At 34.7% G+C, this 59,159-nt stretch overlaps 1 protein-coding gene across 23 annotated transcripts; it reads left to right on the top strand.

The window, feature by feature from the left end:
• The first annotated feature begins 736 nt into the window (after positions 1-736).
• Positions 737-47,884, top strand: LOC101156281 (M1-specific T cell receptor alpha chain). Of its 23 annotated transcripts, none has more exons than XM_078934639.1 (5): positions 737-839; positions 45,870-46,082; positions 46,206-46,241; positions 46,331-46,438; positions 47,626-47,884. In XM_078934639.1, coding segments are annotated over exons 1-5 (438 nt in total). In that variant the 5' UTR covers positions 737-760; the 3' UTR covers positions 47,628-47,884. The 23 variants fall into 23 exon arrangements, with proteins under 23 accessions (XP_078790765.1, XP_078790785.1, XP_078790781.1 ...); XM_078934659.1 differs by lacking the exon at positions 737-839 and adding an exon at positions 1,836-2,104; XM_078934655.1 differs by lacking the exon at positions 737-839 and adding an exon at positions 3,543-3,665.
• The last annotated feature ends 11,275 nt before the right edge of the window (positions 47,885-59,159 follow it).

The raw sequence follows: 59,159 nt of genomic DNA, 5'->3' as shown, positions 1-59,159 counted from the left end.
ATATATATATATATATATATATATATATATATATATATATATATATATATATATATATATATATATATATAAATGCCAATATTGTAAAAAAAAACAAATTTCTGGGGAAATTTGATAACAATGAAACTATTAACCCAGTGCACTTTTTGTCACCCTGTGAGTCTCGGTGTGAATACAAAAACAGACCAACTGTATTTCAGCTCAGGAACCACAGTCAGAGTGGAAGCAGGCGGTAAGGAAAAATTATTTTTCAGTCATAGGAAAATCCGTTTTTTATTCAATTATTCATTTTTGTATTCTAGAAACTCCCTAAATTAAATATGACAAATATCACCAAAAATTGACAGAATTTGGTTTTACTATTCAGTTATTGAAGACAACATTTGGCCTTTTTACTTTACATTTATCATCTTAGAGAGAAGAAAGTAGGAAACTGCACAAGTTTTTCGAGTTTGTGTGAACATTTGACTTAAATTGATTTATGTCACAGTTTGTTATCTTAGTAAAAGTTTGTTGTAGTTCAATGTTGTCGTCGTTTGAGTTTGTCATAGTTTTTGTGATGGTCTTTGTTGCGGTGTGAAGGATCAGGGTCTTGATCAAGTGTATTTTGGCGGCGGATCCAAACTGAGAATTGAAGCTGGTGAGATTTTTCTTAATTCGTCACATTGGAGGGATTTAAAAAAAACTATTTAAGAAATCCTCAAAGAAATGATCAGAAAACAAACTCTGTTCAGAGTCTGTAGGAGTGTGAGGTTCATGTATGGCTGTTAGTGGTTGTGTGACTGCAACTACAGAACGCCAGATCTTTGGCGGCGGCTCCAGGCTCATCGTGTCTGCAGGTCAGAAAATGGACATAAAGAGTTTTTCTCAACTGCTTTGATTTCATGTCATATAATCTGGAATCATTTTAGGTTTATTTTTTATGATCTAAAACTAAAGTTTTATATTGAAATGTTTGATGTTAAAGACTTAATAGGATTTCAAATGATCATTAAAAACGTGTCATCCGTGATCCTGAAGACAACCTTCCCTTTGACTGAAGACTGAACAGTGCAGACTCACAGTCGTGTAGTTTTAGTCCAGCCGTCAGTCACAGTGTGACAGGCAACAATGAGAAAGTTCACTTCGGGGGGGGCACACGACTCATCGTCCTTTCAGGTGAGACTAAAAACATTTGGATCAAAGAGATTTTATTTTTGAAAAGCGTCAACAAAAGTAATCAGATTACATGCAGATCTTTGGATTTTTTTTTCTTTTCAAAGAAAATCTGAGATTGTTGAATCTTTAAAGGCTCAAGTGTTTAAAAATGATGGAGATTGGCTTTTTTTTAAACAAGTTCAGCCTGAGAAGCTTCACCTCAGACGAATCATGAAGAGGCAGCAGCTCAGGAGGCTGCAGGGGTTTTAGTTCAGGTGTGAGGCACAGTGGGACTGGTGGACTGGATAAAGTGGTGTTTGGTGGAGGAACCCGGCTGACGGTGCAGACGGGTGAGAAAAAGGGGGGAGGAAAGGATTTGTGTGATTCATGAAGTCCAGAATCATTGATGTTGGAGAAAAAAAACATCTGTTTTGGTAAAACAAGTTTAGATTGTCCTCCTGTTTTTTATATATTTTTTTGGCTCTGGTTTGTGCGTCAGTCGTCTTGCTTTTGTGTTGCAGAAATCTTTGTGGATAAACTGAACTTTGTAAAAGAAACAGACCTGTTAGATCTTTGCTGGATCTGGTCAGATGTGGTTCTGAAAGACCTCTTTGGTTAGTGCAGGTCTAAGGCTCAAGTTATGCTTCGGTTTTTCTCCTCTGGACCTGTGAAGCTCCAGTTGGACCCAAAAAGGTTATGTTTGTGGAGCTGCTGCAGTTTCTGGATGATGTGAGTTCTGAAGAAAGTCCTTCTGGGCTCAGGTCAGCTTGCAGGACGGTCTTGCACAGACAGAACCTGGTGAGTTCTGGTCAATAAATGGACTCCATTTGGAGTTCTGATCATGGAGCTGATCTCTGCTTTGAGCAGAAAGCTGACAGTTTTTGTCATGAAGCTTCCTGATGTGTGAATTCTGGAGATTACAACCGGATCAATTTTGGATCTGGAACCAAACTAACTGTTCATATGGGTGAGTGTCCATACCCGCATCATTAGTTAAATAGTTAAAAATGAGAAATGATACGGTGAAAAGTGAAGGAAAGTTTAGGACGGATCAGAATTAACAAACCAAATGTACTGAAAGTTTTCATTAAAGACAAAAAGTAGGAACAATAAAAATGTCCATTGAAAGGCTAAATAAAGAAGAAGCATAAAACTGATTTATTCCATCAATGTAGTTTGCTGAACAGATGAAGAATTTGTGTCATGAAGCTTGTTGATGTGTGAATTCTAGAGATTACAACATTCGTTTTGGACCTGGAACCAGACTAACGGTTGAACCCAGTAAGTTCTGATGCGTATCAAAGATGAGATTCCAAATCAGAAATCTTCTTTTATTTTCTTAAATGTTTTTCATGTAACCTTAGAGAAACGTTCCATTCAAATAACATGAAAATGTTATTTCCAAAATCATAAAGTAATTTTAAACGATTGAACGTTCTGCTTGTTCAAATAAACGGACACAGACAGAGGTTCATTTTTTGGGGTTGAGTTTGTGTCACGGAGTGTATCTGTGTGTGACTGCGGGACAAAAGGTCTTCTTTGGAGCTGGAGTCAGACTGATTGTTCAAAATCGTAAGTGTTTTTAGAATTGATCTCTACAAAAAAAAGAGGATCTAAAATTCTCTAAATGGATAGAGTTTAACCAAAGAGGCTAAAACATTTTCCTTTTAAACATTTAGTTGAATATCTTTCTTATATATATTTATGGAGAGTTCTGTAAACTCAATAGTTTTTGTAATGAGCCTCCATGGTGTGTGTACACGAACACGAAGAAGACCATTTTTGGATCTGGAACCCGTTTAACTGTTGAAAGCAGTGAGTATTTTTCAAAAATTACTCTGAAAAACAAATAAAAAAGAGCTGGACAAATATTCTCTCAAAGCTAAATGTCATAAATATTCAAATCAGGTTTTGTCTGAAGTCAGCTTTATAAGATTTTTGGTTACTATTTACTAAATACTTAACATCAACTAAAACGACTGATAGAGTTTGAGCTTCGTTAGTTTGATATGTTGTTGTTGACATAAAAATATATTATTGTGAACTAATAGGATATTCTAAACTCAGTGCAACAAAAGAACTGTAATTTATGCTATATTTTAGTCAATTATTTTAAATTCACACCAAAATTATTATAGAGATCGTTATTTACTACATTTTAAAGTTGTAAAACCTCCGTAGTTCTGCTTTTGTGTGAAATAAACCGGAAAAGAGTTTTTGTCACACAGTGTGACGGTGTGTGAATGTGGGACAAAAGGTCTTCTTTGGATCTGGAACCAGACTGACTGTAGAATCCAGTAAGTTCTGATTTAAATACGAAAGGAAAACATAACTAACTAGAAAAAAGGTTTAACTGTAAGAATCGTACATGTTTGAGGCATGAATTCAGTTTAACTTGTCAGACTGTGAAAAAGAAAGAAGCTGAACTAGAGTCAAACCCGGTTTATGTCATGGAGTGTTGTGTTGTGTGAACACGGGTGCAAGAAAGATGATCTTTGGATCTGGAACCAGATTATCCGTAGAACCCAGTGAGTTCTCAAACACTTTCAGTTTTTCTTGATGTTTTTTTCCTTCTTAAAATATTTCCTTAAATGGAAATGACTGCAGCAAGTAAAAGCAGAACGAACCTGTCCATGATCCTCTTTGGACCCGGAACCAGAATGACTGTAGAATTCAGTGATCTGGATTGGACTTCTCCAGTTTGATGTGGTTCTGGTGTCATGTCTCTCTTGTGTTGGAAGTAAATGGGTTTTTTTGATTCTGTTTAGAACTATTTAAGTCCTGAGCAGACTCGGTTCAGATTGTTCTGGTCCATGTTTCAGTCGTGTCAGCTTCGTGTGCTGAAGCTGCTCTCCGTGGGTCATGTGGTTCTGGTGTCGATACAAAATCCTCTTCAGTGGCAGCACTGTTCTTTTCCAACTTGTGTTTGGTTCTGAGTCGGTTCTGGCTCATCAGTTGGATGAACGCTGATTCTGTCTGCTGGATGAGAACCAGCTACAGCTTGAAAGATCTGATCCAGGAACAACAATTGAAAATCCTGTTAAAATGTTTTGACTGTGATGAAAAGGTGAGGACTGATCCAAAACTCTGAGGCAGAAAACCTGCAGAGGTTTTTGTGAAGGAGCTGAATGTTGTGTGACTGGTAGTAATCAGTACAAGATCTTCTTTGGACCTGGAACCAGAGTGACGGTACAAACCCGTAAGTCACAGAACCAAGAATCTTATTATAGTCAAAAGAGGAATTTTAAATGAAATGTTTTTTTTTTAAATAACATAACTGAAAATGCTAAAAACTGATTCAAATGTATAAAGTTGTGTTGATTCAAAAAGTCATTTTTTAAAAACAAAATCTTGCTTATATTAATGGCAAATGTAAAAAAAAACATTTACCTTAAGGTTTTTTTTTAAACAAACTGTAAATAAGTTAAAAAAATAAGAAAATTAGACTAGTAGAGTTTACAAACTACCTTTAAAAATGTTTCTGAGTAAAATACAAGTTTTATGTTACAATAATTTCACCTACTTGAAACGATAAAAACATATTAGGTGCCAATTACAAGTTTAAAGTTGACAAAAAAGTTATTTTTATTTCATGCAAAGAAGAACACAAATGCAGAAATATGAGCTTTAAGGAACAGATCTTTGCATTTTAATGAGAAACCAAACAGATCATTGAGTCTGATTATTGTCCTTGATCGGACTTTAACTGACTGATGAAGAGTTTGTGTGCTGAAGATTCATATTGTGTGTCTGTTACCACCCCAAACAAACTGGTGTTTGGAGCTGGAACCAGACTAACCATTGAACTCAGTAAGTTCTTCTGACTATTGTTAATCTACATACATTTTAAAACATATTTTTCTGATCAAAGTATGAGATTTCTGAAGCACAAACAAAAATTCAAAATCAGCAAGTGGGTTTCTTTGGTACAGAGAAAGTAAACTTTTTGGGGGACAATTCTTTCAGTGAAGTTTTTGGGACCCAAACTCGACATCAAATATGAGTAGAAAGAGAGAAAACCCTCAGATAAAGATGCGTTTAAGTGAAGAGTCTTTTGAAGGTTACGCGCACAGCACGTTTGCGTTGATGGGTTTGCGTCATGGAGTGTTGTGTTGTGTGAATACTGGCAGTGCAAGGAGGATGGTGTTTGGACCTGGAACCAGTTTAACCATTGAACCCAGTGAGTTCTGAATTTAATAGTTGTTTGATGAGAAGAAGATAAAAGTTTAGTATTAAAAAAAACATCTTTTTTAAATGACTGAATATGTTAAAGGACAGTCAGATTATGTATCAAGAGAGTGGCTCAGTCTATGAGTTCATCAAATTTGGTTAGATTTGCATTGGTGGAGTTTAAATTTGGTGATTTTTGAGGTGAAATCAGTTTAACTACTAAACCCATTAAATACTTACATTCATTCTTTTTGTTATATTAATGTAGATGATGCAGATGATGCATTAAAGGAAGACCAGTCATTAGAAACACGATTTCTTCTCCTCCCTGATGATCGACTCTTAAGACTCATCAAAAATGCTCTGAGGTTTTCTGTGCAGAGCAGACAGAAAAGAGTTTGGAAAATAAGGAGCCATCCAGAGGACTGCATCTCTATAAACAAAAGTATTATGGATGTTGACCCACTAGTTACAGAGGGACTGCGTGAGACAACATGGTTTGTGTCATAGAGCATTGTGTTGTGTGAATAGTGGTGGAGTGAGTCGGATGCTGTTTGGACCTGGAACCCGATTAACCGTCGAAACCAGTGAGTTCTGACATGAACGGCCTTGTTTTTGGGGAATTCTTGGTTTTCTGATGTTGATCTGTTCAGAGACATCACCTGGTCCGAAACGAGCTTGGTTTGTTTTGTCGACACTTGGTCTCTCTTCTGTCAGGTAGATAAAGCCAGTGACTGAAGACGCTTTGGTTTGCGTTTCCATGCAGATGAAAAGGTCTGTGTTCTGCCGACGGGTCAGTCTAATCTGATCTCACTCATAAATTAGAAATATTGGAAGAGTTCAGCAGAAGCCTTTGGATACAGACTGAAGTCTGCTTCGGTGCTTTGTGTTGACTTTGTGTAGAGGGGTTTCATGTTGTGTGAATGTTGGTGGGTCCACAGGCAGGCTGCTGTTTGGATCTGGAACCAGATTAACCATAGAAACCAGTAAGTTCTAAGTGAATTGTGACAAAGTTATAAACACAAAAGTTATTTGGAAGAATTTTAGTTTTCATTGAAACTGTTTACTTTAATGTTTATTTTTCTGGAAAATATGTTTTTTCTGGAGCTTCTGGACTCTGGTTTATCTCCTCTGGAGTTTTTGTTGTGAAGCTTCTTGCTGTGTGAATACCGGTGTCAACAAGCTCATTTTTGGATCTGGAACCAGGGTTACCGTAGAAACCAGTAAGTTCTGAAATAAATCAAGTTGTTTTTGAGTAATCAGGATTGAATTAATGAAAATGGCGCTGTGATGGACAGGTGAACTGTCATTGAGTTACCTCACCTTCATTCTTCATTAGTTGAGTAGGAGGCAAGTTTAGAAAATGGATTGATGGAAAACATGAAAGTATATTGAAAGAATTTGGGTTTTATAGAAATGTTTGTATTGTCTGGAGCTTCTGGACTCTCATCCAGCTCTTCTGGAGTTTGTGCTGTGGAGCTTCATGCTGTGTGAATGTTGGTGCTGCAGAGAAGCTCATTTTTGGACCTGGAGTCAGAGTTTTTATAGAAACCAGTAAGTTCTGCTCTTTTTTAAACCGTCCATAAGTCGGTTCTGTGTTGGACTATGAAGAATTGTCAGAATGAAACAGAAAAGGATTGATGAAAACTGAAAAAATACCCAAGTTTTACCCATAAGTTTAAACTTTATCTAGTGAAATAAAAAACCAAAGGCTTATAGAAAATCTGTATTTTAAATTTTAGTAAATTGAAGGCAAATGTTTTTTTTTAAAAAGTACAATAAAACCTGAATAAACTGAACTAAAGCTAATAGTTTACTCTTTAAACACACATTTTAAATTGAATTTACAGGGAATATTAAATTCTAGTGTCCAATGAGAAGATTTATTGGTGTGTAAATGTAAAAAATAATGCTTTGTGCGTTTGTTGGTTTTGCTAAGCTTCAAATTGTGTTTTTTGGACTCTGAATCAGACTGACCATTGAAAGTAGAAAAAAATTATAATTATCTTTATAAAACACACATTTTTTACATAAAAACAGATTGATTATTTTAATGTTTTGAAAAATTATTATATTTAAGATGAAATTGATGAGCAATTTAAGAAGTTCAGTCTTTGCTAAAATAACATTTTATTGATGTTGATTTAGCTTTATTAGCTGCAATCATTATAATGTTGGTCTTTTTGTGCCCTCATATCTGCAATAAGTTTACAAAAGCTGGATTTTCATGTGATAAAACATGGAACCAGGTTGTAAAGCGTTTGGAAGTGAATTGCTGGGTTTGTGTCCTGGAGCTTCATGTTGTGTGAATGCTGGCACTGACAAGATCTTCTTTGGATCAGGAACCAGATTAACCGTTCAGACCAGTAAGTTCTGCTGCAACTCATCCACAAAACTGCTTTAATTTTCTTAGTAATATTAATATTTATTCCACACTATCATGGATCTTTTCATAATGTTTTTTATATTTTTTAATTATTTTTAATTAAATAAAAGTTTATTAGTTTTTTTGCAGCCTGAAGGCTGATTCTGGAAAAACAGTTCAAATAGATTTAATATGAAATAATAATAAAAAAACAAAGTTCTAAACAATTTTTCATTTTCAGGCATTAAACTCAGACAACAGATCAGGAAAAAGGCTTTTGAAATAATGTCTAATAAAACCTCACTTTTACATTGATGATGGTTTTGATCCCTAGATCAAAAGCAGAGTTAAAACGTCAAAATCCCAGGTTCTGATCAAAGTTTGACTTCATTAAAATGTTGATCAAAAAGAACAATTTGGGTCCATAAAGTTCTGCTGAGTGAAGGTCAGGAGCAGCTGTTATTGTAGCAGAGCGGTGGGTTGTGTGTCTGGTTATGGAGCTTCAGACAAGATGATCTTTGGACCTGGAACCAGATTATCGATTGAAAGCAGTGAGTTCTGACAGTTTTACTTTATTTTTAAGACGTTTGATCTGAGTTTGACTCCAATACTGTTTGAATATTGGTTTAGCCAAATGCATTGACAAAAAGAATAATCATAAAATCCTAATTACGTAAACCAATCTTAGAAAAGGCTGTTTGTAAATGTAATGATGATTTTTGAAGCTCCAGGCCATTTTGTGATTGTCTTCACAAAATGAAATGAGGAAAAAGTTGTTCAGTTTGTGGCTCTGTTGTTGTTGTGTTTGTGCCATGCAGACGCATGTTGTGTGTCTGGTTTTGGATCTGCTAAAGCGACTATTTTTGGACCTGGAACCACTTTAGCCGTTGAAAGCAGTGAGTTCAGATCACAATCTAGCGTTTTATCATCTGCATAAAAACAGAAGTAAAATTCCTTCATGACAAAGAAATATAATTTTTGGGATCAAACCATCAGGAAATCTTTCTGTTTAGATTGATGGCTGATCAGTTCGTTTTCTTGGTTTTTGCTGCTGAGTTTCCTGTTGTGTGACTACTGGTTCTGGATATAAGATCATCTTTGGATCTGGAATCAGAGTTTCCATTGAAAGCAGTGAGTTTATATGTTTATTTTTGTTGTTGTTTGTTTTTCAACTTTTAAAAGAAGTATTTTTTGTGTTTGACTAAAATCAAAGACGGTTTAAATCTTGATTCATTGAGAAAAAACAAATTTACTTAAATGTCCCAATTCTTTAAACTGATCTTTCAAAAGGTTGTTGGTAAATGAAAAGGGGATTTTTGAAACTCTGTGTCTTTATGCGATTGACTTAATGAGAAAACATGGTTGTTTAGTTTGTGTTGCTGAGTTTCCTGTTGTGTGAATGCTGCAAACAAGATAATCTTTGGACATGGAACCAGACTGATCATAGAAACCAGTAAGTTCTCATGAAATGAATCCATAATTAATGGTTCTAATATGTATTTGCAATAGGGGGTAAAACTTTAGGTTCCTTTCTTTGGCTTTGTTGTTTGCCTTTCGTCTCTCTGTTGTGTTGGTTTTGGATTTGATCTAAAACAAATCAGAATAATGATTTTGTTTTGGTAGTTTTGGTGTAAAAGCAGCCGTTCTCCTTGCTGAGAGTCGTTTCTTGGTTTCTTGGGTTTGTGTTGTGAGTCTGTGTGTTGTGTGTCTCTTGGTGGTGCCAACAAGATCATCTTTGGATCTGGAACCAGATTATTGATTGAAAGCAGTGAGTTTTGATGTTTCAGTTTATTCTAATCTCCCAAAGATATAAAAGGCTGACGGGAATGGTTTGATCTTAAAAGTGATCAAAAATAAGTGTAAATATTCAGACAGATGTTCTATTATTTCTAATAACTTTTTGACTTTAAGTGATTTTAAAAACACGTTGATTTAATACGTTATTATTGGGTGAAATTGAGATTTTCTTAGTATAAAACTGAATTCCAGTGTTGGTTAAAAGCAGAGAAGGTTGTGCTGAGTTTGTGTCACTAAGACTCCTGTTGTGTGACTAATGCTGCTCAAAAGATCATCTTTGGACCTGGAACCAGTGTGACCATTCAAACCAGTGAGTTTAGATTCAAAATGATACAAATAACCTAAAGTTCTATTGTTACGCTTATGCAAAAGATGAACTTGGTTCCTTATCATCTGAAAAATACAAACTGTAAACATTTTATGTTTTAGAGGAAAATCCTCTTGAATCTAAACACAAAACTAAAATTATGTCAAAACCTTATTAAAATAGGAAAAGTGGATTTGAAAGTGAAGCAGGTGCAGCAGGTTTGTGTTTTAAATCTGTGGGAATTCTGAAAACAAAGTGTTAGATTTAAAAATGGTTTAACTACAGATTTTGCATATTTATTTATTTAATTGACTGAAACAGGAATTTTAAATTATCTGGAAAAAACACGTTTATTTCTTTATAATATTGACTATTTTGATGGTTGAAAAAATTTGTGGAGTAAATATTTTTTAGAAGATAAATATTTTAGTAAGTAAAATACAAATTTGTTCGGTTTGGTAGGTAACAGCAATGTTTATCTGCAGAATTAACTTATTGTTTTTTAGAAAAAGCGTGAATTTATTTTTAGAATTTAAATATTTTTAAAATCATCAGCAGAAAAAAGATCGAATGAATTAATCTGAATTAATTTTTATTATTTTTCAATAGAATATAATGAAAGCAATCAGGAGTGTGTGTAGTCGTCTCTTTCATGACTGGGCTGCAGTTTTTTGTTGAGGACGTTCTTGTTGTGTGACTGATGGTGGTGGATATAAGAGGATTTTTGGACGTGGAATCAGAACAACTATTGAAACCAGTAAGTTCAGACATTTATCATGTATAGTTTTTAAATGGAGAAAAAAGTACAACTATAGAAGATTTCTGTTCAAGTCAGTAACTTCGAAAAGTCTATCTTAACAATTTGGCTTTAGATTTTGTTCAGTTTTTCTAAATATAACCTTGATTCAAAAAATAACAAGAACTTTTAGTGTTTGTGTTGAGGAGAAATTAAGAATCTTAAAGTCATCATAAACAACTGAATTCCCTAAATGAAATGAGAATCCACTGTTAAACACCCGATGCTGCTTTTGTGTTCACTGACTTTGTCAAGATGAGGAACTTCTGCAGGACTTTCTAGATCCCCTTTGGATCGTAATACTTGTTCTAAACAGAATGTTTTTTCTTTTTTTAAAGTTCCTATAAACATCTTTAAATAAAACAAAACTGAGAAAACAAACTGCAGAATATTCAGCAGTTTTCAGAACAGATCTATAGTTTTTAGAGATGAGAGTTTGTGCTTAGAGGCGTCATGCTGTGTGAATACTGGAGGAGCATATAAGATCTTCTTTGGATCTGGAACCAGATTAGCCGTTCAAACCAGTGAGTTCATACTTTCATCATTCCAGTTATGTTTCTGATACATCTTTAAGTTTAAACTTCTGTGCTAAAACAATAAAAAATATTTTTTGTTCATGTTTAACTGTAAGCTTTTATTGTGAAAAGTTAGATATGAATGTGATCACAACCATTTGAAAATCATTCAAAAAAAATAGTACCGTAATCTGGATTGAAACTCATAATAATTTATATTTTTTAACAGAAAGATAATATCAGGTTATTGGAATTGGGTTTCAACCATTGATTCAAAGATTTAGTTTCCCAATGTTTGCACCTGGTGCCAGATTAAGGGTTCAAACCAGTAAGATGCTCTTCAAAATTTCCAAAAGGATTTATTTAAAAAAAAATAACAGAGAAAACAAACTGTTTTAATGTTTAACAGTTTTACAATAAGAGGAGATCTACAGTTTGTAGAGATGAGAGTTTGTGCTTAGAGGCGTCATGCTGTGTGAATGCTGCAGGAGGAAATAAGATCTTCTTTGGGTCTGGAACCAGATTAACTGTTGAACACAGTAAGTTTGATTATTGATTTTTGATTACATGAAGAGTTTAATCAGTTTAAAAAAGTAAAGAAAAATAACTTTTGCTTCACAAAAACATCATTAATCAGAGTTAGCAGACAGAATCCCAACCCTGGTTGTGTATAAGGTTGTGGTCTCTGAGTTTGTGTGTTGGACTTTTACATTGTGTGAATCAGTTTGGAACAAACAAGCTGGTCTTTGGATCTGGAACCAGATTATCAATTGAAAGCAGTGAGTGATTTTTAATAAATAATAAAAAAAGATTTGTTATAAGTTTATTTCTGACTAAAATTTAAAAGCGATTGACATAAGGATTTAGGCAGAAATATAAAATAACACATTTACCATAAAATGACATTTTTTTCACTTGTTTGAAAAAAAAAAATTGTTGATAACTGATTAACAGTCCAAACCAGTGTCTTCAAAATCTAAAAAAAAGAGCTTTTTTTAAGAAAAAATACTGAAAGAACAAACTGTTGAATGTTTAACATTTTTACAATGAGACGAGATCTACTGTTTGTGGAGATGAGTTTGTGCATAGAGGCTTCATGCTGTGTGAATACTGGAGGAGGAAATAGGATCTTCTTTGGGTCTGGAACCAGATTAACTGTTGAACACAGTAAGTTTGATTATTGATTACATGACGACTTTATGATGATTCCATTTCAAAAAAGTAAAGAAAACAAATCACTTTTGCTTTACAAAAAGCATCAGTAGTCAGTCAGCAGAGAGAATCCCAAACTGTTTGTGTTTAAGTTAATTGTTTAAACTCTAGTTTGTGCGTTAAAATGTTGATGTGAGTTCAGTTTTTAAAAGTCTTGAATTGTTTTATAAAGTTGTGAGTTGGACGGAGGGTCAGTTTGTGTTTGTGTACTGGACTTAAGATAAAAACAATTTCTGGATCTGAAACCAGTTTAACCATTGAAACCTGTAAGCCAAGATCAAATTTATGATGATTCCAGATGATGACGGTCAACTCAAAAGCATAAATAAATGTCAGAAACACTGGGATTTCAATTAAAATAAATCAGGAATAATTACTTGTTTTGGTTGGTGTAAAAGGTTAGGTTAGGTTGCTTAGGTTACTAGAAAACAGTGAGAATCGGTTCCTGAGTTCTTTGGTTTGTGTTGTGAGTCTGTGTGTTGTGTGACTGGTAATGCAGGCAGGATCACCTTTGGACCTGGAACCAGATTATCAATTGAAAGCAGTGAGTTCAGATGAGTTTCTTTGCTTAAAAAAACAAAAAAAAGTTTGACTAACCTTTGTTTAACTGTCTTACTCAAAATTAAAAGTGGTTCACATATTGATTCTGGCAGAAATATTGGAAAAACACACCATACATTTACCATAAAATCACAAATTTTTCACTTGATTTAAAAAGAAAAGGTGTTTGTAAAGGAAAAGTAGATTTCTGAAGCTGCATGTCTTTGTGATTGTCTAGGGCAAGAGTTGTTCAGTTTGTGTTGCTGAGTTTCCTGTTGTGTGAATGTTGCAAATAAGATTGTCTTTGGACGGGGAACCAGACTGATCATAGAAACCAGTAAGTTTTCATGAAATGAATCCATATTTACATTTCAAAACATTAATGGTTAGTCTTTGTTAATCTTTAGTCTTTGTGACAGGTTGTCAAACTTTAGGCTTCCCCTTTTGGGTTAGGTTTAAGGTTGCGTTTATGGGTCAATTGTTGTTGCGTTTGTGTCATGCAGATGTATGTAAAACCATGTAAAACAATCATTTTTGGACGTGGAACCACTTTAGGCGTTGAAAGCAGTGAGTTCAGATCAGAATCAACGTTTTCTGCAGAAACATTAACAAACCAAAGGAAAGATGTTTTTGGAAATGATGCTTTTCAAAGAGGCAATGTTGCTTAAAGTGTTATCATCTGCATAAAAACAGACATACAGAAATATAGTCATTAGGATAAAAGGAAATGATCACATTTTGATTGATCGCTGATCAGTTTGATATTCAGTTTATGTTGTTGAGTTTCCTGTTGTGTGAATACTGGAAACAGGATGATCTTTGGACGTGGAATCAGTTTATCCATTGAAAGCAGTGAGTTCAGATGTTTATTTCTATCATTGTTTGGGTGTTTTCTCCCCCAGAAAGGAAATAAGAGAAATGATGAAAGGAACAATTTGAACTAAAAACTATTAAAATAACTGAATTGACCAAATATTTTTGACACATAGCACTCTTCAATGTTTAATAGCTTCAATCATTTCTAATACCTTGATTTAAAAATGTGTGGATTTAACATAATTTATTATTGGCTGAAATTGAGGTTTTCTTGGTCAAAACTGAATTCCAGAGTAACTTAAAAGCAGAGAAGGTTGTGCTGAGTTTGTGTCACTAAGACTCGTGTTGTGTGCCCTATGCTGCTCAAATGATCATCTTTGGCTCTGGAACCAGCGTGACCATTCAAACCAGTGAGTTCAGATTCAAAACGATACAATTAACTATAATTATTATTGACAACTCTGACGAAGACGGAAGACATCCGTTGATAGATGTAAGGTATGAGGAAAAACACAACCGTGTCTGATAATAGAAGAACTTTAAAAGTCAGTTATCGATACAGACACTGTGACACTTTATTGAACTAAAATTATTATTACGCTAATGTAGAAGCTGTTTTTTTTAAATTAAACCACAAATCTTTAATTACAAAAAAATATATATATAAATTTTTAATCCTTTTTTTAATGGATTGGGCTGCAGTTTTTGTTGAGGACGTTCTTGTTGTGTGACTGGTGTTGGTGGATATAAGATGATTTTTGGACGTGGAATCAGAACAACTATTGAAACCAGTAAGTTCAGACATTTATTAAGTATAGTTTTCAAATGGTTAAAAAAAAGATTTTTATGTTTAAGTTAGTAACTTAAAAAAGTCAAAAAGTCTATTATAAAAAAGATTTTATAAAAGAACTTTTATAAAAGATAGAGCAAAAGATAGAGCATAATATTCTACAATCAGTACTTTTAATGTTTGTGTTGAGAAGCTGTGCATTGTGTGTCTACTGGAAATGGATTGAAGATGATTTTTGGTGCTGGAACCAGTTTAACCGTTCAAACCAGTAAGTTCAGAAGCAGATCCAAACTATTTTTTTAACTTTACTCATTTTTAGAACACTCTATTCTCCAACTCAGAAATTTTACAAATGTTAAGATTAAAACGTTGGATTCAAATAAAATCAAACTTAAAAAACATATTCCTTATATTAATGTTTTGCACAAACCTTCAATCAAAAAAAATTAAAAAATGTTTAAATGGTTTTAAAATAGTTCAAAGGTGTCAATATATTAATAAATTATTATTGAAAAAGGAGGAAAAATGCTGTTAGTGTGAAAATAAACTAAAAAAAGATTAAGTTTTGAAGCAGACTATTAATTTAAATTAATTGAAAATTTCCCATTTGTGCGAAGAATTTTTTTGCTTCATGTTATAGACAAGTTGTTTGGTCCTTGAAAATGATTGAAAAAATCTAATAAGATTTATACTTCTTAACTTTTTTGGCTTTCAGACAGAAAAATGTAACTCCTAACGTAATCATAAACAAGCGTTCTTAAACTGAATACACTGACTGTGACCAGAATCAACTGTAAAACATCTGCTGTTTTGTTTCGTGGTTGTTGAGTTTCTTTAAAAGTCTTAAGCTTTGGAAGTTCTTAAGAACTTTTGAGATTCTCTTTGGATCTGGATCCAGATTATCAGTTCGAATGGATACAATTGTCTTTGTCTTTAAAAGTTCATATTAACAGCTTTTAATTACACAAAATGGACAAATTAAATTTTAGAATAACCAGCAGTTTTAAGAACACTTGCAAAATAAGAAAATATCTACAAATGTAGAGATGTAAGTTTGTGCTTTGAGGCTTCATGTTGTGTGAATACTGGAGCACGAGAAAAGCTCTTCTTTGGCTCTGGAACCAGATTAATCGTTCAAACCAGTGAGTTCATAATTCTATCGTTCACATTATGTTTCTGATGTGTTTTAAGTTTAAACACCTGCGCCAAAACATCAAAAGAGTAAATAGGTTTTTCATGTTTAACTATAAGCTTTTATTGTGAAAGGATAATTATGACCGCCATCACAACTGCTTAAAAATCCTCTTAAATATGAAATGAAACTCAAAATAATCTACACTTTATAACATAAAGATCATTTCAGGCTGATTGCAGTTTAGTTTCAAATTCTGATTGTCAGAATGAGTTTGACAATGTTTGGACCTGGAACCAGATTAACAGTCCAAACCAGTGAGATATGTTTTTCCATCTTTAACCCCCCCACCAAAAATCAAATAAAAAAACACAAAGAAACAATCAGTATATAACCGTAATACTCAACAGTTTTAAAAACACATTCAACAAAGAGGAGATCTACAGTTTGTAGACATGTGAGTTTGTGCTTAGAGGCTTCATGCTGTGTGAATGCTGGAGGAGGATATAAGATGTTCTTTGGATCTGGAACCGTATTAACAGTTGAACGCAGTAAGTTTATCTATTGATTATTGAATGCATGAGGAGTTTAGGATGATTCCAGATAAATGAGATGAAGAATCTGGATGGATCAGATTCATAGTGATGTTCAACTTTAAAGCCCAGATAAATATCAAAATCATCCAGATTTCATTTAAGTACATCAGCCCTTTCTTTGTTTGAGATGTTTTGGTGTGAAAGTGATTGTTTATGGTGTTTAGGAAACAATTTCTAGGTGAGAATTAGTTCTTTGGTTTGTGCTATGAGTGTTTGTGTTGTGTGAATGTTGGTACTTCCAACAGGATCATCTTTGGACCTGGAACCAGATTATCCATTGAAAGCAGTGAGTTAAGAAGGTTTTCTTTATATGTTTTGACTTTTAAAACAAGTTATTAAATTAATTTCTGTCATAATAATTAATTTTGTGTGTCTGGATTTGGATCTGCTGAAGCGATCATTTTTGGACCTGGAACCACTTTAGCCGTTGAAAGCAGTGAGTTCAGATCAGAATCAACGTTTTCTGCAGAAACATTAACAAACCAAAGGAAAGATGTTTTTGGAAATGATGCTTTTCAAAGAGGCAATGTTGCTTAAAGTGTTATCATCTGCATAAAAACAGACATACAGGTATATAGTCATTAGGATAAAAGGAAATGATCACATTTTGATTGATCGCTGATCAGTTTGATATTCAGTTTATGTTGTTGAGTTTCCTGTTGTGTGAATGCTGGAAACAAGATGATCTTTGGACGTGGAATCAGTTTATCCATTGAAAGCAGTGAGTTCAGATGTTTATTTCTATCATTGTTTTGGTGTTTTCTCCCCCAGAAAAGAAATGAGAGAAATGATGAAAGGAACAATTTGAACTAAAAACTATTAAAATAACTGAATTGACCAAATATTTAAGACCCATGGGGCCACTTAATGTTTGAATGTTTCTCTCATGTATGATATCTATGGCAATTCTTGTGATTTAAAAATGTATTTTCAGTGAAATAATTGATTAATTGTTATTTGATGTTTTCTAAATCTAAAACTGAATTACATGAGTTTGTTTTGAATTTGATTAAAATCAAAGACTGGATATGGATATTAAAAAACAAAAATAAAATTCACCTTAAATTCAGTTATTTTAACGGATTTTATAAAAGATTGTTCGTAAAGGAAAAGTGAATTTTTGTTTATGTGATCAACTGAATGAGAAACGTGAAGAGTTGTTCAGTTTGTGCTGCTGAGTTTCCTGTTGTGTGAATGCTTTAAATAAGATCATCTTTGGACTTGGAACCAGACTGATCATAGAAACCAGTAAGTTCTCATGAAATGAAACATAAATGGTTTTAATATGTAGAATTTTAACAGGGTGAAAAGTTTCCAGTGTTGTGTTTCTGTCATAATAATTCATTTTGTGTGTCTGGTTTTTATCTGCTAAAGCGATCATTTTTGGACGTGGAACCACTTTATCCATTGAAAGCAGTGAGTTCAGATGTTTATTTCAATCATTGTTTGGGTGTTTTCTCCCCCAGAAAAGAAATGATAGAAATGATGAAAAGAACAATTTGAACTAAAAACTATTAAAATAACTGAATTGACCAAATATTTTTGACACATAGCATTCTTCAATGTTTAATAGCTTCTATCATTTCTAATACCTTTTTGACTTTAAGTGATCTTAAAACATGCTTTTTTAATATAATTTATTATTAAGTGCAATAGAGGTTTTCTTAGTCTAAAACTGAATTCCAGAGTTGGTAAAAAGCAGAGAAAGTTGTGCTGAGTTTGTGTCACTAAGACTCGTGTTGTGTGAATACTGGAGCACGACAAAAGCTTTTCTTTGGCTCTGGAACCAGATTAATCGTTCAAACCAGTGAGTTCATAATTCTATCGTTCACATTATGTTTCTGATGTGTTTTAAGTTTAAACTCCTGCGCCAAAACATCAAAAGAAGATATAATTTTTTCACGTTTAACTAAAAGCTTTTTTGTGATAGGATAATTATGGCCGCTTTCAAAACCATTTGAAAATCATTCAAATAAATAGTAATCTGAATTGAAAGTCACAAGAATCTACATTTTGTAACAGAAAGATCATTTCAGGCTGATTGCAGTTTAGTTTCAAATTCTGATTGTCAGAATGAATTTGACAATGTTTGGACCTGGAACCAGATTAACAGTCCAAACCAGTGAGATATGTTTTTCCATCCTTAACCCCCCCACCAAAAAAAACTAACAAAAAGTTAGTGTTAAATTAAAGTTAGACTTTAAGTGGTTTTAAAACATGCTTTTTTAACATAATTTATTATTAGGTGTAATAGAGGTTTTCTTAGTCTAAAACTGCATTTCATTGTTGGTTAAAAGCAGAGAAGGTTGTGCTGAGTTTGTGTCACTAAGACTCCTGTTGTGTGACTAATGCTGCTCAAAAGATCATCTTTGGACCTGGAACCAGTGTGACCATTCAAACCAGTGAGTTTAAATTCAAAATGATACAAATAACCTAAAGTTCTATTGTTACGCTTATGCAAAAGATGAACTCAGCCTAAAAAAAATCTGAAAAAACAAACAAAGTGTAAAACCTATTCAAACACATTTTCAGCCTAAAATTGATGTAAAACAGTGAAATAGAATAATAAATTACAGGAAAATGTGGAATTGAACTGAGTTGAGTTTAAAAACATAATCAATACTTTCTTAAGGGAAATCCATCTTCATTAGGTTCTAGTTCAATTTGTGCTTTGGAGTTTAACTTTGTGTGTCTGGAAATCAGAATAGGATCATATTTGGACGAGGAATCAGATTAATTGTTGCAGAAGGTGAGTCCTTATATTTCTGATCATCTTTAACACAACTTGGATTAAAAATGTTATTAACAATTTTTAGATAAAAAAAATGTTTATCTGCAGAAATAACTGTGTTTGATTAAAAAAAACATACATTTATTGGAATTTCAATGTTTTCAAATCCAAGAGCTGTGAAAAAAACAAAATCATTAATCCAATTTTATTTAAACTTTAACAAAACAAAAGAATAAAATAAATGCAATGAAAAAGTTAACTTTTCCATGTAGAGTGTATTTCTTAACGGACTGGGCTGCAGTTTTTGTTGAGGACGTTCTTGTTGTGTGACTGATGGTGGTGGATTTAAGACGATTTTTGGACGTGGAATCAGAACAACTATTGAAACCAGTAAGTTCAGACATTTCGTTTCAAATTGAGAAAAATGCACAACTAGAGAAGATTTCTGTTCAAGTCAGTAACTTCAAAAAGTCTATCTTAACAACAAGTTTTAGATTTTTAATTGTTTTACAGTCAAAATGTTTTGTTGAAACCAAGTAGGTTAAAAATTGTCACTCAGATTATGTTTCTGATGCATTTTCAATTTAACTGCAAATCTAGAAATGCAAATTATTTGACATTTTTGAAAAATAAAATAAAATAAAAAGAATTAAATTTTTATATAAGACAACAAATATCTTAAATCCTTAAAACATTCAGAAGAAATAATTATTTATTCATGTTTAACAATAAGCGTTTATTATGAAAAGATAAATATGACAACAATAAGAACCACATTGAAAATTTATTTTCTGCTTCTTTATGCCAGAAAGTTGATTTCATGCAGGATGCAGTTTGATTTCAAATTCTGATTGTAAGAACGTGTTTGTTAATGTTTAAACCTGGAACCAGATTCAGGTTTAAACCTGTAGGATGGTTTTTGTTTCTGCTTCCTAAATATGGCTTTTAATAAAAATAAATAAAAACAAACAAACAAAAAAAAACACTGAGTAAACAAACTGTCAGACATGAGAGTTTGTGCTTAGAGGCTTCATGCTGTGTGAATACTGGAGGATATCGGATCTTCTTTGGATCTGGAACCAGATTAACTGTTGAACACAGTAAGTTTGATAATTAATTACATGAAGAGTTTATGATGATTCCAGTTTAAAAAAGTAATTAAAAATCATTTTTGCTTTACAAAAAGCATCAGTAGTCAGAGTTAGCAGAGATAATCCCAAACCCGGTTGTGTTTTAAGTTTGTGGTCTCTGAGTTTGTGTGTCGGACTTTTACATTGTGTGACTCAGTTTGGAGCAAACAAACTGGTCTTTGGATCTGGAACCAGATTAACCGTAGAAACCAGTAAGTGTGTTTAAACTCTAGTTTGTACGTTAACATGTTGATGTGAGTTCAGTTTTTGAAAAGTCTTAAATTGCTTTTATAAAGTTGTGTGTTGGGTGGAGGTTCCGTTTGTGGTAGTGTACTGGACTTCCATGTTGTGTGTCAGATGGAAGCTATAAAACCATCTTTGGCTCTGGAATCAGTTTAACCTTTGAAACCCGTAAGTTCAGATCAAATTCATGATGATTCTAGACGATGATGATGATTAGTAGTGGATCAGACTATAATCTCTTTAGGTTTAAAATGTCTAGAGTTAAAGATGTATTATTAAAAAACATTTAAAATATGTCCTTACAGAAAAACTGATTTAGTGTAAACTGGCTCCTAATATTCAGGATTGTGGTTCAAACTTCAGCTGCAGTTTGTGTTGTTGATCATCACGTTGTGTGACTCAGGGCAATTATAGGATGCTGTTTGGCAGTGGAACTAGATTAACAGTTGAATCTGGTAAGTTCAAATAACTATTATATTAGTCAATAGTATAAAAAAAGAATCAGTTTGTTTAATCAAAGCTCTTTAATTATCCTATTAAATGATTTTTGAAAAACAAACTCTAAATTTCAGTAAAAACATTTTCATTTTTTTTGCAAAAGATTGATTTAAATAAAATAAATATTTTATTTTTAATAAATTAAACTTGAACAATATTTATGTTTTTACGTTTGAGCAACAGAACTGAATGTGGAAAGACAGTGAATACTTTCACCTCAGTCTGCTTCAGTTTGTGTTGCTGAGCCTCATGTTGTGTGTCTACTTATGGTGGCGGAACAAAAATGATCTTTGGATCTGGAACCAGATTAACCGTTCAAACCAGTGAGTTTAAAACTGTTTTATTCAGATAATGTTTGTGATGCGTTTGGTTTGATCTTTAGAAGAAGGAAATCTTTAGTTTTATTTTGAAAGGATGAACATGAATACAATCACAGCTGCTTTCGAAACACGTCAAAGTAATGATAATCTGGATTGAAACAAAAAAATGATCTGTTTTGGCATCAAACGGAAAAGTTTAAATCTGGATTTGAATTTGTTGTGACTGATGGAATCAAAATGGTCTTTGCATCTGGAACCAGATTAACTGTTCACACCACTGAGTATTCCTATTCATCCTTTATATGACCTAATACGTAATGTTTAGGAAATGTTCTACATTATAAACAGTAATGAATGTTGATTTACACTTTTAGATCAGGGTTGATGGTTTGATTCTTGGGGTTTCGATTTTATAAGAAACACCTGATTTGATATGCACTCAAAAAACGTTCACTTTGAATGAACATAAAAAAATTATGGAAAGGATTTCCACATGATTAGATTGCGTTACTTTAACAAAAATGAATCATGTTGGTCCTACTTAATGTATTTAGGTTGGCTCAACTTAATATATTTAGGTTGGGTCAACTTAATGTATTTAGGTTCAAACTAATAAATTTAAGTTGATTCAATTTAAATAGAGTAGTTGCACCCAACTTTAAATTGATATTGTTGCTCACTCTAAAAAGAAAAAAGTTGATCCAATTTAATTGAATCACTTCAATTGGTCACACATAAGAAAATTAAGTTTATTTAACTTAAATTTCTATTTTTTTCTTTAATTTTATTTACACATCTGTAATTGGTACATTGTTCCAATGTTACAACCAATGGGTCTTTTAATTTTCACATCAATGACATGAATTACCCAGCAAAGTCCCACATCACAAGCCAAGAGCTCAATTACCGTGAACTCTGTGTTAAGTATTGGAACATTAACAGTTTACCGCACAAGGGGGTTGGTCATCATCCTCTACCAAACTTTAACTCATGGTGCAAAAAAAAAATAAACATAACAGTTGAAATCACTAGTTAAAACAGAGTAAAATAGCTAGACAATAAAACCCAGGGACAAAAACTCACACTTAAACCCCAATCTGCCCAGATAGACAAAGAAAATGGTATCCCACAATTCCTTGCGATTACTAATGCATCCAATTTAATGGTATCACGTTGGATCAACATGATTGAAATTAGTAACTTTTAAATGGATTATTTTTATGTACAATCGACATGATTCATTCACGTAAGATTTACAAACATAACATTTTCTGGTTGAAATGACAAGTTACTTTTTCGTTAACTTAATTGGCTGGTAATTTCCTTTTTTTGAGTGTGTTTGGTTGAAACTTTAGGCTGAAATCTGAAACTTTTCGAGATCTGAATCCATATTGACCCAAAAGATTGAAAATGGTAAAACTAAGTCAAACCAGTCAATTAAAAAGTTAATTTCAAGCATGTGATCACAGTGAAGTGGTTCCAGTTTGTGATTAGGGGTTTCACATGGTGTGAATGATGGAGCCAGAAAACTCTGGTTTGGACCTGGAACCAGTTTAACTGTCGCATCTAGTAAGTTTTACAAATTAATCCTACTAATTATGTTTTATTGTTCATTTTATAGGTTAAATATTATGATGCTGCACAGAAAATATTGAATGAAAATAAAATAAATCCAATTCAAAGTTTATCAGATTTCATGGATAAAAGGATTTTTTTGGAGGAAATTGTTGTTCACGTGAACACAGATCAGTTTGACAGGAGATTTGTTTGGAACAGGGTTGTGAGTTTGTGTTGTGAGTTTGAGTTGTGCGACTACCAATGTAAAGATGATATTTGGACCTGGAACCAGATTAACCGTTCAAACCAGTGAGTTCACACTTGAATTTTTTATTAGTTTATGGTTTGAAAGTTGATGAAATCTCCAGGGAAAGTTTATTTGTATGAACTTCTTCATGAGAGATTTATGAATTAAGCAGACAAACTGAGATCAAATATTTCTTTGAAACACTTAAAATGAGAACATTTATCCTGAAATGTATTTGAACAAACGTGGCTTCTAGAGGGTTCAGTTTGGTGTTGTAGAAGTTTTGTAGGAACTGCTTCAGTTTGTGCTGCTGAGCTTCATGCTGTGTGAATACTGGAAACTATAAGCTGATCTTTGGATCTGGAACCCGTTTAACCGTAGAAACCAGTAAGTCTGTTTGTTTATGTGAGTTCAGTTTTTAAAAACCCGGATCTGCTTATATAATGCAGGGGGGCACTTTGTGTTTGAGTGTGATATAAAACAATTTTTGGACCTGAAACCAGTTTAACCATTGAAACCTGTACGTTCAGTTAAAATGCAAATTGACCCCAGATAGCAAACCAAAAAATGTCCAGAAGTCAGGAATCAGGAATTTGCGTTAACAATTGTTTGAATTCAGAAAGTTTTCACTGAAGTTAATTCAAAATTAAAGGAGTTCTTTTTTTTATTATTAGAAAAAAAATAATTTATAATAAAAAGGTTAATTCAAATTGAAGTTACTTGAACAACAAATTAATTTATTAAACGATTGAGTGTAATATTACAGAAAAATGATTTTGTTTCTTTTCTAGTTTGTGAGTAAAAGTTCTATTGTGTTTGAAAACAAGAATAGTAATGTGTGATAAACTAGATTAACTATAGAAACCATTAAATACAAAATAATTAGATTTTTGTTTTTGCTAAACTTTGCATAAATCTGCAACTTTTTCTTTTTTTATTATTATTTGTTTTTATCATAAGAAGATGATGAATTTCTGTTGGAACAGACAATAATCTATATGACTTTAAAAATGATTACATTAATAGTTGTAGATTTAAAAACAGGTTTGTTTTATTTTTTCGTAAACATTTCCTCTCAGATAAACTGATCATTTAGTGTAACATGAATTTAGAATTTCTGGATTGTGGTTCAGTCTTTAGCTTCACTTTGTGTTGTTGAGCTTCATGTTGTGTGAATCAGAATTTAGCAAAGATGCTGTTCGGCAGTGGAACCAGATTAACAGTTGAACCTGGTAAGTTCACATGTTTTCTTTAAATCAAAAGTAACTCTGCATGTGGAATTATTTTGATTAAATAATGCTAAAAAAGAAAACGTATTTCTAAACTCCAATTTACTTTATTTGAAACTTTAAAAAAGTATTTTCAAAAATTGCTTTAAATTCGATTAAAATATTGTTTTAGTATAAATTGATTAAAAAAATTAAAATTAGTGTTTAGATCAAATGAATTGGTGTGTTTGAGTTTGTAATCATTGAAACTCACAATTCAGTTTCAAATTCCGACAACAAGGCTAGGTTTATGTTGTGGAGTTTCATGTTGTGTGACTGATGGATTGAAGATTATCTTTGGATCAGGAAACAGATTAACCGTTCACACCAGTAAGTTTACTTACGAAAATGTTCATATGATGTAAATTTAGACAACTTGCATAATTTGGAAAATTTTCCTTTTTTTCTTTTTTTTCAAATTCTTGTGCATTGATGAGCTGACACGGTTGTTGTGACCTGTGAAGATGTGGAGCGGGATTCTCTAGATAATAATTCAGTAAAAACAGCCACATTTGAATATTTGATCTGATTTTTATGAGGCTGTTATTTGAGTCCAGCATGTTTCCATGCTGACATTTGGTTTGTAGCCTCATAGTTTGTGTTCAGCAGCTTCATGCTGTGTGAATAGAAATGGGAACAAGATGATCTTTGGGAGCGGAACCAGATTAACCGTCCAAACCAGTAAGTCCTGATCTCCATTATTAACTACAGTCTGTAGAAGATAAAACATTTCAATCTTTGGGTTATCATTGTTGTTAACATTTCTGGTCTGCTCACATCTTCTGAAAAGGTCGTGCTATTCATGACCTGCTGATCAATAATCAATAAAGTCTGAAAAACAGTAAACATAAACTGGATTTAAATGTTTTAATTGATCAATGTGATCATTAAATGTGATCATTTTAGCAGTTTATCATTATTTAACAGCAAAATGACAGACATGATTGCTGTTGTGTAGTCTCTGTGAGTTTGTGTCGTTCTGCATCACGTTGTGTGTCTGGCTCTGGAGGAGCACGAAAGATTGTCTTTGGATCTGGAACCAGTTTGACCGTACAAACCAGTGAGTTCTGACATTTTAAACAGTTATAAAGATTGATTGAGACTTTAGATCAGGGTTGATGCTTTGATTTCTGTGGTTTAATTTTTATGAAAACCCGCATTCTGGTAAATTTGGTTACATTTTCAGACTTAAAATGTAAAAGTTGTCCAGATCCGAAAGGAGCTGAAACCCCAAAAAGTTACAAATTAAAATAAAAAAAAATGTCTTAAAAAAAATCTTTATTTTAAGTGTTTGATCAGAGTGAACAGGTTCCAGTTTGTGATCAAGAGTTTTACATTGTGTGAATGATGGAACTGGAAGACTCCGCTTTGGACCTGGAACCAGTTTAACTGTTCAAACCAGTGAGTTCTAATACAAATCTCTTAGATCAGGTTTCCTTTTTTTAAATCATCTCTGAAAACTTGTGAAATGTTGTTCTGCTAACAGTGTTAAGGACTTTTAAAGGACGTTCAACCCTCTTCACACCGTAAATCGGTAATTTACAACGTGATTTTTAATCCTGGATTCCACTTATTTAAACACCTTGAATGGAAAAAAGACCAAAGATTTTTTTTAAATAAAATTGGAAATAAATGTAGGCATGAAGGGGTTAATGAAGCACCAAAGCTATTTTTAACATTTCTGTGATGAAAATATGACTTAAGTTCAAAACCTTCCAGCTAGTTGCTTCATTTTGTGTGTCTGAGTTTGTGCTGTGGACTTTCTCCTTGTGTGAATCAAGTGAAGCTCATATTTGGTCGTGGGACCAGACTGACTGTTGAACCCAGTAAGTAGAAACAGTTTTTGAAACGATTGGTGCAAAAAAGAAATGTTTTGAAATGTTGACTAATCTGCACAAAAGCAGAATTTAAAGAGTTCTTTAACAAACTAAATGACAGATTGTTTTATATGAACTTTCTGGATGTTTGACTTTAAAAGAAATTGCTCAAATTTTGTCTTGAGAAGCCTGGAAAAATGATGTTTCAGAATTTTTGGATCATTAGTTGTGTTTCTGTGATCTGAACAGGCTGTTAACAGCTCTGCATCGGTGGAAGATGGTTACCTGTAAAAGGATCCAGAAAATAAAACATTTAGAATTTTTATGTTCATTTTCTCTGATGCAGATGCTGGTTTTTAATTATTTTACTCAGCTATGGTTGTGAGGACCAGTCCGCTTCAGTTTGTGTGTCTGAATTTGTGTTGTGGAGCTTGATGTTGTGTGAATGTTGGAAATGTGAGGATGATCTTTGGATCTGGAACCAGTTTAAACGTTCAGACCAGTAAGTTGAAACCGAGGATTAATTGCCATGGTAGAAATAATTTCCTTTCTTTTAATGAATCTGGGAGAAAAAAGACCCAAAAGTTTCTCCAAATGAATTTCAGTTACCTGTAAGTTTCATTGACATAACAAACTTTGAGGAAACTTTGTGTTGTTGACTTGGTTTGTGTGGTGGAGTGTTGTGTTGTGTGAATGGTTATGGAGGAAACAAACTCACCTTTGGACCTGGAACCAGTTTGACCGTTCAGACCAGTAAGTTCAGATGCTAATCTGGTGTTTTACTTATTTTCATGACGAATGTCCTTTAAACTTTAAACTCAACTTCATAAACCATTAGGCTGCTGAAGGCACCTTGAAAGATTTCAAGAATAAAAATAAATAAAAACAACCCTGAATAGATTTTTAAGAAATATATAGATTTTGTATATTTCAGTCTAGAATAAATGTATATTTAGACCTAGATTAATGATACAACAATCCTGAATAGATTTTTAATGTTTTAGTCTAGGCCGGCAAAAATGATAAAAAGTAAAAAAAAAATCCTCTATTACTGACGAAAGCTGATGAGTGAAAATGAAATGGTAAGATTTATAGAGAAATTTCACTAAAAAAAAAGGAAAGTAAACAAAATTCTAATACACAGAAACACTGATGCTCATATCTGACTGTTATCTGAAAGAACTGCTGAGCTGCATTATTAGTGTTTTGAAAAATAATTCTTTATATGGAGCCAAATTAACAATAGAAAATAGTAAATCCATAAATTACGGCAGTTTTTGTTTCTGTTTTTGTAAAACTTTTGTGTAAATCTGCACCTAATTGTTTTAGTTTTTAATAGTTTACTAATAGATTACCAGTAGATTACTAGTTGGAACAGATTATAATTAAAAATGCCTAAAATTAAATATCTAGATTTAAAAAAGACGTATTTTAAATATTTTCTCTCAGAAAAACTGATCAATTAAGGTTTAAAAGGATTTTTCATGTTCAGATTTTGTTTCCATCTCCTGCTGCGGTTTATGTTGCTGACTTACACGTTGTGTGAATCAGGGCTTTGGTAAAATGCAGTTTGGCAGCGGAACCAGATTAACTGTTGAACCTGGTAAGTTCACACTATAATTATTAATCAATATTTAGTCTTTTACTCTTAGATTTTCTGTCAAATTACTTTTTAATTAATTCTTTTTTTAAATGTCTTTAGATGTAAAAAAGTGATTCAAATGAACTCATTTCTAAACTCCAAATCAGTTCAATTGAAACCTAAAATCCGTTTGTTTTGTAAGTTTTAACAAAAGTTCAAACAAAACTAAAGTTTAAGTATCAAACTCCTGTAAAAGCTGAAACAATTGTGTTGATAAAAAGAATTGATGTGTTTGAGTGAGAAATGAAATCACTAACCTGGATCAAGCCTGACCTGTTGACACAAAAACGTTTTTTGATCCGGGTTTAATTCAATTTCCAATTTTGATGATAAGGATGAGTTTGTGTTGTGGAGTTTCATGTAGTGTGACTGATGGATTTAAGATGATCTTTGGATCTGGAACCAGATTAACTGTTCACACCAGTAAGTTGACTTGTTTACTGTTCACATGATTGGAAAACTGACTTGTTTGGGAAATGTTCCCATTAATTCTATTATACTGTATTGATGAGCTGACAGGATTTTTGTGATCTCTGCACACCTGGAGGGAAATTTGTCAGAAAACAATCTAGAAAAAGCAAACAAATTTAAATGAATGCATATGTGATTTGAGTCCAGCATGATTCCATGCTGACATTTGGTTTGTGGCCTCAGTTTGTGTTCAGCAGCTTCATGCTGTGTGACTACAAATGTGAATAAGATGATCTTTGGGAGCGGAACCAGATTGACCGTTCATACCAGTAAGTCCTGATCTCCGATATTAATTACAGAGTGAAATATTTCCGCCTCTGGATTTTTACTGTTCATTTATAGACTTCATTTATAGACTTCTGAAAAAAACTTGCGATTTATGATCAACTGACAAATAATCAATGAAGAAACAGTAAACATAATCTGGATTTAAATGTCTTAACTGCGATCATTAAATGTGATCATTTTAGCAGTTTATCATTATTTGAATGTGAAATGACAGATATGATTGTGGTTGTGTAGTCTCTGTGAGTTTGTGTTGTTCTGTATCATGTTGTGTGTCTGGCTCTGGAGGAGCACGAAAGATTGTCTTTGGATCTGGAACCAGTTTGACCGTACAAACCAGTGAGTTCTGACATTTTAAACAGTTATAAAGTTGATTGAGACTTTAGATCAGGGTTGATGCTTTGACTCCCTGGGTGGAGGTTTTCTGAGAAACATCCAGTTTGGTTCACATTTTAGGCTGAAAATCCCAAATGTATCTAGATCTAAATCCAGATTAAATCCAAAAGGTTAAAAAGGGTAATACTAAGTAAAAAATCCTTAAAACAAATTGTAACTTAAAGCATTTGGTCAGAGTAAACTGGTTTCAGTTTGTGATCAGGAGTTTCACATTGTGTGAATGATGGAACCAGAAAACTCCACTTCGGACCTGGAACCAGTTTAGCTGTTCAAACCAGTGAGTTCTAACATCAATCATCCAGATTTTGTCTCATTTTATAAATGAAAGTTATGATGCTGCATAGAAAATGTAACTGAAAAAGCATCAATTCTTTATTTAGTCAATGAAGTCTAAAAAGTTGGAAATAGATTTTGGATCTTCTGGTTAAAATTAATGTAATGAAAGAAGTTCTTGTTCATGTGAACACAGATCAGTTTGACAGAAGAGGATTTGTTTGGAACAGAGTTGTGGGTTTGTGTTGTGAGTTTGTGAGTTGTGTGACTAACAATGTCAAGATAATATTTGGATCTGGAACCAGATTAACCGTTCAGACATGTGAGTTCACGTTCAAATCTTTCATAAGTTTATGTTTCATCTTTGAAAGTTGTTGAAAACAGCAGAGAATTATTTTTTCTATGACAGTTTTTTATATTTTCAGATTATGAAAAGATGAAGTACAGTCCAATTTTGATAGAAAAAACATTGAATGTGAAAACTTGAATAAATATATAGTTGGACCTAGATTAATGATAGAAAGCAGTAAATTCATAAATTACATGCACTCAGAACTCTCTGCGAGTGCAGGAACAGATTTGCATAAGTTGCTTTAAAACAAAGCTTTTTGAGTGTGTGAGCAGAGGGTGTACAAGTTATACTTGAGCTGATCTTAAATAAGTTTGATATTCATGTTTTTATGTTTATTTGTTTGCATGTGTGTGGGTGCCAATGCCTCTTGGCCAGGTCTGCCTTTTAAAAACAGAGATTTTATCTCAACCTCTTCATAAAATGAAGATTAGAAATGATTTCTGATCTTCATTTTATGCATAGATTTTTATGCATAGATTACATAGATTACCTACTTTGTTTTTGTTATTGAACTTTTTTTGGTAAAAGGTTGAAGATGTATAATGCAGTTAATTTTAAAAATGCCTAATTGAGTAAGAGTTAGATAGAATTATTATTTCCTTTCAGTAAATCTGGTCGTTGAAGGCAAAATTTGTCAAATAATTTTTCATATTCAGGGTTTTGGTTCAGTCCCCAGCTTCAGTTTATGTTGTTGATCTTCACGTTGTGTGACTCAGAGCTCAGTAAAGATGCTGTTTGGCAGTGGAACCAGATTAACTGTTGAACCTGGTAAGTTCACATATTAAATATTAACTAATTGTAAAGTTTTTTTTTTATCTTGCTGTGAAATTAGTTTTTTTTCTAGTTATTCTATTTTGTTGTAAAATTATGATTTCAATTAAGCTTATTCTAAAAGAAAAATGGGTTAATTTGAAAAGCTAAATAACTTTTTTTAGGTTAAACAAAATTTCAATCAAAAACATCTATTTAGTGTAAAATTATCTTTTAAAAAGTTCAAATGAGTTGAACGTAAAAAGATATTGAATACATGTAGAGGTGAAAGTTCTCCTCAGTTTGCATCAGTTTGTGCTGCTGTGCCTGTTGTAGTGTGTCTGGTTATGGTTCACAAACAAAGATGGTTTTTGGATCTGGAACCAGATTAACCGTTCAAACCAGTAAGTTCAAAATTGTACTATTCAGATTACGTTTCTAAATGGTTTTTAGGTTTAAACTCCAGTGCAAAACCTGTTCAGCAGAAAAGTTTACCAATTTTTGGACCTGGAATCAAATTAGTTGTTGAAAACTATATATTTAATAATAAACTAAATGAGGAGATTAACTTTTGCTTCACAAAAAACATCATTAATCCGATTCAAAGAGAATCCCAAACCTGATGGTCTCTGAGTTTGTGTGTCAGACATTCATACTGTGTGACTCAATCTGGATTAAACAAGATCATCTTTGGATCTGGAATCAGTTTAACCGTAGAAACCAGTAAGTGCGTTTAGATTGTGGATTGTACTTTAAAATGTTAGTTTGTATTTTTTAAAAAGTCTTTATCTGTTTTATCAGCATATGGGGGGTGGACTAAGGAATATTTAAGGGCATCTTTGGATCTGGGACCACTTTAACCATTGAAACCTTGAAAGTTCTAATTCATGATGATTTCACAAAGCAGAAAGTTAAAGATGTTCAGAAGTTTGTTTTTAGATCTTTTTATAAAAACAAAGTCATCTGCAAAAAAGCAGACTTTATGTTTTTATCTTAGTTCAACAATTAAAAATCATAAAAGTTAACTTTTTTAAAAAGGTAAAACAATCAGTAAAAGTTACAAATTTATAGAGCGAATTTGAAAAAGCATAATTGATGATCTTACCAAGTGTTACAGATTTACTTTGAAACATAAAGCATTTATTTTCTTCAGATAAATTAACTTTCATATGCGTTAAATTCGAAGTTATTAAACTGAAGAAAAATCAAAGTTAAAGCTGGTATTTTATTTTTTTTAAATTAAGGAAACTAAGTTTTTAAACGATAATCAAAAAAGTTTAAAACGCTCCAAAATGTAAGTAACTTTAAAAAAATATTTGTTTTAACGAACGGTTTTAGTTTAAAAATAAATCAGATTGCTGATGATTGTTTAGTCCGCTTTGCTCTGGAAGTAAAAGTTTAAACTAGAAGTAAAACTTTTATGAAAAAAAGATTTTATATTACTAAAAGAAACAATGAAATTGCTAGATTCTACATATATTTTTTGCTTTTGTAAACATTTTGTTTAAATCTGCAACTTATTAATATTAGGCAGTTTTTAGGAAGAAAGGTGTTGGTTCAGATGAAAATCATGATTCCAGACAATAGAGGAACAGACTTCAATCCTTCAATTTTACAAAATGCCTAAAGATGCAAAAGATCAAAATAAAAAAAATGGATTCATATTATTTCTTCTCAGAAAAACTAATTGTTTAATGTAAAAAGGATAAATAATATTCAGGTTTTTGCTTAAGCTTCAGTTTTTGTTTTTGGTCCTCACAATGTGTGAATCTGGGCAATGCTAAGATGCTGTTTGGGAGCGGAACAATAATAACTGTTGAACCTGGTAAGTTCACATAATAATTCTTTTGGATATTTATTTGAACCTGTTTAATCAAAAGTCTGAAATGATAGTTTTTATTGATTAAACAAAAATTAAACTCTTAATTTCTGTAAATGCATAGTTTTTTTTCAATTGCTCTACTTTGCTGTGAAAGAATGATTGAAATGAACAGATTTCTAATCTTAACTCAGTTAAATTTATGATGAACATCAATTGGGTTTTTGGTTTAAACAAAAGAGTTGAATGTAGGAAGAGACTGAGTACGTGCAGAGGTGAAAGTTCACCTCAGTCTGCTTCAGTTTGTGCTGCTGGGCCTCATGTTGTGTGTCTGGTTATGGTGGAGGAGGATATAAGATGTTCTTTGGATCTGGAACCAGATTAACCGTTCAGACCAGTGAGTTCAAAATTCTATCATTCATATTATGTTTCTAATGCTTGTTTAGGTCTGAATTCTAGTTTAGTTGTCATGAAAAGGGGTAATTTGTACATAGTTTACTACATGTTTTATTGTGAAAGGTCAAATAGACCACAATCACAGCTGCTTTAAATTTTCTTCAGATCAGTGATCATTTGGATTGAAACCAAAAAGAAAGGACAGTTTGACATCATTAGGATAGTTTGAATCTGGATTTAATTTGGTTTTAAATTCTGATAGTGAGGACAAGTTTCTGTTGTGGAGTTTCATGATGTGTGACTGGAGTGAAGATGATCTTTGGATCTGGAACCAGATTAACTGTTCAAACCAGTAAGTTTGTTTTTTGTTTGTTTGGACTTAAGACAACTGAGGTGTTTGGAAGATTTTCCCTTTTTTCCTAAGTCGATCCTCTGTACATCCTGAGTCTGCAGAAAATAATCCAAAATGAAAAAAAAATTTGAAATGTTTTTTATTATTAGAAATGGCTGTGATCTTAGTCCAGCAGGTTTTTTACATTATGGTGAGTGTTTTTTTTAACAGTTTGGTTTGAATCTGACGGACCGTTTCCAAACAGAATTTGGTTCAGTTTGTGTTCAACACTTTCATGTTGTGTGAATTCTGCCAACAAGCTGATCTTTGGATCTGGAACCAGTTTAACAGTTCAGTTTGGTGAGTTCAGATAAAAATCCATCGTCTCCAAAAAATAATAATTCTAATGTAGTGTAACTCCGCTCCATACATTGCATTACATTTTAAACTCGTCGTACTTGCTGATAGGGTCAAAACTGTTTAAGCCTATTCTTGTTTTATTTTAAGCAGATCTACTGTTTGAACATTTTTTTTTATTTTGATCTGAGAAACTTTTTTAAAATTAGCCTTTTTCATTAAGAAAAAAAAGGAAAATTAAGAATCTTTTCCATGAAAATACCTGACAAGTATCGTACTTATCACAAGTCTGTGAATAGTGATTGATGTCTTATAAAGATGTGAGTTTGTGCTTTGGGTCTTCTTGCTGTGTGAACACTGGAGGAGGATTTAGGATTTTCTTTGGATCTGGAATCAGATTAGCTGTGGAGTCCTGTGAGTACTGACGCTGCAATGATATTGTACATAGGCATTGTGCTTCAGAGGTTGTCTCTGGAACTGGAAGATGACTGGACCGGCAGACACTCAGAGCTGGCAGTTTTTTTCATTTGGTTTGTCATTGCTATTGTGTTTGTCTATTGTCCAACAGCATCTGTTGCACTATAGAATTTATCTGTAGATTTATATACTGTATATAAATGTTTACCTGCAGCCTCATCTTGGGTTTACTGAATACTGATCCGTCAGAAATCTTTATCATAGATAAAGCTTTGGAAGGCAGCGCTGCCACTGCAAACGTTTAAAGAAAAGTAACCATCAAACGTGGGATTTATGTCAGTGTAGATACCCACAATTGCAAATTATATCCAATATATTCATCAAGACTCAGTAGTGTTCGCTCTCTTGGGGATGCTGGTTATTGTGAGGATGTCGATTGTTGTGTGACGTATGCTGGAAACAACAGACTGGTCTTTGGATCAGGAACAAGAACCATCGTGCAGACCAGTAAGTCTTTTCTGTCCTTCATTGTGCTGACAATCAGACTTATCGACTTATATTCAGGATTATAGTGAAAATTCAGTGATGGAGCTGCTGAATGTAGACATGAATATCAGACCCTTTTGAGGTCCAGAAGTGGACTTTGGTTCTGGACTTAAGCACAGCCAGAAGCTTTGCTGATTCTTTGTTTTTTACTCCTAAAAAATTTGGAATTGGATTTGGTTTATTTCAAGGAATCAAAACACAAAGATACTAAAGAAGACAAACATAAGAGATGTATATCTTTACAGAGGTATATCAAACTTCAGGTGAATGGTCACATTTTTATTGGCCTTTTTTTTTTTAGAAGTAAGAGATACATGTAAAAGATGCCATTATAACTACTCTAAATTATAGACATGTTTGATCTCATACATACAGTACATGACACAATGAAGCCATGAAATTTGAAGGTTTCCAAAAACAGCTAGTTAATTGCTTGAAATGAGTGGGAGGAAGTAAACCTATAAATTCTTATCACTGTTATGCTAATGTTATAATTGAAAACAGTTTCTTGTGCAAAAAGAAATGGCCAAGATGAAAAACATTCTTGTCAATCAGTCTGACGTTATGCAGACGATGTGATTTTGTTGAATGTAAAAAAAATCTACAGATCAGATACCAAGCATTAGTTTTGTGGAGTTAAGTCTGACTTTTAGACTAACTTTTTTGAGTTTAAAGGAGTTTATCTTTTAGCGGTAAAACCAAACTAAGTTTTGAAAAAAAGTCAAAATCCAGAAAACTTTTATCTGGAATGACAAGGAAAATCATACATTCTTTTCAGTAACAAAATAAAATTTTAGGTTTTGCATGTAGTCGTACTGCAGTGAGGACGTGTGAGTTTTTGTTGAGTCCACAGTCTTTGTGTGTCTGGAACTGGAAACAGGAAACTCTTGTTTGGGAATGGAATCAGGCTGACTGTGGGGAGCAGTGAGTACTTTTCTGCATTTATCATAAAAAACAAAAGGTTTCAGAAATTGAAATTGATACATTCTACACATATTTTTTGTTTTTGTAAATCTTTTGTGTAAATCTGCACCTAATTAATATTCTGCAGTTTTTAAGAAGAATGGTGTTGGTTCAGATCCAAATCATGATTCCAGATAATAGAGGAACAGACTTTAATCCTTAACTTTTACAAAATGCCTAAAGATGCAGAAGATCTAGATATTAAAAAATTGATTCATATTATTTATTCTTAGAAAAACTAGATTAACTGTTCAAACCAGTAAATTCTAAATTGTATTCAGATTACATTTATAAATGGTTTTTAGGTTTAAACTCCAGTGCAAAACATGTTCAGCAGACAGGTTTGACAATTTTTGGATCTGGAATCAGATTAGTTGTTGAAAATAGATGTTTAATAATTGGCTAAATGAGGAGATTAAGAAAGTAAATAACTTTTGCTTCACAAAAAACATCATTAATCCGATTCAGAGAGAATCCCAAACCTGATGGTCTCTGAGTTTGTGTCAGACCTTCATACTGTGTGACTCAATCTGGATTAAACAAGATGATCTTTGGATCTGGAACCAGATTAACCGTTCAAACCAGTAAGTTCAAAATTGTACTATTCAGATAATGTTTCTAAATGGTTTTTAGGCTTAAACTCCAGTGCAAAACCTGTTCAGCAGAAAAGTTTACCAATTTTTGGATCTGGAATCAAATTATTTGTTGAAAACTATATATTTAATAAAGAACTAAATGAGGAGATAAACTTTTGCTGCACAAAAAACATCATTAATCCGATTCAAAGAGAATCCCAAACCTGATGGTCTCTGAGTTTGTGTGTCAGACATTCATACTGTGTGACTCAATCAGGATTTAACAAGATCATCTTTGGATCTGGAATCAGTTTAACCGTAGAAACCAGTAAGTGTGTTTAGATTGTGGATTGTACTTTAAATTGTTAGTTTGTATTTTCTAAAAGTCTTAATCTGTTTTATCAGCATATGGGGGGTGGACTAAGGAATATTTAAGGGCATCTTTGGATCATGGACCACTTTAACCATTGAAACCTTGAAAGTTCTAATTCATGATGATTTCACAAAGCAGAAAGTTAAAGATGTTCAGAAGTTTGTTTTTAGATCTTTTTAAAAAAACAAAGTCATCTGCAAAAAAGCAGACTTTGTTTTTATTTTAGTTCAACAATTGAAAATCATAGAATCTTGACTTTTTTAAAAAGGTAAAACAATCAGTAAAAGTTACAAATTTATAGAGCAAATTTGAAAAAGCATAATCGATGATCTTACCAAGTGTTACAGATTTATTTTGAAACATAAAGCATTTATTTTCTTCAGATAAAATTAATATCATTTGGGTTTAATTTGAAGCTATTAAACTGAAGAAAAATCAAAGTTAAAGCAGGAATTTTATTTTTTTTAATTTAGGAAAACTACATTTTTAAATGATAATAAAAAAAGTCTGAAAAGCTCCAAAATGTAAGTAACTTTTATAAGTTATTTATGTTTTAATGAAAAGATTTTAGTTTAAACAAAAGCAGATTGCTGATGATTGTTTAGTCCGCTTTGCTCTGGAAGTAAAAGTTTAACCTGGAAGTAAAACTTTTATGAAAAAAAGATTTTAGATTACTAAAAGAAACCTTGAAATTGCTAAATTCTACATATATGTTTTGCTTTTTTAAACATTTTGTTTAAATCTGCAACTTATTAATATTAGGCAGTTTTTAGGAAGAATGGTGTTGGTTCAGATCCAAATCATGATTCCAGACAATAGAGGAACAGACTTTAATCCTTCAATTTTACAAAATGCCTAAAGAAGCAAAAGATCAAAATAAAAAAAAATGGATTCATATTATTTCTTCTCAGAAAAACTAATTGTTAAGTGTAAAAAGGATGAATAATATTCAGGTTTTTGCTTAAGCTTCAGTTTTTGTTTTTGGTCCTCACAATGTGTGAATCTGGGCAATGCTAAGATGCTGTTTGGGAGCGGAACAATAATAACTGTTGAACCTGGTAAGTTCACATAATAATTCTTTTGGATATTTATTTGAACATGTTTAATCAAAAGTCTGAAAGTCTGAAATGATAGTTTTTATTGATTAAACAAAAATTAAACTCTTAATTTCTGTAAATGCATAGTTTTTTTTCAATTGCTCTACTTTGCTGTGAAAGAATGATTGAAATGAACAGATTTCTAATCTTAAATTAGTTATATTTATAATGAACATCAATTGGGTTTTTGGTTTAAACAAAAGAGTTGAATGTAGGAAGATACTGAGTACGTGCAGAGGTGAAAGTTCACCTCAGTCTGCTTCAGTTTGTGCTGCTGGGCCTCATGTTGTGTGTCTGGTTATGGTGGAGGAGGATATAAGATGTTCTTTGGATCTGGAACCAGATTAACCGTTCAGACCAGTGAGTTCAAAATTCTATCATTCATATTATGTTTCTAATGCTTTTTTAGGTCTGAATTCTAGTTTAGTTGTCAGGAAAAGGGGTAATTTGTACATAGTTTACTACATGTTTTATTGTGAAAGGTCAAATAGACCACAATCACAGCTGCTTTAAATTTTCTTCAGATCAGTGATCATTTGGATTGAAACCAAAAAGAAAGGACAGTTTGACATCATTAGGATAGTTTGATTCTGGATTTAATTTGGTTTTAAATTCTGATAGTGAGGACAAGTTTCTGTTGTGGAGTTTCATGATGTGTGACTGGAGTGAAGATGATCTTTGGATCTGGAACCAGATTAACTGTTCAAACCAGTGAGTTCAAAATTGTATTATTCTTATTATGTCTCTAAAGCATTTTTAAGCTTTAAACTCCAGTGCAACACAAGTTTATCAAATTATTTTTACATTTTTTATAATAATTGTTATTGTGAAAAGCTAAATGAGACTGCAATCACAGCTGCTTCGAAAACCCCATTAAATAAGTAATAATCGGGATTAAAATGCATCACAATCTACATCTTTGTGTCAGAAAGATAATTTCAAGATGACTTTAATTTTTTCTGTTTGTAAGGACAAGTTTACCATTTTTTGGATCTGGAATCAGATTAGTTTTTGAAAACTATACATTTAATGGTTGATTAAATGAGGAAGCAACATTATTAATCCGATTCAGAGAGAATCGCAAACCTGATGGTCTCTGAGTTTGTGTGGCAGACCTTCATACTGTGTGACTCAAGGAGGAGGATATAAGATCTTCTTTGGATCTGGAATCAGTTTAACTGTTCAGACCAGTAAGTTCAATTTGATATAATTTATTTTATGTTTCTGATGCGTTTTTAGACACATCCCTGTTATGCTTATGTTATAATTGTAAACAGTTTGTTGTTCAAAAAAAGGTGGCCAGGATGAAAAACATGCATGTCAATCAGTCTGAGGTTATGCAGACGATGTGATACTGTTGAATGTTAAAAAATCTTCAGTTTAGATACTAAGCATTAGTTTAGTAGAGTTAGGTCTAATTTTTTACTTTTTTGAGTTTCAATGGGTTTCATCCTTTAGTGGTTAAACTTAAAAACTTTTTTGAGTTTTGGTAAAAGGTCAAAATCCAGAAAAACTTTTATTGGGAACGACGAGGAAAATCATGCATTCTTTTTAGTAATGGAATAAAACCATAGGAAGTGTGTTTTGCATGTAGTTTTGTTGCAATGAGGATGCACGAGTTTTTGTTGAGTCCACAGTCTTAGTGTGTCTACATCTGGAAACTGGAAACTCTTGTTTGGGAATGGAATCAGGCTGAGTGTGGAGAGCAGTGAGTACTTTTTTGCATTTATAACAAAGAAAAAAGTTTCAGGAGTGAAAATTTTAACAAGACTTAAAAACGTAGTCCAGTCATAAGCAGACGATGCAAATTCTCTTCCATTCAATTATGAATGAATGGAAGTATTTATGAAGCGCAAATTCACAACTGAGGCTGTAAAAGAACGTTTTTTGGATTTATGTTTGATCACTTCATACAGAAACTAAGAAATCAAACTTTTAAACAGTTTTTGGGAAAAAAGTCTAAAAGCAGAGGAGAAAATAATTAATCTTCAGGATGGAGAGAATCATGAAATCAATCTTAGGATGGAAGCAAAGCCGTGAGACAAAAACATTGTGTGCAGTTGTGATGAACTGAGGCTGTGTGAGTTTTTGTTGAGTCCAGAGTCTTTGTGTGACTACATCTGGAGTCAGAAAAATCTTTTTTGGTGAAGGAATGAAGCTAACTGTTCAATCTGGTGAGTAAAATACAAACTTAATAGGACAATTTAAGGACTTGTGGCTCCTCAACAGTATTTACTAATTTAACAAGAGCAGGAAAACTTTTGAGGATAAGTAATCTGGACTAAGTGTTTGAAGTTAAAGACAGTTCCCCTCTTTTTGGGTAAATTGTCAAAAAGACTTTGACAATTTAAAAATTAAAGAAATCCTCATGGATAGTAAGCAAAGCATCTTAACTCCAAAACGATAAGTCCAGATGACTTTTTTCGTCAAGTTTTTCTGCTATAGAGGAGTCCTGGATGAATGAGTCTCAGAAATAACATTAACATGAGCTGAATAGGAAAAACTCAGAACATGTATCTTCTATTTTTTCTCTCTTCTGACAGTTTTTCTTCATTTACCATTTAAATGTGCTAAATCTTTGGAGAACACGTGTGTTTACTCACTACTGCACAGCTCCCACAGTTCTTGTTCAGTTCACACTGACAGTGTGTCTGGATCTGCAAACCGGAAAGTCTTCTTTGGGAATGGAATCAGGCTGAGTGTGGAGAGCAGTGAGTACTTTTGCGTATTTATCACGAAGAAAAAAAAGCTTCATGAGAGGCAATTATCAAAAGAGTTAAAAACCTATTCCAGTCATAAGCAGACGATTTGTTTCTAGTCAATTCAATTCAGCGCTAGTTTACAACTGAGGCTGTGATATTATGATACACAAATGGCAAAATTAACTTTACAACCATTTTATTAATTGATTGTTTTAATCATATTCAGTCCAGATCATTTCATTTGGACCAGATTGTCACCTTTGCTTAATACCAGCCAAGGACCAACAGATTACGTACAAATGTATTATTCACAACATTAATGTCACTTAAATATTGAAATTGATAATTGAATTCTTCAATTTGTAGATATTCTTAAAGAAATTAAAAATATAAACTGTCTCTAAATCCCCCCGTTACCCCGCATAACCTTTGTATGATCACTACATAGAGAAACTAAGAAATCAAAATTTTAAACAGTTTTAGGAAAGAAAGTCTAAAAGCAGAGAAAAAAACCATTAATCTTCAGGATGGAGAAAATGAAATCAATCTTAGGATGGAAGCAAAGCCGTGAGGAATGAACATTGTGTGCAGTTGTGATGAACTGAGGCTGTGTGAGTTCTTGTTGAGTCCAGAGTCTTTGTGTGACTACATCTGGAGTCAGAAAAATCTTTTTTGGTGAAGGAATGAAGCTAACTGTTCAGTCTGGTGAGTAAAATACAAACTTAATTGGAAATTAAAAGACTTGTAGCTTCATGACAGTAGTTACTAATTTAACAAGAGCAAAGAAAATTTTAAGAATAAGTAATCTGGACTAGTGTTTGAAGTAAAAGACGTTTCGCCACTTTTTTAGAGTCCAGAAGAGACTTTGACAATTTAAGAATTGAGAAATCCTCATGGATAGGAAGCAAAGCATCTGAACTCCAAAATTAAAAGTCCAAATGACTTTTTTTCGTCAACTTTTTCTGCTATGGAGACATGTTATAGTGTTATCTCAATAGAGATAACACTATAACATGAACTGAATAGGAAAACTCAGAACATGTAGCTTATATTGTTTGTCTCTCTAGACACTTTTTCTTCATTTAATGAAATTTCCTAAATCTTTAAAGAACGCCGTACAGCTCCTTTGTTTGATCACTGCTGCTAAGCTCCCAGAGTTCTTGTTCAGTTCACACTGACAGTGTGTCTGGATCTGGAAGCTGGAAACTCTTGTTTGGGAATGGAATCAGGCTGAGTGTGGAGAGACGTGAGTACTTTTACGTATAAAACAAAGAAACAAGACGTTATTGGCGAGATTCATGAAAACTGTGTGATTCTTTTCTGTCATGAGTCAATAAAAAACTAAATCAGAGAGAAGTTTTTTCCTGGTAAACAAGCTGATGTTAAATCTGGTTTGGTGGTTTTGGTGACACTGGCCGTTGAAAGTGAGCACTGACCTGCAGTTACTGATGAGTCGACAGACAGACTGAGAGTTCAGAGCTTCAGACACAATCACAGAAGAAACCAGAGCAAATATTCATTTACCTGCAGCAATAACATCAAGGCAATATTGGAATTTTAAGTTTGGATTTTATATAAAAAAGTCTCAAAATTAAAATCCAAAAAATATTATTGTTTTTGTTCTATGAAATAATTCTTCAATCGTAATTAGAAAACCTGTCAGCCAACCTGAAGCTTGAGTTTGCAGTTTAACCAAAGTCCCAATTTAAAGCAGTGAAAGCAAAAAATGTTGACATAAATGTATTTGGTGCTGCTAACATCTCTCATTGATCTATCTTGACCTTCAATTGACTTTTTAAATTTATTTTTCAATTGATTTTTTTTAATAGAATTTCAATTGATGCATTAAGCAATATTAAAACATCCATATGTAAGATATTCTGACAAGTTAAACATGTCAACCAGCGTCAGCGCGCACTGAAGTCCCTCATTCTATTTAGTTTAACTGCAAAATCATCTACATTTTCGGAAATGTTTTTCTTGTTTTAGTCGAGTATTAATGAAGAGCGTTTAAAAACAAAACGTTAATCCAACAATATAATGCAGCAAAAGCACAAACGTAAAAACACAGATGACCCTAAAGTCCCGTTAATGTCACGTTCCTGATGGTCCTGGAAGTTTAAAGATGTTAGTAGGTGAACCCTGCAGTTTCTGCTGGGCTCACATAGACTGTGTGACTGGAGGAGCATCACTGTATAAGCTCATATTTGGAGAAGGAATCACAGTAACTGTGGAGGACAGTGAGTAGATGTTTTATGATTATTATTTTATGATTCTTTATGTTTTTGTACTTTCCTTTTGCTGTTTTGAAGGAAAAACGATGTTCAGTCATAGTTCAGGCATCAGCAGGTTGTTTTTCTGTCTAGTATGGACTTCTGTTGGGGTTAGAAGAAGCTGTCTTCCCCTTCATGACAGTGGCTTTATTAAACAGAAAGTCTAATGATGAAATCGATATGAATTATTAGAGGTGGCATGTTTTTCCATCAGCCTGGAGTTACAGCTGAGGGGTCACACACTGTGTGTCTGGATCAGGCTGGAAAATGGTTTTCGGTAGGGGTGTCAGGCTGACTGTGCAGAAATGTAAGTTTAGATTTCTTTATTTTTTCCTTTTATTTCCGATAATGATTTTCCAAATAGAGGCTCTAGCTGCTGAGTTTATATTGTTTAGGTTGCAAAGAGGAAAAAAACCCTATTTTTTTTCACTCCCAACTGATGCTTTGGTATTTTTAATTTGCTGAATGTTGTCTGAAAAACTCAGCTATTGCTTTAAATCCAGAAAACATGCAATACAGTGCACAGAAAGTTACGTCCAAACTAAAACATTACAGACTTTTTTTATTGTTTCCAGTAATCTCTTTCTCCTTTCTCTTCTGAATTTTCATGCTTTACATGAATTTGTACTATTTCTTTCTATTCTACTTTCATTAACCTGCTAAAACCCGAGCTAATACTTTCCACACACACATAGTCACAAGGCCCCAGTTAAGCAGGTCTTAAGAAGTTTAAATAACTGCAAAAGTCAAATCTAACATGTGAGGAGACAAATGTACCACAATGCATCACTAATCATATCAGGAACATGTGCTGTAATAATGACTACAAATGTTATTGTTTACTTTTTAGATGAACGAAAGTCTGGAAAGAACAATTGGAGAAGCAACCTTCAGCTTTAACCACTTTAGCTTATAAAAGCAAAAAAAAGGCTTCTAGAAATATCTAATAGAAATAGAAATATCTTTATTGTCATTGTACATGTACAACGAAATTACAGATTCATGCCTCACATGAATTTGTACTATTTTATCTATTCTACTTTCATTAACCTGTTAACCTGTTTTCACAGAAAAACAGACCAAACAGAAAACCAGAGGCTTGTATTCCTTAGAAAGACCAAAACTGAATTTTACTTAAAAATAAAGCTGTTTAAAATGACTATGTGGAAAAAAAAGGAATAAACACACCAACGAGAAACACAAAATTGTGATGAAAGTGTTTGCATCATTGCAGGCTAACAGGAATGTTATATACGTATATATACATATTTAAAAAAAAGTGACAAGAAGCAGAAAAATATGTTATTAGCTTTATCATTACACGGCTGGCGGTCTCGACTCTTTGAATTAAGTGGTTTGTCGGTTGCTACACACAATTCACTGCTATTGATGAGTAAAATATTACCGTACTCACAATTCTTTAGTAATGCCTCATCACTATGTGATGATAATGAATAACCCCCTACATTAATTAAAATGTAGGCAAACTAAAATGAGTAAGAGCTTCACAGCAGTCTGTGCTTGTTGTTGGAGCTCCTCTCAGTGTGTGACTACTTCTGGAAACCTGAAGCTCCTCTTTGCTTATGGAACCAAACTGACGGTTGAATCCAGTAAGTTATTTGTTGTATCTTTCCACAAACTTTATTGTGTAGCTGGGAAAAACAATCAAATTCAGACTACGGTCTAAAAAGGACATGTTTTTTTTTCAAAAATCGCATTGATCAGAAAAAAACACTCCCACTCAAACTCACAATAGAAAAGATGAGAAAACCAAAAATAATTTATGTAAAATTGTTTGACAAATATTTTTCTGTGGGTTTTTATAAGCCAAAAATTGCCTTTCAATGATTTTGAAAGTTCTCCATAAAGGATCAGCTAAACTAATGAGTACAAATAAACAAATATAAATCAATAGTACATCGAAAATTGTTAAAAAAGAAATTAGTTTTTGAACCAACTGTAAAAATCACATTTGATCTTTAAATTCTTTAGAAATTGTCCAAGTTCCAAAAAAGACACACTTTTCTATATAGATATAGGATTCATAAGAGTATCAGAGCAGCTTTGTCAGATTAAATGTTCAAATGTTAAGTCTTGACGAGGATGTGAGTTTATGATCTACTGCCACGAACTGTGTGTCTGGATCTGGTTTCCAGAAGCTTCTGTTTGGATCTGGAGTAAAACTTTTCATCAGCAGCAGTGAGTAAATATTTTAAACCCGAACAAATCCCTTTTCTTGTTAAACTGACAGAGCTGGCTTGTGGGACATTATCAGTAATAAAGATGGCTACTGCAGTGTTTGAGAGTTTTGAGCTTTGTGAGCTGAGGATGAGCGTATTGCGTTTGACTCTGCAGCAAAGATCATTTTAGGCAAAGAAATGCAGCTAATCGTCCGCTTAAGTAAGACTCAAACAAATGCATATTTTAACTTTGACTTTTTTTTATTGATTCGGAAGTGAAAAGTATTCATTTTGATATTATAAACAGTGAAAAAAACAAACATAAATAAAAAAACAGCTTTTTTGCCAAAAACGAAAACTGATGTCATTAATCCTGCGTGATAAATCCTGTGATCATATGATATGATCATATGTTGTAGAAAATAAACCTGTTTCATTTAAAACATTTTAAAAAACTAATTCACTTAAATTTTCTTACATCTATTTCAGATGAAAACTAAAAAGTCTTCAGTTCTTCAGATCTTTGTGAAATCCGCTGAAGTAAATTTACTAATCATTGCCTGCCTTAACTTCACAAGTGTGATAGTTTTCACACTTTGAGAATCTCCAGGTTGTTTGGGTTGTGTGTGAATTGTGTTTGTGCTGTGGTGTGTGTCTCTGTGTGAATGATGGAAGTTGGAGACTGATCTTTGGACAAGGAATAAAGCTGAAAGTCCAAACCAGTAAGATACAATTATTTACTGCATCCATGCTCAGGGTTTTCCCAAACTTTGAGAATTCTAGTAATAATCCAAAATTAGGGTTGAAACGATTCATTTTAACAAGGGTTTGATTCATATCATAATTTGTGGTCGCTGATACGATTCATAGTTGATATTAGTTCATTTTGAACGATCCGGTTCACTGATCTAAAATGGATCAAGGACATCTTTAGCTAAAAATTTAACCAAGAAATCTTGGATTTCTAGTTTGAACTCAGTCATTGACCAAACTTCAAAGAATTCTTAGTTCTGCCTATTGCTGTTGTTGTTGGGGTTTCCTTCACTGTGTGACTCAGTCTGGAGCTCAGAAGATGTTGTTTGGGTCAGGAGTTGGACTCTCAGTTGAAGCGAGTGAGTCCTTTCTGGTTCTGATCCATTTGTTGATCTTTAAAAGTTTTTATCAGAATTTTTGCCTCCATTTTTTTTAGCTTGTACTCACTAATCTGAGTAATTCTTATTTCGCCAGATGCCTCCTGTTGCTTTTGATATGTCATCAGACTTTTCAGCCATAACTGGCTGAAAAATCGTTTGTTGGTGTTTGGACTAGCACCATCAAATACGATCACGTTGACATAAATTCCTAAATGTTGTGATCATGTTCATGAAATGAGCTGGTTCTCCTAGTCAAGTTCTTCACTGTCAGATCTGAAATTATTGAAACAGGAAGCCATGTTGGACCTGAGGACCCTCAACCAAAACCGATTTCATCTCTCTGTTATGCATTTACTGTTTTCAGATCCTGTTTTGGATCTGTGAGACACATGCTTTTGTTGGTTCCATGTTCATGATACTGAGTTTGAGTCTGATCAATGGTTTTAGCTCTGCTGTCTGTCACAGTGTGGCAGTGAGTTCCTTCTCCATCTTTCCCCGACCCCAAATCTCTGAATTTTTGTGTTCATGGGTCCTTCTTCTTTTGTGTGTTTCAGCAAATGAAGTCAAGCCGGACTTTTACTACCTTGAAGACCAAGATAAAGAAGACGACGTGTGCTTGGCCACAAGCTTTACAAGACATAATGCTGTGACATCACAACAGGATTTCAAGGGTTTCAATGAAACAAAGCCCACAATGATAACAGAATTTGGAGGGGTCTACAACCAAGTGGCATTTCTTAAAGAGCAAGAAAAAGGAAAATGTCAAGGTGAGGGTCTCCATGTTGACAAAATTAAATAGGCGCAATAGCAATGCTTAATTTTTATTGAATAAAGATTACTTTTTCAGAATTAAAAAAGACTAATCTTATGTGATCTTATTTTTTTTACAGCTCTCTCTACAAGTGAACCCTGTACTCCTAAACCTGGTAGGTGTTCAGCCCGCTCAGATCTGAAGGTGTCTCTAAAGTTGTCTCTTTGGGTCGGCATCTGATTTCCATTCTGCTCCTGTTTGCAGACCCCATAGTGAATCTAGCATCTCTGACCATCCTCGGCCTCAGGGTGATCTTCTTTAAAACGGTCGTCTTCAACGTCCTGATGACGCTGCGCCTGTGGAGCAGACAGTGTGAGTACCAAAAGAAAAAAAGAAGTCCCATGCAGCCCATACAAAAGTAAACACACTAATCCACTAAAACAGGAGCTGAAGACTTGACTTAGACATGTTAACAAAAGTAAAAGCCTGGTTTGGGCTTTTGGGCTTAATGTAACTTGACAAAAGCCAGAGTTACATTTGTTACTAAATAGAAAACACTTAATTTGGACTTGTTACCAAAGACTTGATTTAAACTAGTCAATAAGTACTGTACTTTAACTTGTTGCCAAAGTTATTTTTCTTTACTTGACTTAGAATGTTAACCAAAGACTAAAGACTTGCCTTAGACTTCTAACCAAAGACTTGGTTTGGACTTGTTACCAAAGATTTAATTCAGACTTGCTACCAAAGATTTGGCTTTTACTTTCAACCAAAGGCTTGATTTTGACTTGTTACCAAAGACTAAAGACTTGATTTGGACTTGTTACCAAAGACTTGACTTGAACTTTTAACCAACAACTTGATTTTGACTTGTTACCAAAGACTTCACTTAGAAAGTTACCAAATACTTGACTTATACTTTTAACCAAAGACTTGAATTGGACTTTTTATCAAGACTGGACTTAAATATGTTACTGAAGATTAAAGACTTGACTCGATTACTATAGAGCTGATTTGGACTTGTTACCAAAAACCTGAATTGCACTTGTTAATAAAGACTACAAACTTGACTTAAAACGGTTTTCAAAGACAACAAGGACATCAAAGTTCAAGCTAAGTCTGCGGATCACTTTGGTGGAGTTTTAGCAAAGATCTTAATAAGCAAACCTATAGTCTTTTACTTTATGTAGTCCAATTTCTATTTTAAGAAAATGTAAACTTTAGAAGACAAAATGTTGGAGATGATCTACACTGAGGCACTTGAAAACATCATTTCTGGAGACGCTATCTGAATTTCTCCTGACCGTCCAAGTGGAGGAGAAAGTGCAGGTGATTATCTTGGGATCACGCTGTGTTGTTTACTCCGAATTTGTGTAAAACTTAGTCTTGAAATAAACCAAGAATCTGAATGTACAGATAAGACATGCTGAAGTTGACGAGTTTGGTTTCCAGATTTTAGACACTTGAGGAAATAATGGAAGGTTTATGAACTGTAAAATCTTTTCTGTTTGTTGACAACGATCCCATCAATTAAAGTTTTTGTTCTTGTTTTTTTTCAGAATCTTGTCAGACTTGATCAGAAACCTCACTGTGAAGATGAAGATGAAGACAAAGATGAAGGCGTGTAAATAATCAAATGAGCTGTTTGCTGTTGCGTCTGTGAGAATCTAGCTGTCCTACAGAGAATGTGCTAAAGATGATCAAATAGAAATGCTAGTTTTGTGTTGACCGCATGAATAACTGTTGATGTAAATATGACAGTAAAATGTATTGGCTTGATTATGTTATTTCTTATTTTAATAAAATCTCTGAAAATGATTTTGAATCTTTTTGTGTTATTCAAACACATCCATCCATCTTAGGGTCACAGGACTATAGGAACCAACCCAGCTATTGTTGGGTGAAGGTGGGGTATCTCCTGAGCAGGACGCCAGTTTGTTGCAGGGCAACATGCACACACACCTAGGGACAATTAGAGGAACCAATTAATCTATAAAGGATGTTTCTGGACTGTGGTAGGAAGCCGGAGTGCCTGGAGGAAAATCACACATCCAAGAGGAGAACATGCAAACTCCACAGAGAAGGGCCCCAGCCTGGATTCAAACCAACGCCTTCTTGCCGTGAGGCGAGTGCTAACCACTCCCCACCCAGCAGCCTGCGGAAATATATTAGAATGTAAATCTTGATTTGAATAAAAACTGTGCTGGAAACCCAAACTGCACATGCTTAGCCAATCAGCATAAGAGTGGATGGAGCAAACAATGCAGCATACCAGGTTCAGATTAAAGGTTTAAAATGTGATGACCTCATCATAACCAATAAAAATAACTATCAGTGAAATCTGACCAATTTTCATTCAAACTTTGGCTGGAGCATTTTGAACCAGCTGGGGGCTTTTTTGAAGAGTTTTAGAACAGCCTGATTGTTAAAAAATTAGGTGAGTCTAATCTTAAAGTAACAAATGCATGAACTCATTCTTCTGCATCTGTTATGTTGTAGAGATTGCAATGAAACAAACAAAAAAACCTTAGATAAACCAAACACCGAGTTCAAAAGTGCATAGATTATATTTAGAAAAATTCCATTTATAGATGTTTACAATTTACAAAGGCTCTACTGCTCTGTTAAGCTGCTTCAGCCAAATGATTTAGCCAGCTGGGATAGGCCCAAAACAGGCAAGTTGATTCAAATGTGCTTGTTCCAAAGGGGTCTTCTACAAAGTCTAAAAAGAGACCCCCCCCATTTTAGTGTCCCAGTTGATTAATCTGCTCCACAGAGTTAACTGGTTCAAACCAGCTGGGGATAATTTGAAGGACAATGAACAAATTGTACACAAACACACATGCACAAAACAGCACACAACCCAAGGGCCTTAACACCCTCTCTTAACACCCCCCCTTAGCAAAAAAAACAAAGGTTTTAAAACACAAGGACTATTAGGGCACAACGTGACAAGTCAAAAAACAAGAACAAAAAACAAGATTTGTTAACTCAAAGAATAGGGTGTCTGCAGTCCTAATGTCACCAAGTGTGCGCCTCATCTCCATATTGCACTCTTGAGGCATTAACAGCACTTCCATCTTTAGATGTGATTGGACAACCAAAGGGACAGAGATGGGAAGTTCCTGATTTTAGAAATATTCTGGAGGTGAATGAAGTTCTACAAGGTGGGTTTACGTGAAAGTGAAAGTCAAGACCTCATCAAACAAGATTCCAAGATTTCTTACCACAGGACTGGAGCCAGTTTAGCTCAGGAGCCAGTTTAGCTCAGGAGCCAGTTTAGCTCAGGAGCCAGTTTAGCTCAGGAGCCAGTTTAGCTCAGGAGCCAGTTTAGCTCAGGAGCCAGTTTAGCTCAGGAGCCAGTTTAGCTCAGGAGCCAGTTTAGCTCAGGAGCCAGTTTAGCTCAGGAGCCAGTTTAGCTCATGCTGGTTTGCGGCGCCTTCCATCCGTGAAACCCGAGTTTGACTCCGGGCTGCTCCCTGTTCCCTTCTCTACCTCTGCTGGTTCCAAGCCCAGTTGAGAAGGTTGCGTCAGGAAGGGCATCCGGCGTAAAACATTGCCAAATTTACCATGCGACTTGTTCGCTGTGGCGACCCCTGATGGGAGAAGCCGAAAGTGGAAGAAGAAGGACTGGAGACCAAATGAATACCACTCAGTGTGATTGTGTTGTTACTAAGTGTATCCTTGAAGCACTTTGATCCAAGAACAGTAACTTCTGTTTTATCTGAGTTTAGTAAAAGAAAACTGGAACTTTTTCAAACCTTCAAATCTGAGAGATACCTGTAAGATGTGTCCTAAACGTAAACACTTATTTAGTGCTTTACTGCCTTCTTAGAAGGCCTAAAGTGCTTTACAGTCACAGATACGCACACACACGTTCACACCATGATGACAGTGCCAAACACTGGCATTGTCCCACCAGAAGCAATGTGGGTTTCAATGTCTTGCCTGAGGAAACTTTGACACGAGTGGGGAGGGTGGTAATTGAACCTGCAATCTTCTGATCAGAGGGCGACAGCTCTCCCGCTGCACCATGAATGAGAGTTGCTAAGCTTCATTGGCATAGCAATGGAAAGTTACTTTATGTATTTTATCTGTATATATGTTGTGAAAACTTCTATGTGAGGGACTGCAGATAAAAATTCTGTTCATGGTGCAAAGCACATTTTCCTCTGTTAATAAAGTTTAAGTATTTTGTCCATGTCTAACAAATTAATGTATCCCTATCTCCCACATGTAAGCTGTGTTGCCTGATATTGTCATCTAATGGGATAAATTTGGCTAATCAGAGTTGGACCAAGAACAGAGCCCTGTGTTGCACTATGACTGACTCTGCTGTGTGAGGAAGATTGAAATACCTTTTCAGTCCCTCTATGGGGAAATTACTTTGCTGGAATAGCTACAGAAACAAACAGTAAAAAGTGGGAAACGATGGAAAACATTCTATCAACATATACTATTTGAATGCTAAATAAAATTAGGAAAATATAAACAATCATGCTCATGCTTGAGTTAGTACTTGTGGTGGGTGGTGGATGTGAATGGGTTCTGTGAGGTGTGGTCTTTGCAGAGCCCAGCTGCAGGACGTAAAGACCTACAGCATCTCTTCACACAGTAAGAGTTTCACTGAAGCTGCTCCTTATGGCAGACAGCGCATGCTGCAGTTAAGACGGACTTGTGGTCCAGTAAAGATGTCATTTTTACTGGTAGCCTTCTATCTTTTACCTCGCAGACTGACACAAGCAGCAGCCAAGGACAAAACTGGCCTTTTAAAGACTAATAATGCATCTTCCTCTCTCCCTCTGAGATGCTGCTGTTCCAGCAGGCTGTGCCGTACATGATGGCTTATCCCACTACAGAGTCACAGAAGGTCCTCAGAAAAGGACTCCTTCAACATAAAGGACTTCACCCCTGTGGCGATCCTGCTGGCCCTTGCCTGCGTGGCGGTTGTGTTGCCCAGCGGGTGGTTTTTCCTCTAGCTTTACTGTGTTGGTGTTGGGGGGCACCACTGCTGCTTTGGCAGGGGCCTTGGTGTGGGGATGACTGGGCCCTCTCCCTCTTTCTTTTTACATTCCATCATCCACCTTAGAAGAACATGAAAACTCACTTGAGCACAGGTGTAAGCTCACATTTGCAGAAATAGTTTGCGTGGCTGAATGAAATGTTTCACATGTTAGCCTGAATGCATAAATATGCAGGTGTGAACATTAGTTGTATTATGTCCATGTTGATGTGTTTTTATGTGGACATTTTTGGAGCCAACAGGTATGTTTGAAACATTTGAGTGCGTATGTGCACAGGCCCCGCCCCTTTTATATGTTTTATACATCTAAACCTGACAGTAATGATAATAAACATCCAGCAACTTCTTGCTTTATGATGCTTTATGATCCCCCCCCCCTATAATCACCCTCCCCCCCCCCTCTCTAACACCCCTCTCTCTTCTTCTCTCCTTTTCTTTTCTGTCCGGTCCAACATAAAACAGTTACAAAAATAATTCATAAAAAATACAGTTTAGTCTAAATTTAAAAAAAATTATATACACCTTGTGTGTCAGAAGAGTCACAACCCCTATTGTAGCAGTAAAATATATCCAACACAAGAGACCTTCAGCTGTTGGACAGGACAAATTAGAAATAATAACATGAAGGTTTTCAGCCTCCCCAGCAGGTACAACTTGTTTGGAGCCTCCCAGTACAACACATCAGTGGTGATGGTAAAGTACTGTTTATTGTCCAGGTGAACTCCCAGAAACGTATATGGATTTACTTTCTCAAAGTAGCGTAGAGGGTGAAGAGAAAGTGCCAGGACTGTATCCTGGGGGATTCCCACACTACAGTTTTGACTACCATACTCACAATCCATGGCTCTAAAAAACTTAAACCTAATTGTCAGGTGGTCAGGTTCTCTTAGTGTTGCTGGGCTTTTCCAGGTGAGCTGAAGCACGATGAAGAAGTGATGATTTTCTGCGTCAAAGTTGGTTTGATAAGCAAACTGCAGCAAATCCATTGCTAAACTCACCACAAGACACAGAGAATCCAAGACATATTTCTCCAGAGTCTCCATGAGGCAAAACACAAGAACCCCCAATCTAAACCTTTTCAGATCGGTGTACTGATACCATGCAGGAAGTCCTCCAGAGCTGTGGTACCACTCCTGTGGCATCAGGCCCAGCTGGCGTCCTTGCTTTAGATCTCAGCTGAATTGCAGATAGGACCACGGGTTGGCAAGGGGGTCTGTAGGCTGGAGAATAGTGTGGCTTCAAGTGTTTGAACAACAGTTGGGTGGAAGAATGGGCCAGAGATGTGAAGAGCTGAAAGAGAGGGATAGTGTTGGAGAGATTCATTATTTCATCTTCTTCTTCTCTTTTGACCCTCCTGGGACTGCCAGAGCCTGCAGACAAAGGCAGGTGGGACACCCTGGACAGGTCGCCATTCTGTCACGGGGTCACATATCACACACCCATGCACTCTCACACTCACACCTATGGACAATTTAGAGTTGCCAATTGACCATTCTGGATAGTGGGAGGAAGCCGGAGACCCTGGAGAAAACCCTCACATGCAAAATGAGAACATGCAAACTCACAGAAAGGTCCCCCATTGATGTTCTGTTGGGATTTGAACCGGGGGCCTTCTTGCTGTGAGGCAATAGCGCTAACCACTACACCACTGTGCAGCCTTCTGGAGGCCTTTTTCTTTCCATTCGAGAGATATGGAAAAAAAATGCAGGTGTGTTGGGGGTGGTGGTGGATGGTCAATCAATTTATATCGTTAACCCACTTCTGATCCCCTTCAGCCAAAATGTGTGGTTCTTTGATACGTGAAATGTTTCGAGGCTCCCCCACTCCCCGTTGTCTTAATGCTGCAGTTGTTCCTCCATCTTTTTTCTATAGCTAGCCATTCCCCTCTCAGATCTTTCTCCTTACCTCCTTCAGCTCCCTGATCTGAAAGCTGTCTTCTTCTCTTTTACTAGAACTGTGGGTTTTAGAGCTCTGACCATAAAGCAGTCCATCAGAGCCTCCTCTTTCTCAGTAGTCCACCTTTTCAATTTTGGTGCACCACAGGATGACTGGTCAAAACACAGGCTGTAGAAAGATAAAACTATGGTCAACTGTGCCCAGACGAGTGGGAGACAGGAAAAATGTGCCCCCTTGGTATGAGCATAAAACATGTCCAGTATTGTATTGTCTCTGGTGGGACAAGTAACATATTGTAAGAATGTGGGCAGAACAGCTGTGGAAAACAGATGGGTTGCCTCTCCAGAGATGATGAAGAGGACCTGTGACTGCCGTGTCTGCACCTTGCTGGTGGAGGAGAGCAACATCTGCAAGGCTGCATCAGGGCTAGCAGAGGGGGGTACATACACTGCAATAGAGACATGTGTGAACTCCTGTGGTAGGTAGTATGGCCTCATGTCAACCGCAAAACGTTAATTGCTCTGCTCCATAGTTGCTCCTTCAACTGTGCAGCTTCTCAGGTTAGAAAAGGAAGCTTCTGCTCACCAATTTCAGCTGTTCAGACCACAAAAACGATCCAAGGAAACTGTCAGGGATGTGGGGGGTCAGCTGTGTGTGTGTCAACACACTCTCTTAACTGCAGCGAAGGTATCCATTTAGTTGGAGATGGTTATCACGTTCCTCATGATGATGGAGGGAAGGACTGGCCTAAAACGTCTAATCTTTTCTGGATTTTTTTCTTAGCACAGAGGTCTTTGTGTGGCTTCAAAACTGGAAAACTTTTCTATCAGATGAAATGACCTCAAGCTTAAAGCATTTCCTGTGACTTGTATGATTTGTTGCAATATATGTTCCAAAATGTTGTGGTCATTCGTGTCAAATGCAGCACTGAGGTCTAAAAAACCAGTACAGACATAAGACACAAATCTGCAGGCTTCATTTTCACAGTTTCAGCTGTCAGACTGATGAAGGAGCAGATTGACTCTTTAGGCACAAAAAGTACTTTAAATAAAAGAAATGATACTTTATCATCCTTCTTCTACTCCAGTTCTGCCCTGTGCGGGGTCCCAGGGTTTTTGAAGCCTATTCTAGTGACTTCAGCGTGAAAGTAGGGGTTAACCCTGAGCTGGGTGCCATCATAAATCAGTTTGAGTTAGCATTATTGATATCTTTATCTTACAGAAAATCAACATCAAAGAAAAAGAATTTAAATCCTACTTTTGCAAAATCAAAAATAAAACTGTGAAAAAAAAGAGAGACACGTTGCCTCACCCCCATGAAGGCAAATATGCCTTATTATACCAACATTTTAGTTTTTGACTCTTTCTTCCCAGCAATTCAGTTGAGAAAATACATATGGTGGTGCAGTGGTTAGCACTCTTGCCTCACTGCAAGAAGGCCTCCGGTTCGAGTACCAGCTGGGGGACCTGAAACAGGTCAGAACATCAATGGGGGACCTTTCTGTGTGGAGTTTCAAGTTCAAATTAATTTTATTTATATAGCACCTTTCATGACGAGAAGACAGCTCAAGGTGCTGTACATAAAAACAGCATCTGTTCTCCCTGTGCATGCTCTCTCCATGGTCTCCGGCTTCCTCCCACCGTCGAAAAACAGGCTTCATAGGTCAATTGGCAACTCTAAATTTTCCCTAGGTGTGAATGGGTGTGTGATTGTGGCCCCTGCGACAGACTGGCGAACTGTCCAGAGTGTCCCCTGCCTTTGCCCACAAGTGGCCAGGATAGGCTCCAGCAGCCTTCTGACCCTGAAAGAGATAAAACGGTAGCAGATGAATGAATGAAGAAAAAAAAAGGATGAATAACAATAGATATACTAAATAAAATATATTGTTTGGATAGTTTTTTCTTTGCTATAAAAAGTTACTTTTTCTTCACTTGACATATAGTAAGACCATAACTACTGTAACACATATTAATTACATAGTAAATTTCCTTAACTGACAATGATTAAGATGTGTGTGTGTGTGTGTGTGTGTGTGTGTGTGTGTGGGTGGGTGGGGGTGGGGGGTGGTGCAGGAGTGCTGTTTATCGTGTCAGGAGGTTTAAGGCAGAATGTTACAGTCACTGCACATACTGCAGCTGATCGGCCTGGATCTGTGCTGCTGATAGATAATATGCTGTGGTGCAGAGGTAGAGCGTTCAAACTCTGATACGAGGATTGTAGGTTCGGTTCCTTGGGCAAGACTTTGCTCTTGATGTTTTTAGAAATGTACATATCATATTTTCATTAATAGCAAAAGCCAACAATTGCATGCTCTGTTTTCAGATGCACTTATTGGTGAATCCTGTGCCACGTGTTTTTGTGTGGGCGGTCAGGTTTGTGTTTATGCACACAGATTTTACTAAATTGGGCTGTTTGGCTTTACAAATAAAACAAAAAAAAAAACGACGCTATTAAATAGTTTGGATGTTTGTTTGGATATTTGAATAAATGCATTTGTAAAAGTAGGCTTTAGAAGCATTTCACAAGAATATGTTTGATCATTTCTGAGACCATCAGGTGTGTGGTTCCATAATTGAATTTTGAAAACAACTGAAATGAATTTTCTATACAGCATAAGGAAACATAAAAGCTCTAATTTGACTTTTTTGACACTCTGGTGACCTAAATTAGCCTGGATCCCAAATAAAGAGTACAAACGTTTGTGCTCATACAAAGAAATTGCCCATGATGTTTAATTAGGTACTGTCAAATTGTGTGTGATAGTGTGACCGTGCGACAAGCTGGCGACGCGTTTAGGATGTGTCCCACCACCTCTACTGGGACAGGCACCAGCAGCCTAATGACCCCGAACCGGATCCAGCAGGTTAGTAAAATGGAAGGATGGCAGTTTTATTAGAATTTACTAAAAACAAATGCTCAAGGAATAAACGGTGCAAAATGCAACAAATCCATTAGTATTTTGTGGATGAGTGTAACAAACGGGGGAGTTCATAATGGATTCAAGTTTTCCAATCATCCAAAGCTGTTTCAGACCAGTTCATCGCTTCCCTCTCAGAATCTAGAAGTTCCTTCTTTTTAATAGATCAGTTCCCCTTTTTTTTTTCAAAGTTATATTTCAGTTTTTTTTTTACAGATGTTTTATTTTTGTCACTGAGAACAAGTCTTGGTTTCCTTTTCTTTTTGATGTGATCTTCCATTGTGATAATATTTTCAAAAGAAAAATGTAACTGCAGGAAAACTGAAAAAATTGGGTTAAGGTTAGGACTCAGAATCTGTAAAGATTGGGGTTACTCACACTAAAAAAGAGGAGGCCTAAAGATAGAAAACAAACACTAATCTTAAAAAGAAATACATTAGATAGTAGTAAAAAGATCTGTTCATGCAGCAAAAAGTGTTTTTCTTACTTAATGAGAAATCTTACAGCAAGATATCAAAATCTAGGAGTTCTACACAAGCATTCAAAAAGGGAAAAATAAGCTCAAAAAAGGTAACTGATTAATAGAAATACTTCAAATTGAATATTCCAAAGCTCCAAAAATAAGTATTTTTTGCTAGTTCTAAGTAAATGGATTGGATTTTTTAGTTTATGTAGACCTAATTGTAGTTTATTTTGATTACATTAACAAAAAAACTAGTCTAATAAGTGGAACTGAGTATCCATTGTGCTATAGGCACCTTAACATTGGGAGTTGGGTCATCTAGACCCACTAGAGAGTGCGCTGAACCTTTTTTCTTCAATGATTTGTGATCTTCACTGGTGTCCATGGATGACATTAAATCTTTCCACCTTTATCCACCTTTGTCATGGTAGGGAGAACACGTCAATGTAAGGACGGGGTCATCTAAGATAGCACAAGGGTTAATTATATAATAAAATGTGAACACAATGAAAATACGATCTTAGTGGAGGTTGGTCCATCTGGAAATTTAAAACTGGCACTTATTTATAGAATAGAAATCTAAATTTTCGTTTCCAAAATAATAACAGTAAGTGCCAGTCTAATTTGTCAATGTTTATTCTTTCAATCAAAAAATAATTTGCAGAATTCTCAATCTTAAATCAAGTTTTTGGATTTAGAAGACTCTGGAGCAAAAACATTTTAAATCACTTTAAAAACAATTTCCTTATTTCTAGATTGAGGAGCAAAGAGAAGTTGAAACAACTTTAAACCTGGTAAAATATCTAGGATGTCTAAAAACAAGGTTTCAGTTCTTTGCAAGTATTAAATAGTTTGCAGTGCAGCTATTAAAGTTTCATTTAGTTAGTGCCACTGACTAGTTAGATGGGTAGTTTCAGCTCTCATTTGGTCTTCTGCGTGTCACTTCCTGCTTTCTCAGAGATCTAGTTCAGTTTACTTCCTGTTTGTGGTTAAGTCCAGAGACACTGGAAATGGAAGAGATGGTCTAAAGAAGGACCTCCGTAAGAAGGAAAATGTTAAAAGTTTCTGCTCTAAACCTGCTTCCTTGCTGCAGATTTTTACCTGCAGGTTTCATTTTTCTTTTCATCTTCCTTTCACATGCCTTACTTGCTCTCTATCATTTCCATAAACTTTAGTCATACACACTCGGCTGTGATTTCAGACCTTTTCTGAGCTTCAGTCTCTGTCCGTGTGTCATTAGCAGATAGAGTGACCTCCACATCCTCTGCAGTTTCATTCAGATTGTTTCAGAAAACAGAAGTTTGGAGGTCGGGTTTTGTCGAGGCCCAGCTTCTACACCCTGATGTGATGTTTTAGGAGGACACTGGTCTGCTTCAGAGGTTGCAGCAATTTTCGCGTGTCTGCTGCTTCAATGCAGGGAAAGTATCCTGATCCAGGCAAATATGAAGCCTCCTGGATCTGGAAGCTATCCTCTGTTTGCTTTTCTGTAGGCGGAGGTCAGACGTGTGGAGGATCTGATCACTGCATGTGTGCCGTCACTCCCAGGTGACATCACTGGGTGGATGGAAACCATGAAAACCATGGAAACAGCTGTGTGAGTCTGTGATCTCCACCCACTTCCACTGCAGCTGTTTTCCATCTGACTCTTGTTTCCAATATTAAAAGCTTGTAACCGCAAAAGCAGATGCTCCAAAACATTTTCTAACAGAGAAAAACACTTTTTATATACAGATTAAAAAAAGTAGGTCATTTCAGGCTTTGTGGTGCTTCCTGCAGAATGATGTTAATGGCCCCAAACAGTAGAGAGACTCCTGACTCCTGAAATGCACCACGAAGATGCTGTGCTCTCAGCTGTGCTCTCAGACCCAGCTATAGTCCTGAATCTGTGTGATGTGACACTTAGGCCAAGTTTAAGGTTCCAAAACTGTCGCTGGAATTTAAAAAAATGGGAAATAAAGTTGAAGTAACTTTAAAAAAATACGTATAAGGATTCTGCTGCAGTTTTGTCCAGACAAAGCAGGTTTCAGGTCCTTCCTCTAGAACCAGTTCTAGCTGGAACTGTTCTGATGCCATTGTTAGTTTCTGAGCCCCTCAGTAGTCAGGATCCAAAGCCATGGTGAGTTTGACAGTCAGCTGTAGATCCTTGGGTTGGAACCAAACAGGTGAAGCTGTTTTGGTAGCTCACAGCTATTGGTAGCTGTTCACTTGAGTTTGAACCCAAACTTTGGTTTTGGCCAGAACATCTGCTGGACCAGCTGTTCCTTCACACCTATGTATTGAATTTCTGTTCATCCTCATTAGCCTTCATCAACCCTTCATTAGAACTTTAAAGGACAGAGCTGCTGCATCAGAGATGCACGCTGAGGAGATCAGTCCTCCACAGCAACCAGCAACAGATCTGATGTTCACGTATCCTCAACAAATATTGATGTTTATGAATGAAATATAACAGAAAAAAATCCAAAATAAAGCCCCCGCCTCCCCGCAGTCCTTTGCATGTACACAGTCTACATGCTGGAATACAGTGCACAATAATCTAATACTAGTTCAAACAGGATTTAAACTATTATAAACTGAAAAAAATCTGAATTTCTGCAGGTTTTTTTCATTCTCATCATTAAATATTTAAAACGTAAAGCTTAAAGAGCTCTGAAGCTTCGATATTGACAGGAGTCTGCTTCTTTAGTAGTTTTTAAACTGGACACACCTATTTTACTAATAGGATTAGTAAAATGTGAGGGTTTTAAACCGATGACAGTTTCTAACTTAGGCTATTTATAAAACTGAATAATAG

Source organism: Oryzias latipes, chromosome 17, assembly GCF_053564925.1.
Source record: "Oryzias latipes strain Hd-rR chromosome 17, Olatipes_Hd-rR_3.1".
Taxonomy (NCBI): domain Eukaryota; kingdom Metazoa; phylum Chordata; class Actinopteri; order Beloniformes; family Adrianichthyidae; genus Oryzias; species Oryzias latipes.
This window is presented reverse-complemented; position numbering and strand designations above follow the sequence as displayed.

Coding starts and splice junctions, on each gene's coding strand:
- LOC101156281 (XM_078934636.1), top strand. CDS start 7,547: ATGGAACCAGGTTGTAAAGCGTTTGGAAGTGAATTGCTGGGTTTGTGT. Junction 46,083..46,205: donor AGAAAAAGGAAAATGTCAAG/GTGAGGGTCTCC, acceptor TTTTTTTTACAG/CTCTCTCTACAAGTGAACCC. Junction 46,242..46,330: donor ACCCTGTACTCCTAAACCTG/GTAGGTGTTCAG, acceptor TCCTGTTTGCAG/ACCCCATAGTGAATCTAGCA.